This window comes from Cynocephalus volans, chromosome 14 (assembly GCF_027409185.1).
Source record: "Cynocephalus volans isolate mCynVol1 chromosome 14, mCynVol1.pri, whole genome shotgun sequence".
Lineage (NCBI taxonomy): Eukaryota > Metazoa > Chordata > Mammalia > Dermoptera > Cynocephalidae > Cynocephalus > Cynocephalus volans.
This window is the reverse complement of record NC_084473.1, coordinates 70,416,703-70,486,625: the sequence shown is the minus strand read 5'-3', so window position 1 is coordinate 70,486,625 and position 69,923 is coordinate 70,416,703. Positions and strand designations below refer to the sequence as shown.

Here is a 69,923-nt window from a genome sequence, read left to right as displayed (position 1 = left end):
CTTACCTCTCTCGATTCTAGCATTACTTCACTGTGCATGTTCGCGTGCTGTTGTTTTATTGTCATTTAAAATTCCTTTTGTTTCTTGTGGGGCGCAATGTATTGAAAAACATGTTATAATATGAATTTAATGCCATTGTAGTGGAGTATTACTTCAGAGTACTATCTTGTTCACCATTCAACCAGATACCATTTTTTTTTTTTCCCTCCTTAGAGATGACCGGTAAGGGGATCTTAACCCTTGGCTTGGTGTTGTCAGCACCACACTTTCCCAACTGATCTAACCAGCCATCCCTATGTAGGGATCCGAACCCATGGCCTTGGTGTTATCAGCACCACACTGTCCCAAGTGAGCCATGGGCCGGCCCCAAAGCAGAACCCTTCTAAAAACCAGATTGGAACCACTTTCTCTGACCATAGCCTTCATTTATTAATTTGTACCGGGGGTTTATGTCATGGTCATTAACTATGATGCTCTCTTTTAAAGAGTTTCTGGGAGCTCTTTCAGATCACACAGGCTCATTTCTCTCTCTCCAAAGATTCTGATGCATTGCCAGGGATGTGTCATAAAATTGTATTAATGGTATAATATTATACTTATCACTCTGCAAATTCCTTTTTTGTTCAATAATGTAGCATACTGCATCTCAGGACTTATAGTCACCTCATTCTTTATTCATACCTGAATAGTATTCCGTGGTTATATATCACAGTTTATTGAACAATTTGGCTATGCTAATCATTTAGGTTGTTTCCAATTTTTGGATATTATAAACACTGCTGTGCTGTAATAAACATACATATGTGCATGTGTGTACACGTGTGAGTCAATCTATAGAAAGGATCTCTAAAAATAAATTCATTGGTTTCAAGGGTGTGAATATTTAACACTTTGATGGATGTTGCCAACTTGTCTCCCCCAAAAGCCATGCTAATGTAATGTATTTGGGATCGAGACTACTAATGCTGACTTAATATCCATTTTCCTTAGTAAGATAATCCCTATATTGTCTGAGAGTGGTGCCCATGCCTAGCCAAAGACAACATTTCATAGCCTCACTTTGAGCTAAGTGTGGCCACGGGACTCTCTGCTGGCAACTGCAGTGTGAGTGCAGGCATTATTGGGGCATCCTGGGGTACTGCTTATTGGGAGATATGCCATTTTCTGCCCTTCTACCATTATTCCTTCTTCAAACCTGCATAGTGGTTTGATGGCTGGTGTTCCAGTGGCCACCTTAGACGATGAAGTGATCTTGAGGGCAGAAACCATGCCCTAGTGATGTGGAGAAGAAAGAATGAGGAGGCTGAATCAGGGAGAGCCACTATACAACTTTAGACCACATACCTCTTGACTTTCATACCATGAGAGTAGAAACCCATTAATTTCTAGATCCCTGTCACATGCAGCTGCATGCAATTCCTCAATGACACAGTGCTCCTTTAAACCATTTCACCAATAAACCAGTCTTGCTGCGTGCTTGCTGTGAGCCCCATCATGTGCTATGGACTGTCACCACCGTGCCCTTGCCCATTCCCGAGTCAGCCGTCCTTCTTGGATGGTCAGTGCAACGAGGAATGTGGCCTTGTACACTAACTCCCCACCCCCTCTTTCCCAAATGGTGTCCGCAGTCCACAGGACTAATAGAACAAATGTTAAACTTTCACCTTTGGCTCAGATCACTTAAGGAAACCAGTCTGTACAAATACACATATGCACGGGAGTGCACACACACGCACACACACACTCTCACAGTCCAGTGCATACAGAAAGCCAAATGGCTTCTCACAGCATCCACATAGCTTCTTGTACTTAAAGCAGTTTTTACATCAGTCTCAAGAATTTTCCAGAATAACCCTTCAGCCCACTTTAAGAGAAGGCCTATCTGATGAAAAACATAACAGTTCTATGGAATAAAAAATTGTCGAATTAGTAATCCAAAACTCCTATCAAATCAATGTACTTCGTGTTGGTTTGACTATATACACTTTTTCAATTCGACCATTGGATTACAGGATGAATACCAGGAGCATAATTGAGAGGTTATTGTTCTAAGTTATGATTTGTTTAGCCTAACGATCCATATTTGCAGTTGAATAAATGTGATGACTATAGGCTTCCAACGATGAAGGGCCATTATTGGCAGTTGAGTCTGCTCCTGTCCCTGGTGAGGTACCAGGCAAGAGTGATTCTCCTCATGTTCCCCTCGCAGGATCCTTCGGGCCAGCCCATTGTAATGGCCCCTCACCTACTTTCCCAGGGCCCTCTCCTACTCCACGCAGGAACACCCACACTACTGGTGACAGGTGTTGCAGACAGTGCCTGACAGGTAAGTTCTGATTCCCAAACCAAATCCTACTTTTTTCTGGTAAATAAAGACAGCAAACAAAATTCCTTCTTAATCTCTATAATGTCCTGTAGAACTTGTCAAAAGGGAACCAAGTTGGCAAAATTTGCCGAAGTCAATCAAACCCAGGGGATCTCTGTATGAGGAATGCATCATCAATACCTGAGTCACTTAGCCTGCTGTAGAAGAAACACCAGATATGGAACCGGAACTGCAGGGATCCTGGACCTTCTACATTCTAGCTCCGTTCCTTCAGGCAATTCACTTAACTGCTCTGAGCCTTGGTTTTCCCATCAGTAGAATGGGGATAATAAACTTTGCTTTCCAAAGCTGTAATGAATACAAAAGGGTATGGTAATTCCTCTGGTGCACAGCAGATTATCAGTTACCTGACTCTGAATTTATTGAGTATAGTAGTATGACAAACTCTGTGCCTGAAAGAAGAGGCCAGAGCCTCCACCTCTCCCTCCGTCACAACATTTCATTATTGCTTTTCCTCCTTAACTTCGTTGGGAGCCCCTGCTTTTCAGGCCATGATCAGAGGGCAGCATTCTTTCTTCCCCTCTAATGTGCTGTAGAACATTTATCTCTCTTAGCTTGCAAGTCTTCCGTATTTGATGGCAAAGATAGTGTCACCTGCTTTGGAGTACATGACGAACCACTAGAGGGCAGACAACTTGGCTTCTCTCCTTATCTAATGCCCCCAAAGCGTGGGCAGGCAAGGTCCAGATTGGCCCCATTTCCTCCCCCCTCACCTCCCCCACACTTGTGGGCCTCCCCTCGTAGGCTCCCCAGAGGTCGGAGGACAACTCAGCGCATTGGGTGAAACCAACTCATCCTGGTTTCAATGGCATTTTTCTCTGGTCTTTGCACTGAAAGACCAGCATCACCCCAGGACAAGTAGTCACTCTGGGTGAGGGTCACCATCAGAACATGCATCTGAATGGCTTCTCTTGGAGGCTTTGCCTGCTGTGTGCTGAGCACTCCTCACGGCTACTGCTGGGGGGGTATGACTCATTGGGCTTCTATTCTCTTCCACCTTGACTTCAGAAATCGCCCCTCCCTGGAGACCAGCACCAGGGTCACCTGACTCAGGCCACACTAGGGCTTGTGCTTTACAGACCAGCCTAAGGGACCAGCCCTGTTCAGACCGGCCTCTCCCAATGCAGGTTGGACTAATTAACATGTCCCATTTTTTTCTTCACTTTACCAGGTTGCCCATAACAGAACCGTGAGGACAGGGAGGCCCCAGGGCCCACAACTGGAGCCTGTTCTCCCCTGCTGTTTAATGATGAGAGTCTCTGTCGGCTGAGGCCCACAGTTTTTACCGTGTTGACTCTTTTGCAAGTTGTTTATTTCTTGGCAATGTATGCCCTAATATCCACCATCGAATAATTGCCTCGCAGCACCTCGTGGGTGCATAGTCCCCTGCCGTTAAGGACTGTGGTTACTGTTCACACTCATGCTGGGAACTTTCTTTCCCATGTACTTCCTTTAATTCTTCTCTCTTATCAGGCTGGTCTCCTCTTAACCATGGACCTTTAGATTTGAGGGAGGCTGTATCTGCCTTTGAGGGGCTTATGCATACCATACCCCTTAGACTGGCAGATTCTCTACTGCCCATCTCACAGGTTACAGGGACAGGCCTGCAGAGGCTGACGACGTGTCCAAGGCCCTCGAGCTCATGAGGGGCAGGACTGGGACGGAGCCCTCTGAAGGCCCCTGCTGTGCTGCCTGCTCAGCTAGAGTTGGCTGTGGGAACCACCCCACTGCTCCCGTGTTGTCTGGAATTTGCAGGCACAGGATTGGGCCTGAGTAATGGGAGCACTCATTCTCCCTGACCTTTACGATCAGCTCAGGGATGGACCTATGGCCCAGCCAGCCCAAGGGGCCTCTGTCCTGAGACTTTTTCTGTAGCTGTTGGGGAAAAAGTGCTCTCAGGCCATTAGGGTTGCTCAGCTGGGATGATATATGCCTGGTCCCTTTTGTCCCCATGTGGGACAGCCTGCCTTAGAACGCAGTTGACCCAGAGGAAAGAGGGCCAGGACTCTGAGAGACGCTGCCCTGGCGGCATAGTTTGAGCTTTGTGCCTTTGGCTCAGCCAGGCCAGTACGAATTTTTCCCTGTGCCTCATCACACACCTCCCGTTTTTGTATTACCGAGTGGAATCGGGGCCATGTGTCTTGAACCCGGGAAGGCGTTACTAACACAGCCACAGCCTCTGCCTCTGTGCTCTGTGTGCTTTCTGTTCTGCTGGGCCTTCTTTCTCCCCGGCATGCTACACATTCTCCCATCACCACCATCTTCACTCCAGGCGATCTCCCCTGCCTGTCCACACATCCCTGAAGACCATGGCAAGCTCTTGTGTCAAGCCTTCCTTAGTTCCAGCCTCCTGCACTGCTCTGCCCTCTTCTCGATTCCTACGCAGGGTGGAATCGCACAATTTAACAGTGAATGCCAATGTTGTTGGCTCTTGTTTTCATATGTTGATCTTGTCTCTTTCACTATATTTTAAGTACTTAAAGATCTGAGACTGTGTCTCACATTTCCACAAATCCTGAAGCAGTGTGGGGAAATAATCACTAAATTTGTGTTGAGCACAGAGAGTGTGCCAAACACAGTTCTAAGCCCCGTACATGTATTTGCTCATTAAATGTTCACAACTACCAGATCCGCACTGCTCTACCTTTCCCAGACCCCACCTTCAGCTCCTCTCACCTCTGAGCCAGGTATGCGTGTTTAGCTCTGTGATGAAGGATCCTGACTTCTGCAGGACACGCAAGCCACCAAGGCCAGAGGCACAGTTTCAGTCTGTCCTTTTGGTCTTCAGCTGGTGGGTTCCAGCGTGTTCTTGCTCTCCCCACTTTACACCCACCTCCCCTCCCCAACTGCCCCACTGACTACAAGCTCCAGCCTCAGACCTCAGAACGAGAGCCTTACAGAGACTACTTCACCAGCTCCCACAGCTGGGCAAGATCAAATCCCTGTGACAAATCCCCGGTCCTTTGCTTCTCTCCTGGTTCTGCGTCTCTGACTGAACCCTGACTGATACGTTACCCCAAATTCTCCTAATAGCTTACTTTTTAGTATAGTTATTCAGTGCCTATTTCTGTTGCTTGCAACGAAAAATATCCCAAACTGCACACAAGTTGCATCACGGGTACCAAAATATTTCGAAATTATGGGGGCCGTCCCGTGGCTCACTTGGGAGAGTGTGGTGCTGATAACACCAAGGCCAAGGTCTCGGATCCCTGCATAGGGATGGCCGGTTAGCTCACTTCAGAGAGCAGGGTGCTGACAACACCAGGTCAAGGCCTAAGATCCCCTTACCGGTCATCCCTTAGAAAAAAAATATGAAAAACAAGATTGAGCAGAATTTCAGAAAGATGCAGGCAACAGTGTAGTTTTTGAGTCTCCCCAAATTCTCTCATGGAAATAGACCAAATAACCTCAAAAACCTATGAGTAACATGTACACACAAAACTAGAGGACAAAGTTTTCCCTATGATCCCCAGAACAAGAGGGTGGGAAAAACCACCACCGATAGGCACCAGACGTACCTGCTATCAGCATCTGCGAAAGAGGGGGTGGCAGACAGGAGGCCTCCAAACTGCCAGCAGATGTTACTGGAAAGCACGTGGACCAATTCGAGCACAGCAGGCTGAAAGTGCAGGGCTTTTTGCCCAGACCTGACGTGAGTAAGTGTAAAGCGGCCCTTGATAGAATCTGAAGGGCTGATGCAGTCTAGCCCTTCTACTGCAGCCAGGCCCCTTTTCAGGATGTGGCCCGACACCGAGGAGAAACTGCTAAGAGGAACAACAGACACAAAGGATAAATGTTGAGGAGGGGGACAGAGTCCAGACATTTCAGAATGCAAGCCACCATGTTTTAGAGTACTATTGAAGTAAGAAAGAGAAGTTAGGAAGTTAGAAAACTTATCCACAACCACACTTCCTTTTCAAAGTGCAGAAAACCTAACTTCGCCTAAAAATGAATAACGGAAAAGGATTGAGATCAAGTTCCATACAAAGGTATTCAAGAAAAAAGAGAATAAGGGCCAGAATAGCATTCTCTCATACAATGCAAGTCAGAAAAGACAGGCCCCCAAAACAGGTCACAACGGTAACCCGCTCTTTGAAACTAGGTAAGAGACATTAGGAAAAGCGTCCAAAAGATGAAAGAACATGGAGGGGATAGGGGGAAATATTATTTAGTGGGTGCAGAGTTTCTCTTCCGGATCATGAAAATGTTCTGGAGATGGACAGCGGTAATGGTGGAACAAAATTATAAATCGACTTGTCACTGAATTGTACATTTAAAAATAGTTAAAATGGTAAATTTTACATTATGTGTATTGTATCACAATAAAGAATATGAAGGAATGACATAAATCAGAATTGAAAGACCTGAGAGAACTCAGAACAGAATTAAAAATAAAAAAAAATTTAGAAATAAAGACCAAACTAAAGAAACACAAGAGTAAATAAAAATATATATATATATTTGAAAATGGAAAAGAAGATAGAAATGATTCTAGAGAAATGGCAAATATAAAAGGCAAATAAAGCCAGGACAGTTCTGAAAAGGTTAGTGCAAATAAACATAGAAATTTAGGATAACACAAAAATGACATTTCACATCAGTGGGACACATTATTCAATACATTGGGATACATACATCATGTTGGGGTACAAATAAATAATTTCTCTGGAAGGATCGAAAAAGTAGCAAAAGTAGATGTCTCTCAGGGAGGAGGGAACTGGGTGGTTGAGAAATGGAGAAAATGGTGAATTTCCACTGAATACCCTTGTGCATCTTTCTAATGTTCTCTCATGTCAATCTATTACCTCCCAAGTCTGAATGCCTGGGTTAAAGTTGCTCCCCCAATTGCTAGCACATGATTTTGGGCAAATCCTTGACACTATCGCTTTATCTGTGAAATGCGGTGAGTACCTTAGCCAGGTGCTGCCTGGCACAGAATAAACTCTCTCTACATGTAAATGACTAAAGAAACAACCCAGTGTCCAGCAGCTCTTGAATAGATGAACTGAGGTGGTATGTCCAGACAATAGAACATTCTGCAGTCGTGAAAAGGAATGACACACTGACAGTCTACAACATGGATGAACCTTGCAAACATTATGCTGAGTGAAAGAAACCAGATACCAAAGGTCACACTGTGTGATTCCATTTACAGCATGTATATGAAATGTCCCCAAAAGGCAAATCGGTAGAAATCACTGCTTGCCTGGAGCAGGGGAAGGAGGGAGGGGGTGGAGAGGTCTCCTTTTCGGATGATGAAAATGGTATGGCTTAGACAGTGGTGATGGGTGCACACCCTTCTGAAGGTACTAAGTGCCTCCGAACTGTGCGCTTTTTTTTTTTTTTTTTTTTTTTTGTCTTTTTGTGACCGGTAAGGGGATCGCAACCCTTGGCGTGGTGTCGCCCGAACTGTGCGCTTTTACAAGGTCGATTTTGCGTTGCGCGAATCATACCTCAAAGACCAGTTTTACTGCTGTAAAGTACTAACTCTCCCGTGGTGACGGTCGGCTGCCGCATTTCTCCCTTGCCCCCTCCCTGCCTTTCCTGCGCTCTCCCCGCCGTCTCCCACCCGGTTTCCCTCCCGCGCGCGCCACCAGGACGCCCGACGAGCGCTCTGGACCGTTGGGCGCCCGCGTCCTGGCTGTCGGACGGCCGCCAAGTGCGCACGCGCACCCCCGCTCTCACCTAGAAATGGACGCTCCGGGACGAGTTTTCTCGAGCGCTTCGGTTGATGGTGGAGGTCCGGAAAGGCAGCACGCGCTCGGGTCTTTGGAGAACTTGTTGGGCATTTCACCTTAATATTCAGGCCCCTCTAGAAGCTGATCTCGTCCCCCCGAAACCTCCAGATGCTGTGCTCTGAAAGCCAGGTTGACCGCCTGTGGGCGCTTGCAAACACTGAGGACTTGGGGGGCTCGTAGGCTTCCAATGGAGGCCTGGCTCCTTTGCGTGCAATGCGACCCCAGCCCCAGCTGAACCTACTACTAAAGTGGCAGGGTGATAAATGATACTGGCCTTGCACGTTGCAAAGGTTAACTGAAGTAATGCATCTTGCCGGCCCAGTTCATAGGCCTTGAGTGCGTAGAGATTTATATTCCAGGCCCTGTTTTGGGTGAGCCTCATGCTCCTGCGGGTCACTTTGCTAGGCCCCGGGTTATCACCTGTCCCAGGATAACTTTGAGCTCTTGCCACTCCCCTGGTAGATTCCCCTATGTTTAGTATTCACCTTTCCCAGCTCTACTCACACATGCAGAAGGTAACCCAAACCTGATGGAGATATGTCCTGCCCGTGTTTTCTAAAACGCTATCTGGTAGGTCATGAGACATAAAGCCATCCTGTGTCAGAGATTTTTTAGATTTCTTCTGGTCAGCCCAGACTGATCTCCAGCCATCTTCAACTTTATCCAAATTTTATTCTTTTAACCTAAGCTCAGACTCTGCGTCTTACTTTTGCCATTTCCCCTAATTCTGATTCCTTTTATGAGCCATAAAACCTCCCCCCTTATGGCCTTCCTAGTCCTGAACCGGGCTGCTTCCTCTTTCCTCAGTTCTTATCCCTTTATTCCCTGTTCTTCCACCCAAGTTTCATTTCCTTCTCTCTAATGCAGCCTTTGATCCCCACCACCACCACCAAAGAAAAACCAGTTAAGGGCATTGGAAAACTCAAGAGGCTTTTTTATTATTCATCTATTAATTGTATTACATGTCTTTATTCAGTTGAATTCAGTTTTAAAATATATCAGAATAGAGAAATTTGTATCTATCTATCTATATGCATATTGTATCTATCTATATTCCTATCTGTCCATATTCGTATCTATCTATATCCTATCTATCTATCTACATCTATGTTGTGTCTATCTATATATATGTGGAAAACCAGCTGGTACCCAAAGTGGCACCAACAATCTTAGAAGCTCTTATTTTGCATAGCCATAGTATCTAGCAATTTCCATCTCTTTTTCCCTCTCGATGAAATACTGCACTTTCCCCAAAGATGTATATTTGGCAGCATTCTCACGCTCTTGCTGAGCCTGCTTCTTCATGGCCTCACGCTCTGGCCTCTGCTCTTTTGTAATGGGCGTTGACATTACCGGCTCAGGAACATTTGGATTCCTCCATGGAATTCGTTGGTAGCGCAAGTCTTGGAGTGGATATTGGGTTTGAGGCTTGGGTGGAGACTGGAGCTTGGTCACAGCAGTGGAAATGGGCCCCTGCTGGAGAGAAGTGCAGGATGATGTTTTGTCGGGTGCGGGCCCAGGAGCAGCCGTCTGAGGGACACTGGGCAACCTAGGGTTGGTCAAACCTGGTTGGGTTGTGTTGATTGGAATTGGCTGAGCTGGCCTGGCAGGACCTGTCAAGGCTGCATTGGCAGGAGCTGGTTGGGATGGATTGACTGAGTTAGCAGCAGCAGGCTGGGCAGAGCAAGCCATAGCAGGCCTATGTGAAGCCAGAGACTGTGGCCTCCGAGGAGCAGGTCGAGGTCGAGGCCTGTCCAGGGTCGGAAAAGGCAAAGGTATCAACCTGACCTTCCCAGGAGGTGGCAGCTCATACTGGGATGGAGATGGAGACTCCTCTTCAGCACTGCCATCTCGTTTCTGGGCTTTGACTTGAGTTTTCTCAGGACTTTTACCCTTCCATGGGGTATCCAGCTGTCGTTTGATAGCTCGGGCTGGCTGGGGTTCTCTGGTGTTGCTAGAGTTTCCTAGGGCCCGAGAGGAAGAGAGCCCAGCTTTCTTGTCATTCTTCCTCCCCAGTGCATGAAAAACCTGCACAGACTCCAGCATGTGCATGCCTAGTCTGCTTCGAGGCTTTTTAAAGACCTCTTGGCTAAGGTCAGGTTGATTTTCCTTCCTCTTCTTCCTGGGAATGGTTGGCTTCTCCTCTGCCTGGACTTTGTTCCCTGGCTGCTTACTCTCACCAGCTTTCTTGGTGTGATTTTCTCTGGTTCTTCTCTTTTTTTCCTGCCCGTGGCTCTCAGTTTTGCTCATCCTGCTGGATGCAGCTTTCTGGGGTTTGCTGTCAGGATGCTTGGCCCCATTCACAGGAGCCCCGTCACTGGCTGCAGCACTGCAAACAACCACTTCTCCCCCTAACAGGCACTCTGGGTTCTTTGGCTGGCTTTTGGCTCTGGGAGCACGACTGATATGTTCAGAGGCTTTACGCCTGTTCTGCCTGACCTGATTGGATGGACCCTTTATGACACTCGGCTTGTCCTGCACCTGATTCATCTTGATGGCTCCGGTGTCTTTGGCTTTGATGGCTGTGAGATCTTTGGATTGGTCAAGATATTTCAAGGAATTCAAGAGCTGGGGAAGGTGGGTATCTTCCACCAGTTTAGTGGTGTCTGCAAAACCACTACTGGACTCAATCCCATTTTCAAGTGTCCCTTGGTCCTCAAGACTCAGGCTGTTCTTTCCCAGATTGGCATTGTCAGGACCAGGAGGCTGCTTTTGACCAGGAGGATCAATGCACGCCAGAATCTGGCGAATATCAGGGATTTCAAAAGGGAGTAGTGGAAGATCTTGGTTTTCTATTGGGATCTGGTCGTCATCCAGAGGCTTCGAAAGCTTGGTTTTCCTGTCTTCTGAATTTTTAATCTCTGCTTGTTCCTTGCTTGAAGGTTGCAGCCCGAGGTAAGTCTCCATCCCCAGGGAAGTTTCCATCACTACAAAGGAATCAAGGAAAAAGTCAGTCCTGGGTAAGTGAGATACTCCCCCTAGATACAAACACAGCAATCAGGCACCTTCCAGCAGTGGGCAAGCCATTTCCACTATCTCTTCTTAAGGACCATGGACAGGACCTTGTGTTAAAAGATACTCAGTGACTGGAATACTTTACTGGTGATCATCTGATGTCATTGTTTCTTGGTTTTCTTTTATTTCATAGGGTTTGTGTAAGTTATGAAAAAGTGAACGTGAGTTTTGAACTATGAAATGTTTTATACAGCCTAGCATTCTCATATAGGGTCCTTTCAATTCTCTCCAGTCTTCTGAGAGAATAAGAACACTTCATGTCATGGACGAGGAGAGACAGTGGAGCTCTTCCTCATGAAATATACAAGCAAGAACACATTCTGAGCTGGCTTTCATTGGGCAGGATCCCTGAACACAAGGTCTGAAATTCCGGTGTAAGTTGAGGAAAATTAGACTGTCACTACCACATAAGAATTCTGAAGTGCCTTCCAAAGAGACTTAAAGCAGTAGATCAGGGAAGGTAGTTAATTACAGTGTGGTGGTGTAGGGAGACTGAGGAGCAGGACAGCAAAAAGTGAGGCATCTCTTGGTGTGTTCTTGAGGTTCTCCTATATGTAGCATAGATGGCATTGTAGTATCCCACCTTCCCACCTATATGGAGTCTGAAAATGGAGAGCACTGAGCAATGGTGGTGGTTAAACTCTCAGGACTTAAACTCTACCTATCTGTGGACTCACCACTTCTGAGCTGCAGATTTGACCCTCCTTTGGAATGCTGACTGCATTCCTCTCCCTTCTTGCTGTTTGTACTCACCTTGAAAACCTGTTTCGGTGATGGATCGAGCGGACATAGAGCAGTAGGTTCCAGACGTGGAGACTGGCGTGAGGACATTTGTGGGCTGAACCTCCTCCAGCACCATCACTATCTCTGGTTGAGGGGCAGGGGCCCTACTTCCCATATACAACACAGAGCCATAGGACTGCAGGCAGGGGCCAAGCTCTCCACACAGTAGATGCCCCAATGTGCCTTGATTATAGTAATACATCTGGCTTCTCTCCTGGTAGGGAAGTGACAGACTATGTCCCTGATTTGGAATCTGTGATGGTGTCCCGTGAACAAGGCTGACAGACAGTGATGGATACAGAGGGACCACAGTATGGGCAACTGAAGTTTTATCATACTGGGCTGCCATAGATGTAGAAGAAACAGCTGTGTCTTGGTCAATGACCGTGACAGTGTAGTCTTCAAGTGAAGATGACTTTGTTTCAGTGCTTCCTGTGATATCCCACTTCAGAATACCTGGATAGGAGGCAGCTGAAGTGGAGATCTGGCTCTGGCCAGTAACCCCAGACAACATAGCTGTGTTAGAATGTTGGTAAGGGTAGGCACTATCTATGAGTGGCTGGAAAGAAGTGCCAGAGGCTGATGACAGTAGCCATGCCGAATTGGCAGATGGAGCAGGGGTGCTGGCAAAGTTGCAGACACTTCCAGCTGTTATAGAAGCTGCATGGCTCACCACAGGAAGAGAGAGCTGAAGAGATTTTGCAGTTCCAAGTACAGATGAATTTTGGAAATTTTCTGCAGGAAACAAAAGGATGATGAAAAAATGGTGAGATTGATAAACTTTCACTAGGTTTAAGGAACATCATTATCTTAAGGTTGTTGCAATCAGGAAGTCTCTAATACCAATACTCACTGAGATACCAAAAGTCAAAGTTTATGATGGCTGTAAGTGCTGGAGCACTTTGATACTCTTCTGAGGAACTGCCTCTGCTCCAACTGGGGCACAGATGTGCAGAAGACCCAAGTAGTCTGGTTCATGTGTTATTCCCGAGGTTAGAAGCAAACTTCTCCCTGCCCTGTCCTTCCCTTGAGCCTGTACTAGCATTGTCTCATAACTTTTTCCTAGAATTCAAGCATTTCAGCAGTAGGAGGCCCTTAGCAAACTTCTGTTTTAACATTCTCATTTTACAAGTGAGGAAACTGTGGCTCAGAGAGGTCAGATTGTCTTATTCACGTTCTCTCATTATGTTCATATCATTACCAGGTTTCAGACCCTGACTACATTGCTAGTACTCTTGCTCTTAGCAAAGGCCAGAAACTGGGAGAAATAAAATTTGAGTACAGGCAATTTTTTTTCTCTTTGCATTAGTAAACTGTACAGCTACTACTATTGCAATCTTCGGTCTCATTTTGCTTGGGTAGGTCACATGCCATTCCCTAGAGTTCACATGTAAGCCAGTCCAGTGGGTAAATGTAAAGGACCATTCTTTACCCTCTTCAAGCCTAGCTTCTGATCCAAAGTCAAAATGCCTCCCTGCCTGTTTCTCAAGAAATGCCTTTGAAAAAAAATGTTATTTAAACTGTCTGAGTAGTGATTAGAATAAAAATAACAATTATAATTAATACATGAATGGAAGTAATACATATGACTTGTATGAAGGAAGATCATTAAGTTCTGGAAAGACAATAAGACAAAAGTCATGAAAAACACGTAACATCACAGGACTAAATGGAATACATAGGTACTAATGAAAATTGAGGAATAACGAATATAGCAAGAGTCAAAGCTTAGTAAGTTTACTCATAAATGAAGTTCTGTTATCATAGATGTAATATTATGAAAGCGAATATTATCTACTGTGTGTGAATACTATTAACCAAAAACAGACCACGATAGAAGGTGATTTTCAATAAACCTATACACCTAGACCGAGAAACCGTATTAACAAAAAATGTGTAATAAACAGAAAAATGCAGTAAATGTGAATGTTTAGGTACCCGTAATATCTGCCGGCGAATATTTTAATAAAAACTGGTCAAAGCAGAGAGCAAATCAATAACCATAAGGGATTCCATTATTGTGCTCATTCCTATTTCTCTGAATATTACCCAGCAAGTGACAGGTATTAATCCTAGTTCAAATAGATATTTCAATTAATATAGTCACATAACAAGCAGAAAATAAAGTATCATGAAGGTTTTTATATTTATCCTGAAAACATAGATTATAATGATCTTCAACATCTAAGAAAATGTGATCCCCAAAGCCTAAGAGAATCACCTCTAGAATCAGAATTCAGGAACAACCCAAAGGACTCCACGAAGTTGTTTTGATAAATGTGGAATTAGAGATGTGGTGCTTGACTTTTTCTTTTTATTCTTACGTAGGTCTTTCTTTTCATTCTTAGGTCTAAAAACGGTTAATGACTGTTAATCAGCACACACTGTGATTTAGGAAGAAAATAATTGTAAAGATGTAAAGCAGCTTTGACTTGAAAGCTACTTATCACGCAAAGGAATTTGTCCTTCTGATGCAAGGTAGGATACATCATTTTTTGAAAACACAATTTTATTTTTAATAGGAGAAAAATTCATATAGTTTAAAAATCAGGAAAAAAAACCCACTTAAAATTCTGTTTCATCCAGGCCCCTAGATAACCACTTTTATTAATTTCTTGTTTATGGGAAGCATCATTTCTAAAACATTTCTTCACTGTTCATTTTTAAAACTGTCAAGTGTCATCTGAGTTCAAAGAAGCAACAGAAAAAAACCAGGTAACCAGATATGACTTTTCTGACTAGCTGCTTTTCCTAGTGACACCCTATTGTAGCCTTAGTTTCCTTCTCAGTCCGGTCATCTAAGCACTTGCTGACTTCATTTTGCCCTGCTCTGAGGAGATTTCCCTCTATGCTCGTGCCGCTTTAATTTAGAATCTTGAGTCCCCTTCAACATTCCATCACAAACTGCCTTCTTTTTTTCTTGAGAATTCCCCCATGCGCTCCACCTCTTTCATCTATTTTGTCCTTCCTCATTTTTATATTTTCTTGTCCCTCTCGGTTCCTGTTGGCCTGTGCTTGATGAAATCACTGCCAAACTTCCTTGCCCGAAGAATATGTGGGTCCTTCTGGCCCACTACTCTCCATCCCCTCTCCCTCTTTTTTTTCCCACCTAGGTTACAAAGAAAATGTCACAACATGTGAATGTTACTTTTTGAACAGCACTGAATTTGAAATACTAAACTGAAAATATTCGTAGAGGGAGACAATTACAGATGAAATATCTCGGCATATGTTGCTAGTTTTCTACACCACCGAGGTTTTTTCTCTGTTTCTGTTGAAACAGTCTCAAGAAGTCTCTAATTTCATTTTCTGTACACAAGCCCTTTAAGATTTAACATTAGAAAAGAAAGGGACCAGAAAGAATAACCAATCTATTATCCTAATATAACATATGAGGAAACAGATTTTGTGAGAGAGTAAATGATTTGTCCAAAGTTACACAGCTAGTAAATGTCAGAGCCAAAACTGAAATGAGGTTTCCAGATTTCTTGTTCAATACTTTCCTCCATTATTCTAAACCGTCTTGACTGTACTACTAAATTTAGGCGGGAAAAATCTAATGAAACACTAGAAAGTTTCTGTCCTTACCTGACATGGTGAGAGAAGAGGAAACGTTAGCTGAGGATACCCAAGATGAGGAGACGATACTGGAGGATGTCTGGGTGGCAGAAGCCAAAGGGCGCATGTGTCCAGTACAGAGGTTACTGATCACTGGCCACTGGCCACTGGTGATGATTCGAGTTTATTTACACACAATTCCATGGAAACCCCAAGATTCTACCAGGTGGCGGTAGGTTGGTGGGCGAATGATGTCACGAGACAGTCAGTTTAAAGGTATGCAATAGCCAATAGGGAGGTCAAATTTCCAACAGGAAGGTGAGATTGGATGGAGAGAGTGGCAGGAGCAGCATCTAAATGTCTGAACTCTGGGGAGGTTAAATACTGCAAGGCAGACATGATAGTTCCACGTTCCCCTGGATCATCTCAGTGCTTCTTATAGATGTTGATTAATACAATAAACTAATAGTCATTTATATTTTGTATATTATTTTTAATGTAATATACAATATTATACATTTATAAGTATATATTATATATACAGTTAATTAATATCCTTGGGGAGGAAGGAAAGGGACACATAGGGTGAGCAATAGCAGTTGTTCTGAAACTATTTCAGTTATTTTGCTTAGTGAAATTACTGCAAGTTTCAGGGAGCAAAGGAAGGGATTAAAGGGCTCTTTTTGTGCATTGGTTGAAGACTAGGGTGAAGTTGGTTGAGTGTGCCTTGTAGGGAATGATGTAATCCAAGGCTCTGCTCTTAGTTTCTTCTCCTTGAATCCTACCTTCCTTGGGCTGGGCTGGGCTGGGCCGGGCCAGGTGGCGCCAGAACTTGCATCTCTCTTCTGCTCTCCTTCCTTCCCCTTCATTTTAGGCATTGTTTCTGAGATGAGCCTTGATGTTGCATTCTTATACTCGTGGATGTTACTTCCTGTAAACTTCAAGAAGCAGCGGTCTTCTCTTCAGTGCCCTGATGCTTTGAAAAATGGACTCTTCCTATTCAAAGCCAACACCAGAGTGGTTGAAGAAACAGGTAATTGCAGACGTTCCCTCATCTGGTCTGTGGTCACAATTCCTTTGCCCATAATTTGCTCCCTCTGGCTCCTTGCACCATGAAGACATTCTGCCATCCTGCTCTTTTATACGTCGGAAGCATTTGGGATATTTTCTCTCTTCACACATGACAGAATCCAGTGTGGCAGTTACTGTAGCCTTCTCTCCCTTGTAAACAGCCACCATAGAATCTTGGGCATCTAGGATTCCTTGTATGCCATGCTTGGGTGCAATGCCAGGCAAAATGAAGAGAAGAATAGTTAGAGAAAGAAGACATCACTGGAAAATAGGGAACATGTAAGGCAAGGGCACAGGAAAAGAGAGACTGGTGTATATTTTGGTTTCTGTAAGAAACAAGTGGACGTTCTTTGGCCTCATTTTCTACTATCAGAACAGACAATTCAGTGTGTGTGTGTGTAGACATATTTTTTCAACGTGTATGTGTTTTTATGTAGCGAGAGTCCAGAAGCTGTCATGAATTTGTACACTGAAGAGAATAGTCATAAATATCTTTGCTTTTTTTTATGTCATCTTACCTTATTTATGCCATGCATTATTATGTTTGTAGAATATAGATTGCTTTTAAATGCTTTCGTTTTTCTTCGTGTTTTTTTCACCCGTAGTCCTATTTTTCAAGAATCCAGCAGTGTAAGACATATTGCATGTTCTTTTCTCTTGATTTTTTATTTTGAAACATCACAAACTAACTTGACCTGATGGATTTTTGTGGAGAAAATTAAAGAGGGGTCCCTGAAAAAGGTTCATTATTGCTTTTATACTTATATTTCCCATCTGATCCAATAATGCTTCTACTGCTTAATATTCAATCTGAATATTTTCAGTGATTGTATGTGTGTGTTTGTGGGGGTGATGCTTATCTGAGAAGAAATTGTGAAAGGTGTGGCAGGGTAGACATATGGTTTAAGTTTCCAAGTGCTTTTCCCTTTGAGCTTAGCTTCCCCTGTCACATAGCTTACTTCCGCAATACTGACATGTAATGTGAGGCTAACAACGTATGCTAAGTGTCTGCAAGCCAACCAGTCTCTATTTTCTCTATGGTCCCATAGAAATCAAGGGAATCCATAGCTAGCACAGGTTTGGGTGGGTGACATGGATAGGGAGGAGCGTGGTTAGAACAAGAACCTGTTTACATATTAAAATATTCAGTTGCAACATTCAATTCTATTTAGGCAAATGCTTCTCATAGTTTGGTCTCTCCTGGTCCCCAGCCTCTGTAACTATTTTCCCCCGCAGTTTCTAGACACTTAACTCTAGCTCCGAGTCTCAGGATCATATTAACCTCTAAAATAAATCTGAAATGTAGGAGGAAGAACCTAAAGAGCTTCAGTCTAGCACTGTGGAACTTGGTCAAGTCCTACCCTGACTAAAGCCTCAGTTTTTATAGTCAGGGTGTTGTCTTGCTCCAGAGACCCATTCCCTGCATTTCGTACCCATCAGGATAACTGAACTTCTCTCAGTGTAAGTACCCAGGCCATCCACCCCTGAGGCCCTTCTTTATTCTATCCATTCTCTCTTTTTGCTTTTCTTAAAGTCTGGAATCCCTCAAACTCCTACATTGTGCCTGGGCCCTGCCAGATCCTGGTAGATATGGTTAGTGTCACCTTAGCTGTTTGGTGCTCCGAACGTCCCTTAGTCCTATACTTTTTAATCCGCTGCACGACGTGCTTGTGAAGGCACACTTTGTTAGTTTTCAAAAGCATTTTATTTATCAGTAAACAGTGTCGTTGACTTTCATGTCCCTTCACCAATTCTTCCCCTGCCTCCTCCCTCTCCCCAGTCCCCTACATCAACATCATACCCATTCAGTTCACAAAGTCAAGGAATCGTGATTGTTGTGTCTTCTTCCCCCTGCCCCATTTATTTGTTTGTATGTTTATTTATTTATTTTTATTAGCTCCCACGAATAAGTGAGAACATGCGGTATTTCTCTTTCTGTGCCTGGCTTATTTCACTTAATATACTTTTTTCTAAGTCCATCTATGTTGCTGAAAATGGTTTTATTTCACTATTTTTTATATCACAGCAGTATTGCATTGTGTAGATATATCACATTTTCCTGATCTGCTCATCCAATGATGGCTATTGTAAATAGTGCTGCACTAAATGGGAGTACAGGTAACCCTTCGACATGATGATTTCCATTCCTCCGGGTATATTCCCAGTCGTGGGATAGCTGCGTCATATGGTCGATCGATCTGTAGTTGTTTGAGGAGCCTCCATACCATTTTCCATAGAAGCTGTACCATTTTGCAGTCCCACCAACAGTGTAGGACGGTTCTTTTTCTCCACATCCTCGCCAGCATTTATCATTCTGCCTTTTGGCTATTAGCCGTCCTAAGTGGAGTGAGATGGTATCTAAAAGTGGATTTTATTTGCCTTTCTCAAATGCTAAGTGATGTTGAGCATTTTTTCATGTGTCTGTTGGCCATTCCGTGTATCTTCGAGAAATGCCTGTTCAGCTCCTTTACCCATTTTTTAATTGGGTTCCTTGGTTTTTTGCTGTTAAGTTGTTTGAGTTCCTTGTATCTTCTGGATATCAATCCTTTGTCCGATGTATAGTTTGCAAATATTTTCTCCCACTCTCTTGGTTGTCTTTTTGCTCTGTTAATTGTTTCTTTTGCTGTGCAGAAGCCCTGTAGTTTGACATAATCACATTTGTTCATTTTTCCTTTGGTTGCCTGTGCTTTTGGGGTTGTATTCATACAGGTGAAGACATACTTTTACCTCATGTTGGACAAACTCCCTTTCAAAAAAGCCTGCTCTTTGCCAGTTCCCATACCTTCTGGAAACCCTATTCTGCCCAGATCTGGGTTTTTGTGTGTGTCAACAACGATAACTGGGTTTGTTCTCACCCAAAGTTTGTGCCTTTTAGCAAACTGGATGTACAACATCAATATAGTATTTGTGAAGGTTAATTCTAGTTGTCAGCTTGGTTAGATGAAGGAACGCTGAGAAACCAGGTAAAGCAATCTTTTCAGGTGCATCCATGAAGGTGTTTCCAGCAGAGATTAGTATGAGAGTCTGAGTGGCCTGAGTGTGAAAGACCCATGCTCAGCGTGGGTGGGAACCATGCAATCCACTGGGGTCCGGAGGGAACAAAAGACAGAGGAAAGAGGTGAAGCTCTCTCTCGATCAGCTGGAGCTGAGATACACTCTTCTCTCCTGTCCATGGACATCAGGGCTTGAGACTCTTCAACTTTTGGATTCCAGAACTTATACCAAGAACACCATCAGCTTCTCTGGATCTGAGGCCTTTGAACTTGGACTGAGCCACGCTATGGGCTCCGGTTTATAGACGGCCTATCGTGGGACTTTTCTTCATAGCCACGTGAGCTAATTCCCCTAATAAATCCCTCTCATGGAATTAAAGCAGATCCTATTGATTCTGTCTCTGTGGAGAACCCTGACTAATACAGCATTTCTAGTTTCTGACAGACTTATGTCACATTTTGTATGGTGTCATGTTTATAGATATTTGTACCATTTGTACATTATGGTAACCATACACCTGTTGGATATTTTTTCTATAAATTCCAAAGGAGTATTTTATAATTTAATACCAAATATGAATGTGCATATTTGTAAGTTTGCAATCTGTGTGATGCCAACTTCTGTCTTTTTTTTTTCCTAATTAGCAATCCAGCAATAATGACCCATTTTTAATTATGTGGAAATTTTCAGTGTTTGTAGATTTAAAATTTGTTGAGATACGAGTATCCAAAAATGTTAAAGCTAGTGGTCTTTTGTCCCTTTCCTTCAGTCATTCGTTCATTCATTTATTCAATAACATTGACTTCTCTGACCCTTAGTTTACCCAGCCCTAAAATGGTTGTGAAGATTACTAACAATGCATGTAAAGTACTTTCAGAAATTGGAAACTAAAAATTGTTATTATAATTAGCTACAGTTTAATCTGGAATTTAGTAGTCTATTCTGTCTTTAGAACTACTGTAGGACGTGCTGTCCTTTGCTGTTCCACTTGTAGCAGTGTCAGAGTTTTTCTAACAGGTACAGATTCCTATGCTTGATACTGGGTGGAAATCTTGGACTTGAGCTCCACTCTTATCTCTCTCTGTTATGTTTTGGTATTCCTAAAATGTAAATACATGCCGTCACCTCTAGCATGATACCTGGCATGTGATAGGAACCCAGTAACAGTTAGGCTGTGAAAGGCAGTGTAAATTGATACAGTATTTGTAAAGGGTAATTAGGCAGAATCGTTCAAAATTTCAAGTTTGTATATGTTCCATGGCAGCAATTGTAATTCTAGGAATTTAGAGATAGTTGTATATCTGTACAAGTATGTTCACGTTGCAGCATCGTCTGTAACAAAAGACAAAACAATAACAACCGCAAAACAACTAAAGGTCCACCAATATTAGACTGGTTAAGTAAATTATGATACTTTTAATCATGTTACTTATAATCAATCAAACGCTGTACGGCCATTAAAAAATTGAATGGGGTGCATGTAAATTAACGGTGAACATCCGTGTTCAAGATGTATTGAATATGCATAGCATGCTGCTTTTGTATAAAAATAGGGGATATACATATGTGTGAAAGTAAAGAGACACAATATTCAAAATGTGAATGGAAGCACTTGGAAACATCTGGGGGAACACACGAGGGATTGGTAGCAGGAGGACTTGACTTTCCATCCCATGTCCTGTTTTGAACTCTGAAGGGCGCAGACAGGAACTCATCGACCTGTAGTACCGGCTATCGGCAAAGGAGGGCGCTGCAGCCAGCAAAGCCCTGTTTACAAACCAAGCGCCTCGGTAAGCGGCCTGGTGAGGCCGGCGAGACGGGCGGTGGCGCATGCGCAGCAGCGGGCGCCGGGGCGCTGCGTGTTTGCTGCGGAGGCGCCTTCGCTCTGGGAACTTGTTCTGTCACCGAGTGCGCCCGGCTGGCCTCTTTGACCCTCTTGGTATCGGGTGGGCGGCATCTTGGGTGGCTGGGGTCTGGGACGCCACTTTTCTGGACGCTCCTCGGCTAAGAAGAAGGGCGCGGTTGGAAACCACATCCCCGAAAGGTAATACGCGCTGGGGCTTGGGCATGGCCCTTCCAGCCGGTAGCTTCCGGCCTGGGCTTCAGGTCTTGTAGTCGCCGCCTCTCACTGTCACTGCCGCGCGATCGGCCCATCCGCCCCTTCCGACCCTTGTCCCTTAGAGGCAGTGACCCCCTCGCTGCGCCACCCGCAGTCGCTGAAAGGGACAGTGTCTGTGATTTCCCCCCTACCCCCCATTCTTTTAAAAGCGAGTCTCCGGCCATTGCTGCTCAGTGAGAGTACGGAAGGACTGCTTTAAGGCGGAACTGTTAGTGTTGGGGACACTCCTTAATTACCAAAATGGAACCTCCCTCAATTCCCCAAGCTGTGTTATATTGGCACAGAGAAAGAGAGTAATAAGATAGAAGTTTGAGAAAAGGAACCCAGCAGTACCGCCCTGAGATCTTACATGGAAGGTAGGTTTGTACTGTTTCCAGAAACACAAAGTGCATACTGTTGCTTCCAAACAGGTGTCAGCAGAGATACCTTCCTCTGTAGGTGCAGACGGTTCATTTGGGGACTTTGTGAAGTGAACTGTGTTTACTCCTTGAGACCTTCCTCTCCCTCATCTCATGCCTCCTTCTATTTCCAGAGTATCTTTTGAATCTCTCAACTTCTCTCTATCAGCTCCTCAACACACGTTTTGCCTGACCTATTGCAGTTGGGTCCTAATTAGTGTCCATTCATCTACTTGTTTCCTTTCAATCCATTCTTCACACAGGAAATTTCTTTTAATAGGTAATTGTTAAAAACTGAAATTGAATTGTAATCGGAATATTGCTCATAAACGTTCCTCAAAAACATTGTTTTAAGAATAGAAACAAACTCCTTATCAATAACTGTAATATAAGGTTCTGCATGGTCTGGGATCCTGTCTGCTTTTCCATCCCCATCTCTTTCCACTCTTCTACTCACTTTCTGTGCTGCAGATATACTGTATTAACACTAGTTAATTAAAACTCATCCCACAGTAGTCAACTCAAATATTATTTTTCATTGTGACACCTGGAGTTCACAGGCCCTTTCTATCAAGTTTTCTCTTAAAATAGGAACTCAGACTTCCCTACTGGTTGAATTTAATGGCATCAGTTGTGTGAAGACCAAAAATAAACTGTGAAGTCAAAGAACTGAATTTAAACTCTTTCAGTCAATGTATAATTAATGCTTTCTTAGCATTTGGTACTGGGCCAAGTTTTGTCAGGGGTACAGAAGTTCTGGCCATCTTCGGTTTTAACTATGCTTTATTTGGGGGAATCTCGCACTGTTTTGTTGCCTTGTATCTGTTTTCAAGATGGAGAAACAGGAAGAAGGAAAGTCTGGGTTGTTACTAGGTGGGATTGAATAAGTGGAATAGCAAAATGCACAACAGAGAAAAGCGGGGACATGCTGTGTGGGCTGTGATTTCCATTTTCAAGAATTCTTCATTCTCTGCAGGGAGACAAGGCTATCATACAATTTGGCTAATAAAAAATATATCTAATAAGTGGAAAGACTATCTCCCAGTTGGACAGCGGATGCCTGGGACTCGGTTCATTGCTTTCCAAGTTCCTTTGCAAAAGGTAAGCAAAAGTTGATTCAGTATTCTTTCAGAAATCTGAATTAACCATGTGGAACACTGGTTCTCAACCCTCTCACCCTCCATTTTCCCTTTTTATAGCAGATACTTTGTAATGCCCCTTCCTGAAATGAAATTCATAGACAAAATATAATCTACTTCCACACATAGATTGAAAGAAAAAAGTCAGTGTAACACCCTCACTATAAGATATAGAATAAATTTTGGAAAACTAATTTGTAATAAAGTAATAGTATTTCACTATGTAAATGTTTGGACACAACTACGCTAGAAGACATGAAGAAATAGTTGCTTGCATCGTGAGTGCAAGAACTACAAATGCAGACTGCTCTAGGTGGGTTATATTGACTTAGGCGTAGGGGTTTTCATAGCAATGAACAGCTTTTAGTAGACTTGCAAACAAAACAAAGTACGTCTTCACTTGGTTGACAAGGTTATTACTATCCTGGGAAATTCTATGCATGTTAAAAATGTGCAAAAACTCCTTTCAGTTTATTTGTGAAATGGAGTTGGGTTCAAGGATGACATAAATATGAAGTTCTTTTAACTCATATTAATGTTGAGTAAGACAGTCGAAAAAGTCATTCTGTATGCGGGACACATTTGTGGGACTGTTCTGAATTTGGCAAGCTGTCTAGCGTCTAAGACCCTCACCTACTAGATGCCAGTAGGACCCCTTCCCTCCTATTGTCACAACCACAAGTGCTCTGCATCAGCAAGATCGATTTGAACATGGAAACTCCGAAGGTTGTGTTTTTGTTTGAACTAGGAAAGGAATAGGTTGGGAAAGCATTTGACATGCATAAAAAAAGTGAGAAGAGAAGGTGAAGACAATTATTATCATCTAGATTCCATATCTTGTTAAAATTGCCCAACATAGCAGTGATTAGTATCAGGAAAAGCCCATGTTGAATGTTTTGGGAATTTATTTAATTTGTCACCCATAGGTCAGGCTTCCTTTTCACCTGCTCTGTCAACTTTTCTGCATCTGTAGACTTCAAAATTAGTTGTTTTTGAGAGATAAACACGTGGTTCTTATTTACATCTACATCCAACAACACCAAGCATAATGTTTGACATGTAACATAAACTTAACAAATCTTTGTTGAATGAATGGATTCTTTACCCACGTTTGCAGTTACTGTGAATATTTTCCTATACATCTCCTCGTCTATGCTATTGTCCTAACTCTTGAAGTTCCTACTCCATGGCCTCTTAAAATTGACTCCTGCGCTTTCAGAAGTGTCCCTGCTCAGCCCCTTGCCTGAAAGTCCATCGGCAAGAGGAGAGAAAAGCGGAGGACTCTTCACTTCTTTTTCTCCCCACAGCCACACATCATTGCTGCCCAATGTCTTAATTAAAGGCTTCTTCTAGTTGTGTATACTTGTTTTCTTCAGTGTTGGGGTTGTTGAAAGTACCAAAGAGGGGATTGTGACGAAGTAAAACTGCTCTCAGTGTAGTTCGTGTACATGTAGTAGAGTTAGGGAGATGAACTATCCGTGTGTGGCAGTGAAATGTGGCATTGGTTTCTTGTGTTTCTTAGAGAAGACACCCAAGGAAAAACAGCCTCAATACTTGACAGTCACTTCCCAAGCACACTAGAGTATGAAATAGGATGTAAGTGTCAAATAAATGCTATGGCAAAAAATACTTAAGAATTCAAAGGAGGGAGAAATGACTCCACATAGAGTTAATGAAGGAAGTCTTACTAAAGAGTTTATGACTTAAATTAGCTATCTAATGTTAGTTATTATTCAAATAGATGGAGATGATAATTGATCCATCAGCTCCACGTCTATGCAAGAAACAGGCTGAAGAGATGGCCTTTTAAGCAATTTACTCTTCAGAACTTTTACAATATGATGTGGAAGACTCACCGTCAAATCTGAGAAGTCTTCCCAAGTTAATTTATAAGTATAACATCATGTCAATAGGAATGTTCTGAGTTAGGCAGGTTCTTAAACTCATAGAAAAATAAACATCAATAGCCAGGAAAAGTCTGAAAAAGAATAATGGAGGTGGAGTGGGGAGTCCTCTAGCCCTACCAGATATTAAATCATATTAAAAGTGTGTTGTTGAAGCACAGGGGATTTTCAGGGCAGTGAAACTACTGTGTGTGATACAAAAAGGAAGGGTGGATACGTGTCATTGTAGAAGAGGATACTTGGATAAGATGGTGAAAAAGTTGAATTAAAAGGTAATGTGAATCCTTCCATGAATTTTTTGAAGACCAACTGTATTGGTCAAAACTCATAGAATATATAACACGGAGTGAACCTTAGGTAATACAAACTATGCGCTTTGGTTGATAGTGATGTGTCAGAGTTGGTTCATCGATTGTAACAAACGGACCACACTGGGTGAAATGTTGATGGTCCCGGAGGGAAAGTACAGTCTGTCCTTTGGCTGAGTTTTGCTGTGAACCTAAAACTGCTCTAAACACTAAAGTCTATTAATTTAAAAAAAAAAAAAAGTGATGTTGCTGGCCCTTGAATAGCCAGACAGATCAATAGAACAGAGTACAAAGTCCAAAAATAAGCCACATATACAAAAGAATATTTCGCAATAAAAGCCATCCTTCATACATGTAGACATTTAAGAAATATTTATAAGCTCTAGATATGATGGGCAGTCCAGTTGTTAGCTGGACATACAGTGGTGAACAAAGTCAGTGTGATTCTTGCCTTCTGGGAATTTACAGTCTGGTTAGGAGACCAACAGGAAATAAATAAGCATAGAAATAACTGCGTAGAATTGAGCTTATTTTCTTCCTTCTGGTCTTACTGGATGAAAGGATTGTCATGTAGCTTCTTCATTCCAGAAGAGTAGAAACTTTCCTTCAAAACCCATTGTATGTTAGCATCACAGGGCTTGAATAAATGTATAATATAACACAGGATTTTAAGCACACATTTGCTCTTTCTTATTTCGTTCTCTTTGACAGAGTTTTGAAGAGAAACTTGCTCCAGAAGAACACTTTTCCCCTTTGAATCGTTTTAACAAAACCCGAGAACCAAATGAAGAACTAGGACTGATAATTGATTTAACATATACTCAACGGTATTATAAGCCAGAGGTAAACAGAACCCTTCATTGAAAAGAACTTTCTTCATTCTAATACTAAAAAAATTCATGGTAATTCAGCAGTAATTCAGAAGTTGTCATCTTGTGCTAATGTTAAGGCCGGCCTTCTTTCCTGGGTGATAATTTTAATAAGCGAACCAAATGGTTTCCTTAATTAAATATTTTTAATTGCTGACTTAAATGAGAATGGAGACATGAATTGAGGTATAATATTTGTCAGTAGGCTGTGGGTGTGGTTAAGAAATTTTATTAGCGTCCACATTCATTATTTTGAAAATGCAGTAGATTTAGTAAGACTAGTAGTGGCCTGAAAGGAAAGAAAAGAATACGTTGTATGTCTTTAGCACTTATTTCAAGCAGTTGCCTGAGCATATGTAAGCATCATGGTAAATAAAGACACTTGTCCTCTAAATTTTATGCTTTCATTTCCTAATATCTTTTCATATAATAAGGAAACCTATGTATTCTGCTGGTCCCATGTGGCGTATCAGTGGGAAAGAATTATCCTCCTGACCAGTTTCATGGCCTTTGGAACAGTAACACCTAATGTTTCTTAGCACTTGTATTTGTATAGCAGTTTGCCATTTAAAAAGTACTTTCACACGTATTAATTTAGTTAATCTTCACAATAATCCTATGCTGATGAAATAGCAGCAGTATTAATGTCTCCTATTGGGTACTTATTCGCACTAAAGTCAGAAGAGAGATGATTACAATTAACAAACAGTTTTTGCTGTTTTTGATAAAACTGAGGCTCAAAAAAGGAAGAATTAAAACTTGACTTCATTGTCTCTCTTGTCCTTTTTTATTGTGGTAAAGCATCCATAATGATATTTATCAGTTTAGTCGTTCATAAGGGTACCATTCATTGGCATTAAAACCATTCACAATGTTGTGTAACCATCACTACGGTCTATACCCAGTACTTTTTCACCTTCCCTGACAAAAGCTCTGTAACCATCAAACAGTCATTCTCCCTTCTCCCTAGGCCCTGGTATCCTCTAGTCTACTTTTGCTCTCTATGAATTTGCCTGTTCTAGGTACCTCATGGAAGTGGAATCATACACTATTTTCTCTTGTGTGTCTGGCTTCTTTCAGTAGGTGTGTTTCTAAGATTTATTCAAGTTGTAGCATGTATGAAATGTTCCTTTTCATGGCTGGATAGTATTCCATTGTGTGCGTATAACATATTTTATTTATCCGTTCATCTATTGATGGGCAGTAGGCTTGTTTCCACCTTTTGGCGACTGTGAATAACGCTGCTGTGAACAGTGGTGTACAAATATTTGTTTCAATCCTTGCTTCCAATTCTTTTAGCTACGTAGCTAGGAGTGTAATTGCTAGGTCATATGGTTGTTCTATGTTTGATTTTATGAGACCCTGCCAACCTATCCAGGTTTTGTGAACTGAAAACATGTAGAATTGGCAGACCATCTTTATGAATAGAAAATTGACAATCCAAAGTAGGATTCTTTGGAAGGGGTCTGTGCAAGTGAGGGAAGGACTTTGCTACCTTCCCAGTAAATGTGCCTCCTCCCTGGGTTTGCGCTCCTTGGAATACACAAACTGCTCGTCTGTTTATTCATTCAACACGTATTTATTGAGTCCTGACTATGTGGCAGCCTTGTTCTGGTCACTTATGATACATGAGCAAACCAAAAAGACCAAGATCCCTGCTTTGTGGAGCTCACTAAATAGAACAAAAAAACAAGTATATAGCTATAGTATTTAGAGTATCTTAGAAGGTAATAAGAAAACATGGAGCTGGGTGAGGGGACAGGGAAAAATGAAATCTGGGTCAGGTAGTAATTAATTCTCCTCCTACATAAAGAGTAATCGAGATACTCTCGATTCCATTTAGCAGCACAGTCGATCACGTTTTATCTTGTTCCAGGGTCTCCCCTTTGGGGTTCTCCCCCATCCTCTGTAACAACAGGCCTAGGTGTGGGCAGCCTCACTCCGGGGGCTCCACTTGTAGACTGGGCCATGAGGGAATGAAAATCAATGCAACATTTCTCAAAGGGTGTGGACTGAGAGCACATGAAATACAAGATGTCTGCAAACTGGGAATAACAGGGTAAGCTTTTAAACAATATGTTAGTTCGTTCTTCAGAGAATAGGCTGAGTATGTTTTCAGGTGAAATATGTCTAAACATACAGCAATGGGACTATTTTTAATTTGAGAAAGGTACTCTATTTTCCACATGTTTTCCAGACCTTCTGAATACCCTTCAGACTTTCTGAAATGTATTAATTGATTGTTTTTCAGATTAACAATTGGATCCTTTGCTTTAATTTAGAGATTATTTCATCTAAAAACACTTTTAGCCCAATGTTTGAAAAGGTCATTTTTAACACACCGCTTAAGAATAAGTTTATCCTCTAATTCCCTGCTTTGCAAACACCCTATAGAACCACTTGGTTAAAAATGCAGACTTCTGGGCCCCACTCCAGATCTTGAGAAAAATACCAAGTGCAATCCAACACCTTTGATGGTCCTCACACGGTACTGGGCCAGGGACATGAGCGCTGATGCCAGATTTGCTGGTTTGAATCTCGGCTTGACCGCTTTAGAGCTGGGTGGCCTCAGGCAAGCTACTTAAACGTTTGGCCTTTGTTTCCTCATGCACAAAATAGGGCTGATGATAGTACCTAACTCATAGGATTGTGAGGATTGCCTGGTTCATATACTGTAATACGTATACTATTGAAGGGTATGTCAACAAGTTCACGGAAAGATTTGTATTATCTTTCAGTTCTATCTTTCCCTGAACTTGTTGAAGTACACTTGCACATAATATATTTTGTTTATATCATATATTATATACATAATATATATTGTACGTATATAATATACATCCATCCTGTTGGTCTGTTTCTCTAGAGATCCCTAATACAGGTAGTTCATGCAAAATCCCTTAGCACAGCTGTATTTGCAAATGCTCAGTAAGGGTTATGAGGTTGTTTTATCATCATCGTCACCAGCATCATTGTGACTGAGTAATCAAATTTCAGATCTGACCTACCTCCTAACCCTGCCATGTTATGATCTCTAGCACTGGCACAGGAATCTAAATACCTGCAAATGGAGTTCTGTATTAGTTTCCTAGGGCTGCTATAACAAAGTGCCACAAACTGGATAGCTTCAAACAACAGAAATGTGTTGTCTCACAGTTCTGGGGGCCAGAAGTCCAAACAGAGGTAGTAGGCAGTGCTGTGCTCACTGTGCAGATGCTGGGGATAGGACATTTCTGCATCTTTCCTAGCTTCTGGGAGCCTTAGGCATTCATCCCTTCCTCCATAATCACAGGGCAGTCTTCCTCCTGTCTGTCTTCACATTGTCTCCCCTCTGTGCTTGTCTGTTTCTGTGTACACATTTCCCCTTTGTAGAGGGACACCGGTCATATGGGATTAGAGGCCAGCCTAGTGACCTCATTTTAACTTGATTACCCCATCATGGCTCTACTTCCAAATAGGTCACATCCCGAGGTACCGAGTGTTCGGACTACAACATATCTTTTTCAGGGGGACACAGATCTGTGCATTACATGACCCAATGACAGCAGGCAGAGAAGACATAAGCCCGAGGAAAGGATGGGAGCCAGCAGCAATGCACAGAAGAACCACATTGGGCGTCACACTGTGGATTGTACGTACTGGGAGTTAGGGCTTTGGAGGAGAGTGAAGGCAGCTAGATATGAGCTTCTCTGTATGTCTTTGTTTCCAGCCAAGTAAGGCAACTGCAATTCTGGAGCACACAAAAGGAAGCACTCCCAAACATGCTGCAAAACACCCAGTTCCTGAGCCCGAGGACATCAGGCTTTGCTGTACGGGCTCTAAAAAAAAGAAGAAAAGTGGGATGAGAGGCGACTTTGTATTTATTTTTCTCCATTCTCGAGGGCACAAGATTTTGCTGCCAGGATTCTTGGAGAGTTTGCCAGAATGCCTTAACCAATTGTTCAGCCATTGTTCCTTGGGAACCTCAGTTCCAGAGGAGGCATTTTCACAACCCATTCAGACCCCTTGAGCATCCAAATCTTCCTAGAGGGACGTCTCTTGGTTTAGTTTCATCAGGCTTGAATGTCCCTGCTGGAGCCCTATGGAAGCATCACTTAGACACCACTTACTCAGAGTTTCGTGGAGGACCAAAGAAAACCATCCAGACACAGTCTGAAGCAAAAGCCACATCTGCCAGGCCCTAAAGCAAGGAAGATTTGGTCGCTTCATGCTGAGGATCCCCTTCTTGGCATCCATATCTGTGCTTTTAAGTGCTTTGTCAGAGAGGCCCTGGGTGCTTGTCATGCTACTCGTGAGGTTATTTGGGGGGTGGGAGTGGAGGGGAAAAGGTAAGGCTGAAGGCAAAAAAAAGTGAGGTACACCGGGGAGTTGGAGATGAAGATGAGTGGATTGACATCCTGACAGATGCTAATCAATGGCCTTGATTGAGGAGTGACCAGTGGGAGAGTAAGTCCAGAAGTAAAAGTGATAGTAATAATTGCTCCTTACATTTACTGAGCACGTACTGTGTGCTCTATGTGCATTATCTTCTATAAGCCTCATAACAACTCTATGAAATAGGAACTATTATTGCCCCCATTTTAAGGATGAAAATACTGAGGCTTAAAGGGGGTAAGTGATTTACCCAAAGTTACACCATCAGTTAAGGCGTAATGCCAGGAGTGATACACAGACAATTTGATGTGGAAGCCAGCCTCACAATCCACACTATTTTTTGTGTGTGATTATGTAATACTTGACATATACAATGTATATGTAAGTAAAACATATATGTTACGGAGCATATTAACAATATGAACACCCGTGAAGACACATGCAACTCAGCTGTCACTAACAATATCTTCGAAGTGACCTACATGCTTCTTTCTATGCATCCCATCTCCTTTCTTCCCCCAGCAGAAACCATCATCCTGGAGTTTGTGTTTATTATTCACTTGATTTTATAAAATAGCTTTTACCATATAGGTAAATATCCTTAAAATTATAGTTTTAATTTGGCTTTTGGGCTTTTAAGAAATGGGGTCAATCTTCTATATGCAATCTCTGTGACTTACCCTTTTTGTATTCAACGCTCTGTTTGTGAAATCCATCTACATTGTCATCAGTTAGCTGTACTTCCATCATTTCTCCTGTTGGGCTCCATCTGTATAAATAGGCCACAATTTATATATTTGTATATGCTCCTATTAAGGATCATTTTGGCTGTTTCCAGTTTTTGCTGTTACAAACAATGCTGCTATAAACATTCTTGAACTTGTCACCAGGCCTACAAGTGCAAGATTTTCTCTAGGGTATTGCAGGCCGATAGAGCGAGTGGATTCTATGAGACGGTATCAGATTGTTTTCCACAGCACTTGTGCCAGTTCACCCCCTTCAGCCATGTGTTGCAGTCCTTGTTTTTCCACATCTTGCCCAGCAGTAGGTATTGTCAGGCTTCTTAGTGCTTGCTAAGTTAGTGGGTGTAAAATGGTACCTAATTTGGTTTCAATTTGTACTGGTACGTTATTATTATTTTTGTTACAAATCATATTCAGACAATGTTTGTTTACATTTACTTCAGTTTAACCTTCATGTTTGTCAGCTATTTCTATTTTTCATTCCTGCTTATATTTCTGACCTTTCTACTGGGATAATTTTTCTTCTTCTTGAATTATATCTTTTAGAAGTTCATTTAGTTAAATACCATTGGTTGTAAATTCTCTCATTGTTTGCTTCTCTGAAGATGTCTTTCTTTAGCCCTTGTTCTTGGAAAAAATACCTTTCCAGGGACAAAACTCTATTTTGACAATATGTTAATCAGTCTGAATATATTATTCTGTTGTCCGGGTTTCCCTTGTTGTTGCGAAGTCTATTGTCAACCAACATGTCTTTTCGTAGGTGATACTTTCTCTCTGACTATTCTTACTACTTCTCTCGGTCTTTGGTATTTTGTAGTATCATGTAAAGACATGTCTAGATGTGGAAGTTTTTGGTCTGCTTAGTATATGTGGGTCTCCCTATAGCTGTGAATTCATGGCTTTCATCGTATTTGGAAAATTATAATCCACAATCACTTCAAATATTGTCTTTCCTCCATGAGTTCATTCTGTCTTCCATACTGCTCAACTTCTCTGTCATACTTTCCATTTTCCCATGTCTCCATTCAATACTATGAATAGTTTCTCCAGCTCTTTTCCATAGTTCACTAATTCTCTTTTCAGCTGTTTCTAACCTATTGTTTAACCCATCCATTGTGTTATTAATATCTAAATATAAGTTTTCATTTCATTTCAAGTCAGAATATAGGCTTTATTTCTGATTTTCCAGGTCATTTTTTATAGTCTCTTTTATGCATATTTTTTAAGTGAATATTTTTTATCTTTGAGTTGTCATTATATTTTCTTTAAACTGTTTAGTTTCTGATAATTACAGCGTCTGAGTCTCTCCGGGGAGGTGCGGTGGGTGGGGGTTGGGCATTCTATATCTGTTTTTTTTTCTGCTGACTCTCAACATGTATTAGTTTTCTATGACAGCTATAGCAAATTACCACAAAATTGGTGACTGAAGACAACACAAACTTATCCTCATATAGTTCTGGAAGCCAGAAGTCCAAAAGCACTGAGCCAAAGTCAAGGTATTGGAAGGGCTGGTCCCTCTGGAGGCTGGAGGGGACAGTCTGTTTGCTTGCCCTTTCTAGCTCCTAGAGGCTGCCCTCGATCCTTGGCTCATGGCCCCTTCCTTATATCACTTCATGCCCCAACTTCTTGTTTTCATCATCACATCTCCTACTCATTTAGTCATGTCTCCTCTTCTTCCCTCTTGTAAGGACATTTGTGACTATATCTAGGACCCATCTGGATAATCTTCCCACCTCCAGATCCTTAACTTAGTCACATCTGCAAAGTTCCTCTTGTCGTATAAGGTGACATTCACAGGATCCAGGGATTAGGACCTGGATAATTTGTGGGTCCATTATTTGGCCCAGCACACACTCCTTGTGTCAAAGACTGCTGGTTGCCAACAAGTATCCATTCCACCCTTCTCTTCCTAGGAATGAAAATACTAATGTTTAGTCAGACTTACTGCTGACTAGTTAAAATTACCATTTTTTGGACATCTACATATGACCGTTGGGATTAAAATTTTGCCAATGAGTTGTAAATTGAGGTACTGAATGCAAGTTCCAGAATATATTTATACAGAAAATAGGCTCTTCATCCCTTTCCTTCCACAGCTGATCTGGATATGGACATCTGGAAAACTAGCCACCATGTTGGATCACAAGAACAAGGGTCCTAACGTAGATCTGGGAGGATTTGTGAACTGTGTGGAAATAGGTCCCTGAAAACTTTGTGATGAACTTGCCCTGGATACCTGGATACTTCCTGACTCCTTTTACATGAAAACAAATGAAACCGTGTACATCTAAGCCACCATTATTTGTTTTTTTCTGCCATGTGAATGTAAACACGGACGTAACTGATATAATCATTGTCATGTTTCCTTGTGTGTCTGGTGATTTTTTGTTGTGATCTTTCATTTGGTTTTACATAATCTATGGGAATCCTGAATGTTTGAATTAATGACACCTTTCTCCAAAAGGGATTTTCATTGACTTATTCCTGGAGTGACGTGTACTACCAACAAAGGAGAGCTTTAGGTTCCTTAATGCGGTCAAAGGCCCTGGTGGCAGGCTCAGAGCTTAAGTTCCTATTTCTGCACTTATGGCTGACATTGGCATTTATTCTTCAAGCTTTGTGGTTGCTTACCTCTCTTGATTCTAGCATTACTTCACTGTGCATGTTCGCATGCTGTTGTTTTATTGTCATTTAAAATTCCTTTTGTTTCTTGTAAGAGCGCAGTGTATTTAAAAACATGTTATAATATGAATTTAATGCCATTGTAGTGGAGTATTACTTCAGAGTACTATCTTGTTCACCATTCAACCAGACACCATTTTTTTTTTTTTTTCCTCCTTAGAGATGACCGGTAAGGGGATCTTAACCCTTGGCTTGGTGTTGTCAGCACCACACTCTCCCAACTGATCTAACCAGCCATCCCTATGTAGGGATCCGAACCCATGGCCTTGGTGTTATCAGCACCACACTGTTCCAAGTGAGCCATGGGCCGGCCCCAAAGCAGAACCCTTCTAAAACCCAGATTGGAACCACTTTCTCTGACCATAGCCTCCATTTACTTATTTGTACCGGGGGTTCATGTCATGGTCATTAACTGTGATGCTCTCTTTTAAAGAGTTTCTGGGAGCTCTTTCAGATTACACAGGCTCATTTCTCTATCTCCAAAGATTCTGATGCATTGCCAGGGATGTGTCATAAAATTGTATTAATGGTATAATATTATACTTATCACTCTGCAAATTCCTTTTTTGTTCAATAATGTAGCATACTGCATCTCAGGACTTATAGTCACCTCATTCTTCTTTCATACCTGAATAGTATTCCGTGGTTATATATCACAGTTTATTGAACAGTTTGGCTATGATAATCATTTAGGTTGTTTCCAATTTTTGGATATTATAAACACTGCTGTGCTGTAATAAACATACATATGTGCATGTGTGTACACGTGTGTGAGTCAATCTATAGAAAGGATCTCTAAAAATAAATTCATTGGTTTCAAGGGTGTGAATATTTAACACTTTGATGGATGTTGCCAACTTGTCTCCCCCAAAAGCCATGCTAATGTAATGTATTTGGGATCGAGACTACTAATGCTGACTTAATATCCATTTTCCTTAGTAAGATAATCCCTATGTTGTTTGAGAGTGGTGCCCATGCCTAGCCAAAGACAACATTTCATAGCCTCACTTTGAGCTAAGTGTGGCCACGGGACTCTCTGCTGGCAACTGCAGTGTGAGTGCAGGCATTATTGGGGCATCCTGGGATACTGCTTATTGGGAGATATGCCATTTTCTGCCCTTCTACCATTATTCCTTCTTCAAACATGCATAGTGGTTTAATGGCTGGTGCTCCAGCAGTCACCTTAGACCATGAAGTGATCTTGAGTGCAGAAACCATGCCCTAGTGATGTGGAGAAGAAAGAATGAGGAGGCTGAATCACGGAGAGCCACTATACAACTTTAGACCACATACCTCTTGACTTTCATACCATGAGAGTAGAAACCCATTAATTTCTGGATCCCTGTCACATGCAGCTGCATGCAATTCCTTAATGACACAGTGCTCCTTTAAACCATTTCACCAATAAACCAGTCTTGCTGAGTGCTTGCTGTGAGCCCCATCATGTGCTATGGACTGTCACCACCGTGCCCTTGCCCATTCCCGAGTCAGCCGTCCTTCTTGGATGGTCAGTGCAACCAGGAATGTGGCCTTGTACACTAACTCCCCACCCCTTCTTTCCCAAATGGTGTCCTCAGTCCATAGGCCTAATAGAACAAATGTTAAACTTTCACCTTTGGCTAAGATCACTTAAGGAAACTAGCCTGCACAAATACACATATGCACGGGAGTGCACACACACGCACACACACACTCTCACAGTGCAGTGCATACAGAAAGCCAAATGGCTTCTCGCAGCATCCACATAGCTTCTTGTACTTAAAGCAGGTTTTACGTCAGTCTCAGAAATTTTCCAGAATAACCCTTCAGCCCACTTTAAGAGAAGGCCTATGTGATGAAAAACGTAACAGTTCTATGGAATAAAAAATTGTCGAATTAGTAATCCAAAACTCCTATCAAATCAATGTACTTCGTATTGGTTTGACTATATACACTTTTTCAATTCGACCATTGGATTACAGGATGAATACCAGGAGCATAATTGAGAGGTTATTGTTCTAAGTTATGATTTGTTTAGCCTAACGATCTATATGTGCAGTTGAATAAATGTGATGACTATAGGCTTCCAACGATGAAGGGCCATTATTGGCAGTTGAGTCTGCTCCTGTCCCTGGTGAGGTACCAGGCAAGAGTGATTCTCCTCATGTTCCCCTCGCAGGATCCTTCGGACCAGCCCATTGTAATGGCCCCTCACCTACTTCCCCAGGGCTCTCTCCTACTCCACACCAGGAACACCCACACTACTGGTGACAGGTGTTGCAGACAGTGCCTGACAGGTAAGTTCTGAGTCCCAAACCAAATCCTACTCTTTTCTGGTAAAGACAGCAAACAAAATTCCTTTTAATCTCTATGATGTCCTGTAGAACTTGTCGAAAGGGAACCAAGTTGGCAAAATTTGCTGAAATCAATCAAACCCAGGGGATCTCTGTATGAGGAATGCATCATCAATACCTGAGTCACTTAGCCTGCTGTAGAAGGAACACCAGGTATGAAACCAGAACTGCAGGGATCCTGGACCTTCTACATTCTAGCTCCGTTCCTTCAGGCAATTCACTTAACTGCTCTGAGCCTTGGTTTTCCCTTCAGTAGAATGGGGATAATAAACTTTGCTTTCCAAAGCTGTAATAAATACAAAAGGGTATGGTAATTCCTCTGGTGCACAGCAGATTATCAGAAAAGGTTAGCTGACTCTGAATTTATTGACTATAGTAATATGGCAAGCTCTGTGCCTCAAAGAAGGGTCCTGAGCCTCCACCTCTCCCTCCATCACAACATTTCATTATTGCTTTTCCTCCTTTTCTTCGTTGGGAGCCCCTGCTTTTCAGGCCATCATCAGAGGGCAGCATTCTTTCTTCCCCTCTAATGTGCTATAGAACATTTATCTCTCTTACCTTGCAAGTCTTCCGTATTTGATGACAAAGATAGTGTCACCTGCTTTGCAGCACATGACGAACCACTAGAGGGCAGACAACTTGGCTTCTCTCCTTATCAAATGCCCCCAAAGCGTGGGCAGGCAAGGTCCAAATTGGCCCCATTTCTTCCCCCATGACCCCCCCCACACTTGTGAGCCTCCCCTGGTAGTCTCCCCAGAGGTCAGAGGACAACTCAGCCCATCGGGTGTAACCAACTCATCCTGGTTTCCCTGGCAATTTTCTCTGGTCTTTGCACTGAAAGACCAGCATCACCCCAGGACAAGTGGTCACTCTGGGTGAGGGGCACCACCAGAACATGCATCTGAATGGCTTCTCTTAGAGACTTTGCCTGCTGTGTGCTGAGCAGTCCTCACGGCTGCTGCTGGGGGCATGACTCATTGGGCTTATATTGTCTTCCAACTTGACTTCAGAAATCCGCCCTCCCTGGGGACCAGCAACAGGGTTGGGTTACCAGACTGAGGCCTCACTGGGGCTTGTGCTTTACAGTCCAGCCCAAGGGACCAGCCCTGTTCAGAGCGGCCTCTCCCAATGCAGGTTGGACTATTTAACATGTCCCATTTTTCTCCTCACTTTACCAGGATGCCCATAACAGAACCGTGAGGACAGGGAGGGCCCAGGGCCCGCAACTGGAGCCTGGTCTCCCCTGCTGTTTAATGATGAGAGTCTCTGTCGGCTGAGGCCCACAGTTGTTACCATGTTGACTCTTTTGCAAGTTATTTATTTTTTGGCAATGTATGCCCTAGTATCCAACATCGAAGAATTGCCTCGCAGCACCTCATGGGTGCATAGTCCCCTGCCGTTAAGGACTGTGGTTTCTGCTCACACTCATGCTGGTGACTCTTTCCCATGAATTTGCTTTAATTCTTCTCTCTTATCCGGCTGGTCTCCTTTTAACAATGGACCTTTAGATTTGAGGGAGGCTGTATCTGCCTTTGAGAGGCTTATGCATACCATACCCCATTAGACTGGCAGATTCTCTACTGCCCATCTCACAGGTTACAGGGACAGGCCTGCAGAGGCTGAACGACGTGTCCAGGGCCCTCGAGCTCATGAGGGGCAGGACTGGGACGGAGCCCTCTGAAGGCACCTGCTGTGCGGCATGCTCAGCTTGAGTTGGCTGTGGGAACCACCCCACTGCTCCCGTGTTGTCTGGAATTTGCAGGCAGAGGATTGGGCCTGAGTAATGGGAGCACTCATTCTCCCTGACCTTTACGATCAGCTCAGGGATGGACCTATGGCCCAGCCACCCAAGGGGCCTCTGTCCTGAGACTTTTTCTGTAGTTGTTCGGGAAAAAGTGCTCTCAGCCCATTAGGGTTGCTCAGCTGGGATGATATATGCCTGGTCCCTTTTGTCACCATGTGGGAGAGCCTGCCTGAGAACGCAGTTGACCCAGAAGAAAGAGGGCCAGGACTCTGAGAGACGCTGCCCTGGCGGCATAGTTTGAGCTTTGTACCATTGGCTCAGCCACGCCAGAACGAATTTATCCCTGTGCCTCATCAGACACCTCCCGTTTTTGTATTACCCAGTGGAGTCGGTGCCCAGTGTCTTGAACCCGGGAAGGCGTTACTAACACAGCCACAGCCTCTGCCCCTGTGCTCAGTGTGCTTTCTGTTCTGCTGGGCCTTCTTTCTCCCCATCATGCCACACGCTCTCCCATCACCGCCATCTTCACTCCGGGCGATCTCCCCTGCCTATCCACACATCCCTCAAGACCATGGCAAGCTCTTGTGTCAAGCCTTCCTTAGGTCCAGCCTCCTGCACTGCTCTGGCCCTCTTCTCGATTACTACGCGTGGTGGCATCGCACAATTTAACAGTGAATGCCAAGGTTGTTGGCTCTTGTTTCCATATGTTGATCTTGTCTCTTTCACTACATTTTAAGTTCTTCAAGATCTGAGACTGTGTCTCACATTTCCACAAATCCTGAAGCAGTGTGGGGAAATAATCACTAAATTTGTGTTGAGCACAGAGAGTGTGCCAAACACAGTTCTAAGCCCCGTACATGTATTTGCTCATTAAATGTTCACAACTACCAGATCCGCACTGCTCTACCTTTCCCAGACCCCACCTTCAGCTCCTCTCACCTCTGAGCCAGGTATGCGTGTTTAGCTCTGTGATGAAGGATCCTGACTTCTGCAGGACACGCAAGCCACCAAGGCCAGAGGCACAGTTTCAGTCTGTCCTTTTGGTCTTCAGCTGGTGGGTTCCAGCGTGTTCTTGCTCTCCCCACTTTACACCCACCTCCCCTCCCCAACTGCCCCACTGACTACAAGCTCCAGCCTCAGACCTGAGAACGAGAGCCTTACAGAGACTACTTCACCAGCTCCCACAGCTGGGCAAGATCAAATCCCTGTGACAAATCCCCGGTGCTTTGCTTCTCTCCTGGTTCTGCGTCTCTGACTGAACCCTGACTGATACGTTACCCCAAATTCTCCTAATAGCTCTCTTTTTAGTATAGTTATTCAGTGCCTATTTCTGTTGCTTGCAATCATAAATATCCCAAACTGCACACAAGTTGCATCACGTGTACCAAAATATTTTGAAATTATGGGGGCCGTCCCGTGGCTCACTTGGGAGAGTGTGGTATTGATAACACCAAGGCCAAGGGTTCGGATCCCTACATAGGGATGGCCGGTTAGCTCACTTCAGAGAGCAGGGTGCTGACAACACCGGGTCAAGGCCTAAGATCCCCTTACCGGTCATCCCTTAGAAAAAAAATATGAAAACCAAGATTGAGCAGAATTTCAGAAAGATGCAGGCAACAGTGTAGTTTTTGAGTCTCCCCAAATTCTCTCATGGAAATAGACCAAATAACCTCAAAAACCTATGAGTAACATTTACACACAAAACTAGAGGACAAAGTTTACCCTATGATCCCCAGAACAAGAGGGTGGGAAAAACCACCACCGATCGGCACCAGACGTACCTGCTATCAGCATCTGCGAAAGAGGGGGTGGCAGACAGGAGGCCTCCAAACTGCCAGCAGATGTTACTGGAAAGCACATGGACCAATTCAAGCACAGCAGGCTGAAAGTGCAGGGCTTTTTGCCCAGACCTGATGTGAGTAAGTGTAAAGTGGCCCTTGATAGAATCTGAAGGGCTGATGCAGTCTAGCCCTTCTACTGCAGCGAGGCCCCTTTTCAGGATGTGGCCCGACACCGAGGAGAAACTGCTAAGAGGAACAACAGACACAAAGGATAAAAGTTGAGGAGGCGGACAGAGTCCAGACATCTCAGAATGCAAGCCGCCATGTTTTTGAATACTGTTTAAGTAAGAAAGAGAAGTTAGGAAGTTAGAAAACTTATCCACAACCACACTTCCTTTTCAAAGTGCAGAAAAACTAACTTCGCCTAAAAATGAATAACGGAAAAGGATTGAGATCAAATTCCATACAAAGGTATTCAAGAAAAAAGAGAATAAGGGCCAGAATAGCATTCTCTCATACAATGCAAGTCAGAAAAGACAGGCCCCCAAAACAGGTCACAACGGTAACCCGCTCTTTGAAACTCGGTAAGAGACATTAGGAAAAGCGTCCAAAAGATGAAAGAATATGGAGGGGATAGGGGGAAATATTATTTAGTGGGTGCAGAGTTTCTCTTCCGGATCATGAAAATGTTCTGGAGATGGACAGCGGTAATGGTGGAACAAAATTATAAATCTACTTGTCACTGAATTGTACACTTAAAAATAGTTAAAATGGTAAATTTTACATTATGTGTATTGTATCACAATAAAGAATATGAAGGAATGACATAAATCAGAATTGAAAGACCTGAGAGAACTCAGAACAGAATTAAAAATAAAAAAAAATTTAGAAATAAAGACCAAACTAAAAGAAACACAAGAGTAAATAAAAAAATACATATATATTTGAAAATGGAAAAGAAGATAGAAATGATTCTAGAGAAATGGCAAATATAAAAGGCAAATAAAGCCAGGACAGTTCTGAAAAGGGTAGTGCAAATAAACATAGAAATTTAGGATAACACAAAAATGACATTTCACATCAGTGGGACACATTATTCAATACATTGGGATACATACATCATGTTGGGGTACAAATAAATAATTTCTCTGGAAGGATCGAAAAAGTAGCAAAAGTACATGTCTCTCAGGGAGGAGGGAACTGGGTGGTTGAGAAATGGGGAAAATGGTGAATTTCCACTGAATACCCTTGTGCATCTTTCTAATGTTCTCTCATGTCAATCTATTACCTCCCAAGTCTGAATGCCTGGGTTAAAGTTGCTCCCCCAATTGCTAGCACATGATTTTGGGCAAATCCTTGACACTATCGCTTTATCTGTGACATGCGGTGAGTACCTTAGCCAGGTGCTGCCTGGCACAGAATAAACTCTCTCTACATGTAAATGACTAAAGAAACAACCCAGTGTCCAGCAGCTCTTGAATAGATGAACTAAGGTGGTATGTCTAGACAATAGAACATTCTGCAGTCGTGAAAAGGAATGACACACTGACAGTCTACAACATGGATGAACCTTGCAAACATTATGCTGAGTGAAAGAAACCAGATACAAAGGTCACACTGTGTGATTCCATTTACAGCATGTATATGAAATGTCCCCAAAAGGCAAATCGGTAGAAATTACTGCTTGCCTGGAGCAGGGTAAGGAGGGAGGGGGTGGAGAGGTCTCCTTTTAGGATGATGAAAATGGTATGGCTTAGACAGTGGTGATGGGTGCACAACCTTCTGAACGTACAAAGTGCCACCGAACTGTGCGCTTTTTTTTTTTTTCTTTTGTCTTTTTGTGACCGGTAAGGGGATCGCAACCCTTAGCGTGGTGTCGCCCGAACTGTGCGCTTTTAAAAGGTCGATTTTCCGTTGCGCGAATTATACCTCAAAGACCAGTTTTACTGCTGTAAAGTACTAACTCTCCCGTGGTGACGGTCGGCTGCCGCATTTCTCCCTTGCCCCCCTCCCTGCCTTTCCTGCGCTCCCCCCGCCGTCTCCCACCCGGTCTCCCTCCCGCGCGCGCCACCAGGACGCCCGACAAGCGCTCTGGACCGTTGGGCGCCCGCGTCCTGGCTGTCGGACGGCCGCCAAGTGCGCACGCGCACCCCCGCTCTCACCTAGAAATGGACCCTCCGGGACGAGTTTTCTCGAGCGCTTCGGTTGATGGTGAAGGTCCGGGAAGGCAGCACGCGCTCGGGTCTTTGGAGAACTTGGTGGGCTTTTCACCTTAATATTCAGGCCCCTCTAGAAGCTGATCTCGTCCCCCCGAAACCTCCAGATGCTGTGCTCTGAAAGCCAGGTTGACCGCCTGTGGGCGCTTGCAAACACTGAGGACTTGGGGGGCTCGTAGGCTTCCAATGGAGGCTTGGCTCCTTTGCGGGCAATGCGACCCCAGCCCCAGCTGAACCTACTACCAAAGTGGCACGGTGATAAATGATATTGGCCTTGCACGTTGCAAAGGTTAACTGAAGTAATGCATCTTGCCGGCCCGGTTCATAGGCGTTGAATGCGTAGAGATTTATATTCCAGGCCCTGTTTTGGGTGAGCCTCATGCTGCTGTGGGTCACTTTGCTAGGCCCCGGGTTATCACCTGTCCCAGGATAACTTTGAGCTCTTGCCACTCCCCTGGTAGATTCCCCTATGTTTAGTATTCACCTTTCCCAGCTCTACTCACACATGCAGAAGGTAACCCAAACCTGTTGGAGATATGTCCTGCCCGTGTTTTCTAAAACGCTATCTGGTAGGTCATGAGACATAAAGCCATCCTGTGTCAGAGATTTTTTACATTTCTTCGGGTCAGCCCAGACTGATCTCCAGCCATCTTCAACTTTATCCAAATTTTATTCTTTTAACCTAACCTCAGACTCTGCGTCTTACTTTTGCCATTTCCCCTATTTCTGATTCTTTTTATGAGCCATAAAACCTCCCCCCTTATGGCCTTCCTAGTCCTGAACCGGGCTGCTTCCTCTTTCCTCAGTTCTTATCCCTTTATTCCCTGTTCTTCCCCTCAAGTTTCATTTCCTTCTCTCTAATGCAGCCTTTGATCCCCACCACCACCACCAAAGAAAAACCAGTTAAGAGCATCGGAAAACTCAAGAGGCTTTTTTATTATTCATCTATTAATTGTATTACATGTCTTTATTCAGTTGAATTCAGTTTTAAAATATATCAGGATAGAGAAATTTGTATCTATCTATCTATATGCATATTGTATCTATCTATATTCCTATCTGTCTATATTCGTATCTATCTATATCCTATCTATCTATCTACATCTATGTTGTGTCTATCTATATATATGTGGAAAACCAGCTGGTACCCAAAGTGGCACCAACAATCTTAGAAGCTCTTATTTTGCATAGCCATAGTATCTAGCAATTTCCATCTCTTTTTCCCTCTCGATGAAATACTGCACTTTCCCCAAAGATGTATATTTGGCAGCATTCTCACGCTCTTGCTGAGCCTGCTTCTTCATGGCCTCACGCTCTGGCCTCTGCTCTTTTGTAATGGGCGTTGACATTACCGGCTCAGGAACATTTGGATTCCTCCATGGAATTCGTTGGTAGCGCAAGTCTTGGAGTGGATATTGGGTTTGAGGCTTGGGTGGAGACTGGAGCTTGGTCACAGCAGTGGAAACGGGCCCCTGGTGGAGAGAAGTGCAGGATGATGTTTTGTCGGGTGCGGGCCCAGGAGCAGCCGTCTGAGGGACACTGGGCAACCTAGGGTTGGTCAAACCTGGTTGGGTTGTGTTGACTGGAATTGGCTGAGCTGACCTGGCAGGACCTGTCAAGGCTGCATTGGCAGGAGCTGGTTGGGATGGATTGACTGAGTTAGCAGCAGCAGGCTGGGCAGAGTAAGCCATAGCAGGCCTATGTGAAGCCAGAGACTGTGGCCTCCGAGGAGCAGGTCGAGGTCGAGGCCTGTCCAGGGTCGGAAAAGGCAAAGGTATCAACCTGACCTTCCCAGGAGGTGGCAGCTCATACTGGGATGGAGATGGAGACTCCTCTTCAGCACTGCCATCTCGTTTCTGGGCTTTGACTTGAGTTTTCTCAGGACTTTTACCCTTCCATGGGGTATCCAGCTGTCGTTTGATAGCTCGGGCTGGCTGGGGTTCTCTGGTGTTGCTAGAGTTTCCTAGGGCCCGAGAAGAAGAGAGCCCAGCTTTCTTGTCATTCTTCCTCCCCAGTGCATGAAAAACCTGCACAGACTCCAGCATGTGCATGCCTAGTCTGCTTCGAGGCTTTTTAAAGACCTCTTGGCTAAGGTCAGGTTGATTTTCCTTCCTCTTCTTCCTGGGAATGGTTGGCTTCTCCTCTGCCTGGACTTTGTTCCCTGGCTGCTTACTCTCACCAGCTTTCTTGGTGTGATTTTCTCTGGTTCTTCTCTGTTTTTCCTGCCCGTGGCTCTCAGTTTTGCTCATCCTGCTGGATGCAGCTTTCTGAGGTTTGCTGTCAGGATGCTTGGCCCCATTCACAGGAGCCCCGTCACTGGCTGCAGCACTGCAAACAACCACTTCTCCCCCTAACAGGCACTCTGGGTTCTTTGGCTGGCTTTTGGCTCTGGGAGCACCACTGATAGGCTCAGAGGCTTTACGCCTATTCTTCCTGACCTGATTGGAGGGACCCTTTATGACACTCGGCTTGTCCTGCACCTGATTCATCTTGATGGCCCCGGTGTCTTTGGCTTTGATGGCTGTGAGATCTTTGGATTGGTCAAGATATTTCAAGGAATTCAAGAGCTGGGGAAGGTGGTTATCTTCCTCCAGTTTAGTGGTGTCTGCAAAACCACTACTGGACTCAATCCCATTTTCAAGTGTCCCTTGGTCCTCAAGACTCAGGCTGTTCTTTCCCAGATTGGCATTGTCAGGACCAGGAGGCTGCTTTTGACCAGGAGGATCAATGCACGCCAGAATCTGGCGAATATCAGGGATTTCTAAAGGGAGTAGCGGAAGATCTTGGTTTTCTATTGGGATCTGGTCGTCATCCAGAGGCTTCGAAAGCTTGGTTTTCCTCTCTTCTGAATTCTTATTCTCTGCTTGTTCCTTGCTTGAAGGTTGCAGCCCGAGGTAAGTCTCCATCCCCCGGGAAGTTTCCATCACTACAAAGGAATCAAGGAAAAAGTCAGTCCTGGGTAAGTGAGATACTCCCCCTAGATACAAACACAGCAATCAGGCACATTCCAGCAGTGGGCAAGGCATTTCACTATCTCTTCTTAAGGACCATGGACAGGACCTTGTGTTAAAAGATACTCAGTGACTGGAATACTTTACTGGTGATCATCTGATGTCATTGTTTCTTGGTTTTCTTTTATTTCATAGGGTTCTTGTAAGTTATGAAAAAGTGAACGTGAGTTTTGAACTATGAAATGTTTTATACAGCCTAGCATTCTCATATAGGGTCCTTTCAATTCTCTCCAGTCTTCTGAGAGAATAAGAACACTTCATGTCATGGACGAGGAGAGAGAGTGGAGCTCTTCCTCATGAAATATACAAGCAAGGACGCATTCTGAGCTGGCTTTCTTTGGGCAGGATCCCTGAACACAAGGTCTGAAATTCCGGTGTAAGTTGAGGAAAATTAGACTGTCACTACCACATAAGAATTCTGAAGTGCCTTCCAAAGAGACTTAAAGCAGTAGATCAGGGAAGGTAGTTAATTACAGTGTGGTGGTGTAGGGAGACTGAGGAGCAGGACAGCAAAAAGTGAGGCATCTCTTGGTGTGTTCTTGAGGTTCTCCTGTATGTAGCATAGATGGCATTGTAGTATCCCACCTTCCCACCTATATGGAGTCTGAAAATGGAGAGCACTGAGCAATGGTGGTGGTTAAACTCTCAGGACTTAAACTCTACCTATCTGTGGACTCACCACTTCTGAGCTGCAGATTTGACCCTCCTTTGGAATGCTGACTGCATTCCTCTCCCTTCTTGCTGTTTGTACTCACCTTGAACACCTCTTTCTGTGATGGATTGAGCGGATACAGAGTAGTAGGTTCCAGACGTGGAGACTGGTGTGAGGACATTTGTGGCCTGAAACTCCTCCAGCACCATCCCTATCTCTGGTTGAGGGGCAGAGGCCCTACTTCCCATGTACAACACAGAGCCATAGGGTTGCAGGCAGGGGCCAAGCTCTCCACACAGTAGATGCCCCAATGTGCCTTGATTATAGTAATACATCTGGCTTCCCTCCTGGTAGGGAAGTGACAGACTATGTCCCTGATTTGGAATCTGTGATGGTGTCCCCTGAACAAAGGTGGCAGACAGTGATGGATACAGAGGGACCACAGTATGGGCAACTGAAGTTTTATCATACTGGGCTGCCATAGATGTAGAAGAAACAGCTGTGTCTTGGTCAATGACCGTGACAGTGTAGTCTTCAAGTGAAGATGACTTTGTTTCAGTGCTTCCAGTGATATCCCACTTCAGAATACCTGGATAGGAGGCAGCTGAAGTGGAGATCTGGCTCTGGCCAGTAACCCCAGACAACATAGCTGTGTTAGAATGTTGGTAAGGGTAGGCACTATCTATGAGTGGCTGGAAAGAAGTGCCAGAGGCTGATGGCAGTAGCCATGCCGAATTGGCAGCTGGAGCAGGGGTGCTGGCAAAGTTGCAGACACTTCCAGCTGTTATAGAAGCTGCATGGCTCACCACAGGAAGAGAGAGCTGAAGAGATTTTGCAGTTCCAAGTACAGATGAATTTTGGAAATTTTCTGCAGGAAACAAAAGGATGATGAAAAAATGGTGAGATTGATAAACTTTCACTAGGTTTAAGGAACAGCATTATCTTAAGGTTGTTGCAATCAGGAAGTCTCTAATACCAATACTCACTGAGATACCAAAAGTCAAAGTTTATGATGTCTGTAAGTGCTGGAGCACTTTGATACTCTTCTGAGGAACTACCTCTGCTCCAACTTGGGCACAGATGTGCAGAAGACCCAAGTAGTCTGGTTCATGTGTTGTTCCCGAGGTTAGAAGCAAACTTCTCCCTGCCCTGTCCTTCCCTTGAGCCTGTACTAGCATTGTCTCATAACTTTTTCCTAGAATTGAAGCATTTCAGCAGTAGGAGGCCCTTAGCAAACTTCTGTTTTAACATTCTCATTTTACAAGTGAGGAAACTGTGGCTCAGAGAGTTCAGATTGTCTTATTCACATTCTCTCATTATGTTCATATCATTACCAGGTTTCAGACCCTGACTACATTGCTAGTAGTCTTGCTCTGAGCAAAGGCCAGAAACTGGGAGAAATAAAACTTTAAGTACAGGCAATTTTTTTTCTCTTTGCATTAGTAAACTGTACAGCTTCTACTATTGCAATCTTCGGTCTCATTTTGCTTGGGTAGGTCACATGCCATTCCCTAGAGTTCACATGTAAGCTAGTCCAGTGGGTAAATGTAAAGGACCATTCTTTACCCTCTTCAAGCCTAGCTTCTGATCCAAAGTCAAAATGACTACCTGACTGTTTCTCAAGAAATGCCTTTGAAAAAAAAAATGTTATTTAAACTGTCTGAGTAATGATTAGAATAATAATAACAATTATAATTAATACATGAATGGAAGTAATACATATGACTTGTATGAAGGAAGATCATTAAGTTCTGGAAAGACAATAAGACAAAAGTCATGAAAAACACGTAACACCACAGTACTAAATGGAATACATAGGTATTAATGAAAATTGAGGTATAACGAGTATAGCAAGAGTCAAAGCTTAGTAAGTTTACTCATAAATGAAGTTCTGTTATCATAGATGTAATATTATGAAAGCGAATATTATCTACTCTGAGTGAATATTATTAAGCAAAAAAAGACCACGATAGAAGGTGATTTTCAATGAACTAATACACATAGACCGAGAAACCGTATTAACCAAAAATGTGTAATAAACAGAAAAATGCAGTAAATGTGAATGTATAGGTACCCATAATATATGCCGGCAAACATTTTAATAAAAACTGGTAAAAGCGGGGAGCAAATCAATAACCATAAAGGAATTCCATTATTGTGCTCATTCCTATTTCTCTGAATATTACCCAGCAAGTGACAGGTATTAATCCTAGTTCAAATAGATATTTCAATTAATATAGTCACATAACAAGCAGAAAATAAAGTATTATGAAGGTTTTTATATTTATCCTGAAAACATAGATTATAATGATCTTCAACATCTAAGAAAATGTGATCCCCAAAGCCGAAGAGAATCACCTCTAGAATCCAATTTAAAAGACAACCCAAAGGACTCCACGAAGTTGTTTTGATAAAGGTGGAATTAGAGATGTGGTGCTTGACCTTTTGTTTTTATTCTTACGTAGGTCTTTCTTTTCATTCTTAAGTCTAAAAACGGTTAATGACTGTTAATCAGCACACACTGTGATTTAGGAAGAAAATAATTGTAAAGATGAAAAGCAGCCTTCAGTTGAAATCTACTTATCACGAAAAGGAATTGGTCCTTCTGATGCAAGGTAGGATATATCATTTTTTGAAAACACAATTTTATTTTTAATAGGAGAAAAATTCATATAGTTTAAAAATCAGAAAAAAAAACCCACTTAAAAATCTGTTTCATCCAGACCCCTAGATAACCACTTTTATTAATTTCTTGTTTATGGGAAGCATCATTTCTAAAACATTTCTTCACTGTTCATTTTTAAAACTGTCAAGTGTCATCTGAGTTCAAAGAAGCAACAGAAAAAAGCCAGGTAACCAGATATGACTTTTCTGACAAGCTGCTTTTCCTAGTGACACCCTATTGTAGCCTTAGTTTCCTTCTCAGTCCGGTCATCTAAGCACTTGCTGACTTCATTTTGCCCTGCTCTGAGGAGATTTCCCTCTATGCTCGTGCCACTTTAATTTAGAATCTTGAGTCCCCTTCAACATTCCATCACAAACTGCCTTCTTTTTTTCTTGAGAATTCCCCCATGTGCTCCACCTCTTTCATCTATTTTGTCCTTCCTCATTTTTATATTTTCTTGTCCCTCTCAGTTCCTGTTGGCCTGTGCTTGATGAAATCACTGCCAAACTTCCTTGCCCGAAGAATATGTGGGTCCTTCTGGCCCACTACTCTCCATCCCCTCTCCCGCTTTTTTTTTCACCTAGGTTACAAAGAAAATGTCACAACATGTGAATGTTACTTTTTGAACAGCACTGAATTTGAAATACTAAACTGAAAATATTCGTAGAGGGAGACAATTACAGATGAGACATCTCGGCATATGTTGCTAGTTTTCTACACCACCGAGGTTTTTTCTCTGTTTCTGTTGAAACAGTCTCAAGAAGTCTCTAATTTCATTTTCTGTACACAAGCCCTTTAAGATTTAACATTAGAAAAGAAAGGGACCAGAAAGAATAACCAATCTATTATCCTAATATAACAGATGAGGAAACAGATTTTGTGAGAGAGTAAATGATTTGTCCAAAGTTACACAGCTAGTAAATGTCAGAGCCAAAACTGAAATGAGGTTTCCAGATTTCTGGTTCAATACTTTCCTCCATTATCCTAAACCGTCTTGACTGTACTACTAAATTTAGGCGGAAAAATCTAATGAAACACTAGAAAGTTTCTGTCCTTACCTGACATGGTGAGAGAAGAGGAAACGTCAGCCTAGGATACCCAGGATGAGGAGACGATACTGGAGGATGTCTGGGTGGCAGAAGCCAAAGGGCGCATGTGTCCAGTACAGAGGTTACTGATCACTGGCCACTGGCCACTGGTGATGATTCGAGTTTATTTACACACAATTCCATGGAAACCCCAAGATTCTACCAGGTGGCGGTAGGTTGGTGGGCGAATGATGTCACGAGACAGTCAGTTTAAAGGTATGCAATAGCCAATAGGGAGGTCAAATTTCCAACAGGAAGGTGAGATTGGACGGAGAGAGTGGCAGGAGCAGCATCTAAATGTCTGAACTCTGGGGAGGTTAAAAACTGCAAGGCAGACATGATAGTTCCACGTTCCCCTAGATCATCTCAGTGCTTCTTATAGATGTTCATTAATATAATAAACTAATAGTCATTTATATTTTGTATATTATTTTTAATGTAATATACAATATTATACATTTATAAGTATATTTATATATACAGTTAATTAATATCCTTGGGGAGGAAGGAAAGGGACACATAGGGTGAGCAATAGTAGTTGTTCTGAAACTATTTCAGTTATTTTGCTTAGTGAAATTACTGCAACTTTCAGGGAGCAAAGGAAGGGATTAAAGGGCTCTTTTTGTGCGTTGGTTGAAGACTAGGGTGAAGTTGGTTGAGTGTGCCTTGTAGGGAATGATGTAATCCAAGGCTCTGCTCTTAGTTTCTTCTCCTTGAATCCTACCTTCCTTGGGCTGGGCTGGACTGGGCCGGGCCAGGTGGCGCCAGAACTTGCATCTCTCTTCTGCTCTCCTTCCTTCCCCTTCATTTTAGGCATTGTTTCTGAGATGAGCCTTGGTGTTGCATTCTTATACTCGTGATGTTATTTCCTGTAAAATTCAAGAAGCAGCGGTCTTCTCTTCAGTGTCCCGATGCTTTGAAAAATGGACTCTTCCTATTCAAAGCCAACACCAGAGTGGTTGAAGATACAGGTAATTGCAGACGTTCCCTCATCTGGTCTGTGGTCACAATTCCTTTGCCCATAATTTGCTACCTCTGGCTCCTTGCACCATGAAGACATTCTGCCATCCTGCTCTTTTATACGTGGGAAGCATTTGGGATATTTTCTCTCTTCTCACACGAGAGAATCCAGTGTGGCAGTTACTGTAGCCTCCTCTCCCTTGTAAACAGCCACCGTAGAATCTTGGGCATCTAGGATTCCTTGTATGCCATGCTTGCGTGCAATGCCAGGCAAAATGAAGAGAAGAATAGTTAGAGAAAGAAGACATCACTGGAAAATAGGGAACATGTAAGGCAAGGGCACAGGAAAAGAGAGACTGGTGTATTTTTTGGTTTCTGTAAGAAACAAGTGGACGTTCTTTGGCCTCATTTTCTACTAGTAGAACAGACAATTCAGTATGTGTGTGTGTAGATATATTTTTTCAACGTGTATGTCTTTTTATGTAGCGAGAGTCCAGAAGCTGTCATGAATTTGTACACTGAAGAGAATAGTCATAAATGTCTTTGCTTTTTTTTTATGTCATATTACCTTATTTATGCCATGCATTATTATGTTTGTAGAATATAGATTGCTTTTATATGCTTTGGTTTTTCTTCATGTTTTTTTCACCCGTAGTCCTATTTTTCAAGAATCCACCAGTGTAAGACATATTGCATGTTCTTTTCTCTTGACTTTTTATTTTGAAACATCACAAATTAACTTGACCTGATGGATTTTGTGGAGAAAATTAAAGAGGGGTCCCTGAAAAAGGTTCATTATAGCTTTTATACTTATATTTCCCATCTGTTCGAATAATGTTTCTACTGCTTAATATTCAATCTGAATTTTTTCAGTGATTGTATGTGTGTGTTTGTGGGGGTGATGCTTATCTGAGAAGAAATTGTGAAAGGTGTGGCAGGGTAGACATATGGTTTAAGTTTCCAAGTGCTTTTCCCTTTGAGCTTAGCTTCCCCTGTCACATAGCTTACTTCCGCAATACTAACATGTAATGTGAGGCTAACAACGTATGCTAAGTGTCTGCAAGCCAACCAGTCTCTGTTTTCTCTATGGTCCCATAGAAATCAAGGGAATCCATAGCTAGCACAGGTTTGGGTGGGTGACATGGATAGGGAGGAGCGTGGTTAGAACAAGAACGTGTTTACATATTAAAATATTCAGTTGCAACATTCAATTCTATTTAGGCAAATGCTTCTCATAGTTTGGTCTCTCCTGGTCCCCAGCCTCTGTAACTATTTTCTCCCGCAGTTTCTAGACACTTCACTGTATCTCCGAGTCTCAGGATCATATTAACCTCTAAAATAAATCTGAAATGTAGGAGGAAGAACCTAAAGAGCTTCAGTCTAGCACTCTGGAACTTGGTCAAGTCCTACCATGACTAAAGCCTCAGTTTTTATAGTCAGGGTGTTGTCTTGCTCCAGAGACCCATTCCCTGCATTTCGTACCCATCAGGATAACTGAACTTCTCTCAGTGTAAATACCCAGGCCATCCACCCCTGAGGCCCTTCTTTATTCTATCCATTCTCTCTTTTTGCTTTTCTTAAAGTCTGGAATCCCTCAAACGCCTACATTGTGCCTGGGCCCTGCCAGATCCTGGTAGATATGGTTAGTGTCACCTTAGCTGTTTGGTGCTCCGGATGTCCCTTAGTCCTGTACTTTTCAATCCGCTGTACGACGTGCTTGTGAAGGCACACTTTGTTAGTTTTCAAAAGCATTTTATTTATCAGTAAACAGTGTCGTTGACTTTCATGTCCCTTCACCAATTCTTCCCCTACCTCCTCCCTCTCCCCGGTCCCCTACATCAACATCATATCCGTTCAGTTAACAAAGTCAAGGAATCGTGATTGTTGTGTCTTCTTCCCCCTGTCCCATTTATTTGTTTGTATGTTTATTTATTTATTTTTATTAGCTCCCACGAATAAGTGAGAACATGCGGTATTTCTCTTTCTGTGCCTGGCTTATTTCACTTAATATAATTTTCTCTAAGTCCATCTTTGTTGCTGAAAATGGTTGTATTCCACTATTTTTCATATCACAGCAGTATTGCATTGTGTAGATATATCACATTTTCCTAATCCGCTCATCCAATGATGGCTATTGTAAATAGTGCTGCACTAAACATGGGAGTACAGGTAACCCTTCGACATGATGATTTCCATTCCTCCGGGTATATTCCCAGTCGTGGGATAGCTGGGTCATATGGTAGATCGATCTGTAGTTGTTTGAGGAGCCTCCATACCATTTTCCATAGAAGCTGTACCATTTTGCAGTCCCACCAACAGTGTAGGACGGTTCTTTTTCTCCACATCCTCGCCAGCATTTATCATTCTGCCTTTTGGCTATTAGCCGTCCTAAGTGGAGTGAGATGGTATCTAAAAGTGGATTTGATTTGCCTTTCTCAAATGCTAAGTGATGTTGAGCATTTTTTCATGTGTCTGTTGGCCATTCGTGTATCTTCGAGAAATGCCTGTTCAGCTCCTTTACCCATTTTTTAATTGGGTTCCTTGGTTTTTTGCTGTTAAGTTGTTTGAGTTCGTTGTATCTTCTGGATATCAATCCTTTGTCCGATGTATAGTTTGCAAATATTTTCTCCCACTCTCTTGGTTGTCTTTTTGCTCTGTTAATTGTTTCTTTTGCTGTGCAGAAGCCCTGTAGTTTGACATAATCACATTTGTTCATTTTTCCTTTGGTTGCCTGTGCTTTTGGGGTTGTATTCATACAGGCGAAGACATACTTTTACCTCATGTTGGACAAACTCCCTTTCAAAAAAGCCTGCACTTTGCCAGTTCCCATACCTTCTGGAAACCCTATTCTGCCCAGATCTGGGTTTTTGTGTGTGTCAACAACTATAACTGAGTTTGTTCTCACCCGAAGTTTGTGCCTTTTAGCAAACTCGATGTACAACATCAAGATAGTATTTTTGAAGGTTAATTCTAGTTGTCAGCTTGGTTAGATGAAGGAACGCTGAGAAACCTGGTAAAGCAATCTTTTCAGGTGCATCCATGAAGGTGTTTCCAGCAGAGATTAGTATGAGAGTCTGAGTGGCCTGAGTGTGAAAGACCCACGCTCAGCGTGGGTGGGAACCATGCAATCCACTGGGGTCCGGAGGGAACAAAAGACAGAGGAAAGAGGTGAAGCTCTCTCTCGATCCGCTGGAGCTGAGTTACACTCTTCTCTCCTGTCCATGGACATCAGGGCTTGAGACTCTTCAACTTCTGGGTTCCAGAACTTATACCAAGAACACCATCAGCTTCTCTGGGTCTGAGGCCTTTGGACTTGGACTGAGCCATGCTACTGGCATCTGGTTTATAGACGGCCTATCGTGGGACTTTTCTTCATAGCCACGTGAGCTAATTCCCCTAATAAATCCCTCTCATGGAATTAAAGCATATCCTATTGATTCTGTCTCTCTGGAGAACCCTGACTAATACAGCATTTCTAGTTTCTGACAGACTTAGGTCACATTTTGTATGGTGTCATGTTTATAGATATTTGTACCATTTGTACATTATGGTAACCATACACCTTCTGGATATTTTTTCTATAAATTCCAAAGGAGTATTTTATAATTTAATACCAAATATGAATGTGCATATTTGTAAGTTTGCAATCTGTGTGATGCCAACTTCTGTCTTTTTTTTTTCCTAATTAGCAATCCAGTAATAATGACCCATTTTTAATTATGTGGAAATTTTCAGTGTTTGTAGATTTAAAATTTGTTGAGATATGAGTATCCAAAAATGTTAAAGCTAGTGTTCTTTTGTCCCTTTCATTCAGTCATTCATTCATTCATTCATTTATTCAATAACATTGACTTCTCTGACCCTTAGTTTACCCAGCCCTAAAATGGTTGTGAAGATTACTAACAATGCATGTAAAGTACTTTCAGAAATTGGAAACTAAAAATTGTTATTATAATTAGCTACAGTTTAATCTGGAATTTAGTAGTCTATTCTGTCTTCAGAACTACTGTAGGACATGCTGTCCTTTGCTGTTCCACTTGTAGCAGATGTCAGAGTTTTTCTAACAGGTACAGATTCCTATGCTTGGTACTGGGTGGAAATCTTGGACTTGAGCTCCACTCTTATCTCTCTCTGTTATGTTTTGGTATTCCTAAAATGTAAATACATGCTGTCACCTCTACCATGATACCTGGCATGTGATAGGAACCCAGTAACAGTTAGGCTGTGAAAGGCAGTGTACATTGCTACAGTATTTTTAAAGGGTAATTAGGCAGAATCGTTCAAAATTTCAAGTTTGTATATGTTCCATTGCAGCAATTCTAATTCTAGGAACTTAGAGATAGTTGTATATATGTACAAGGATGTTCACGTTGCAGCATCGTCTGTAACAGAAGACAAAACAGTAACAACCGCAAAACAACTAAAGGTCCACCAATATTAGACTGGTTAAGTAAATTATGATACTTTTAATCATGTTACTTATAATCAATCAAACGCTGTACGGCCATTAAAAAATTGAATGGGGTGCATACAAATTGACCGGGATCATCCGTGTTCAAGATGTATTGAATATGCATAGCATGCTGCTTTTGTATAAAAATAGGGGATATACATATGTGTGAAAGTAAAGAGACACAATATTCAAAATGTGAATGGAAGCACTTGGAAACATCTGGGGGAACACACGAGGGATTGGTAGCAGGAGGACTTGGCTTTCCATCCCATGTCCTGTTTTGAACTCTGAAGGGCGCAGACACGAACTCATCGACCTGTAGTACCGGCTGTCGGCTAAGGAGGGCGCTGTAGCCAGCAAAGCCCTGTTTACAAACCAAGCGCCTCGGTAAGCGGCCTGGTGAGGCCGGCGAGACGGGCGGTGGCGCATGCGCAGCGGCGGGCGCCGGGGCGCTGCGTGTTTGCTGCGGAGGCGCCTTCGCTCTGGGAACTTGTTCTGTCACCGAGTGCGCCGGGCTGGCCGCTTTGACCCTCTTGGTATCGGGTGGGCGGCATCTTGGGTGGCTGGGGTCTGGGACGCCACTTTTCTGGACGCTCCTCGGCTAAGAAGAAGGGCGCGGTTGGAAACCACATCCCCGAAAGGTAATACGCGCTGGGGCTTGGGCATGGCCCTTCCAGCCGGTAGCTTCCGGCCTGGGCTGCAGGTCTGGCAGTCGCCGCCTCTCACTGTCACTGCCGCGCGCTCGGCCCATCCGCCCCTTCCGACCCTTGACCCTTAGAGGCAGTGACCCTCTCGCTGCGCCACCCGCAGTCGCTGAAAGGGACAGTGTCTGTGATTTCCCCCCTACCCCCCATTCTTTTAAAAGCGAGGCTCCGGCCATTGCTGGTCAGTGAGAGTACGGAAGGACTGCTTTAAGGCGGAACTGTTAGTGTTGGGAACACTCCTTAATTACCAAAATGGAACCTCCCTCAATTCCCCAAGCTGTGTTATATTGGCACAGAGAAAGTGAGTAATAAGATAGAAGTTTGAGAAAAGGAACCCACCAGTACCGCCCTGAGATCTTACATGGAAGGTAGGTTTGTACTGTTTCCAGAAACACAAAGTGCATACTGTTGCTTCCAAACAGGTGTCAGCAGAGATAACTTCCTCTGTACGTGCAGACGGTTCATTTGGGGACTTTGTGAAGTGAACTGTGTTTACTCCTTGAGACCTTCCTCTCCCTCATCTCATGCCTCCTTCTATTTCCAGAGTGTCTTTTGAATCTCTCAACTTCTCTCTATCAGCTCCTCAACACACGTTTTGCCTGACCTATTGCAGTTGGGTCCTAATTAGTGTCCATTCATCTACTTGTTTCCTTTCAATCCATTCTTCACACAGGAAATTTTTTTAATACGTAATTGTTAAAAACTGAAATTGAATTGTAATCGGAATATTGCTCATAAACATTGCTCAAAAACATTGTTTTAAGAATAGAAAGAAACTCCTTCTCGATATCTGTAATATAAGGTTCTGCATGGTGTGGGATCCTGTCTGCTTTTCCATCCCCATCTCTTTCCACTCTTCTCCTCACTTTCTGTGCTGCAGATATACTGTATTAACCCTAGTTAATTAAAACTCATCCCACAGAAGTCAACTCAAATATTACTTTTCACTGTGACACCTGGAGTTCACAGCCCTTTCTATCAAGTTTTCTCTTAAAATAGGAACTCAGACTTCCCTACTGGTTGAATTTAATGGCATCAGTTGTGTGAAGACCAAAAATAAACTGTGAAGTCAAAGAACTGAATTTAAACTCTTTCAGTCAATGTATAATTAATGCTTTCTTAGCATTTGGTACTGGGCCAAGTTTTGTCAGGGATACAGAAGTTCTGGCCATCTTCGGTTTTAACTATGCTTTATTTGGGGGAATCTCGCACTGTTTTGTTGCCTTGTATCTGTTTTCAAGATGGAGAAACAGGAAGAAGGAAAGTCTGGGTTGTTACTAGGTGGGATTGAATAAGTGGAATAGCAAAATGCACAACAGAGAAAAGCGGGGACATGCTGTGTGGGCCGTGATTCCCATTTTCAAGGATTCTTCATTCTCTGCAGGGAGACAAGGCTGTCATACAATTTGGCTAATAAAAAATATATCTAATAGGAGGAAAGACTATCTCCCAGTTGGACAGCGGATGCCTGGGACTCGGTTCATTGCTTTCCAAGTTCCTTTGCAAAAGGTAAGCAAAAGTTGATTCAGTATTCTTTCAGAAATCTGAATTAACCATGTGGAACACTGGTTCTCAACCCTCTCACCCTCCATCTTCCCTTTTTATAGCAGATACTTTGTAATCCCCCTTACTGAAATGAAATTCATAGATAAAATATAATCTACTAAAGAGTTTATGACTTAAATTAGCTATCTAATGTTAGTTATTATTCAAATAGATGGAGACGATAATTGATCCATCAGCTCCACGTCTATGCAAGAAACAGGCTGAAGAGATGGCCTTTTAAGCAATTTACTCTTCAGAACTTTTACAATATGATGTGGAAGACTCACCGTCAAATCTGAGAAGTCTTCCCAAGTTAATTTATAAGTATAACATCATGTCAATAGGAATTTTCTGAGTCAGGCAGGTTCTTAAACTCATAGAAAAATAAACATCAATAGCCAGGAAAAGTCTGAAAAAGAATAATGGAGGTGGAGTGGGGAGTCCTCTAGCCCTACCAGATATTAAATCATATTAAAAGTGTGTTGTTGAAGCACAGGGGATTTTCAGGGCAGTGAAACTACTGTGTGTGATACAAAAAGGAAGGGTGGATACGTGTCATTGTAGAAGAGGATACTTGGATAAGATGGTGAAAAAGTTGAATTAAAAGGTAATGTGAATCCTTCCATGAATTTTTTGAAGACCACCTGTATTGGTCAAAACCCATAGAATATATAACACAGAGTGAACCTTAGGTAATACAAACTATGCGCTTTGGTTGATAGTGATGTGTCAGAGTTGGTTCATCGATTGTAACAAACGGACCACACTGGGTGAAATGCTGATGGTCCCGGAGGGAAAGTACAGTCTGTCCTTTGGCTGAGTTTTGCTGTGAACCTAAAACTGCTCTAAACACTAAAGTCTATTAATTAAAAAAAAAAAAAGTGATGTTGCTGGCCCTTGAATAGCCAGACAGATCCATAGAACAGAGTACAAAGTCCAAAAATAAGCCACATATACAAAAGAATATTTCGCAATAAAAGCCATCCTTCATACATGTAGACATTTAAGAAATATTTAGAAGCACTAGATATGATGGGCAGTCCAGTTGTTAGCTGGACATACAGTGGTGAACAAAGTCAGTGTGATTCTTGCCTTCTGGGAATTTACAGTCTGGTTAGGAGACCAACAGGAAATAAATAAGCATAGAAATAAATGCGTAGAATTGAGCTTATTTTCTTCCTTCTGGTCTTACTGGATGAAAGGATTGTCATGTAGCTTCTTCATTCCAGAAGAGTAGAAACTTTCCTTCAAAACCCATTGTAAGTTAGCATCACAGGGCTTGAATAAATGTATAATATAACACAGGATTTTAAGCACAAATTTGCTCTTTCTTATTTCGTTCTCTTTGACAGAGTTTTGAAGAGAAACTTGCTCCAGAAGAACGCTTTTCCCCTTTGAATCGTTTTAACAAAACCCGAGAACCAAATGAAGAACTAGGACTGATAATTGATTTAACATATACTCAACGGTATTATAAGCCAGAGGTAAACAGAACCCTTCATTGAAAAGAACTTTCTTCATTCTAATACTAAAAAAATTCATGGTAATTCAGCAGTAATTCAGAAGTTGTCATCTTGTGCTAATGTTAAGGCCGGCCTTCTTTCCTGGGTGATAATTTTAATAAGCGAACCAAATGGTTTCCTTAATTAAATATTTTTAATTGCTGACTTAAATGAGAATGGAGACATGAATTGAGGTATAATATTTGTCAGTAGGCTGTGGGTGTGGTTAAGAAATTTTATTAGCGTCCACATTCATTATTTTGAAAATGCAGTAGATTTAGTAAGACTAGTAGTGGCCTGAAAGGAAAGAAAAGAATACGTTGTATGTCTTTAGCACTTATTTCAAGCAGTTGCCTGAGCATATGTAAGCATCATGGTAAATAAAAGACACTTGTCCTCTAAATTTTATGCTTTCATTTCCTAATATCTTTTCATATAATAAGGAAACCTATGTATTCTGCTGGCCCCATGTGGCGTATCAGTGGGAAAGAATTATCCTCCTGACCAGTTTCATGGCCTTTGGAACAGTAACACCTAATGTTTCTTAGCACTTGTATTTGTATAGCAGTTTGCCATTTAAAAAGTACTTTCACACGTATTAATTTAGTTAATCTTCACAATAATCCTATGCTGATGAAATAGCAGCAGTATTAATGTCTCCTATTGGGTACTTATTCTGCACTAAAGTCAGAAGAGAGATGATTACAATTAACAAACAGTTTTTGCTGTTTTTGATAAAACTGAGGCTCAAAAAAGGAAGAATTAAAACTTGAGTTCATTGTCTCTCTTGTCCTTTTTTATTGTGGTAAAGCATCCATAATGATATTTATCAGTATAGTCGTTCATAAGGGTACCATTCATTGGCATTAAAACCATTCACAATGTTGTGTAACCATCACTACTGTCTATACCCAGGACTTTTTCACCATCCCTGACAAAAGCTGTGTAACCATCAAACTGTCATTCTCCCTTCTCCCTGGGCCCTGGTATCCTCTAGTCTACTTTTGCTCTCTATGAATTTGCCTGTTCTAGGTACCTCATTGAAGAGGAATCATACAATATTTTCTCTTGTGTGTCTGGCTTCTTTCAGTAGGTGTGTTTCTAAGATTTATTCAAGTTATAGCATGTATGAAATGTTCCTTTTTATGGCTGAATAGTATTCCATTGTGTGCATATAACATATTTTATTTATCCGTTCATCTATTGATGGGCAGTAGGCTTGTTTCCACCTTTTGGCGACTGTGAATAATGCCGCTGTGAACAGTGGTATACAAATATATGTTTCAAACCTTGCTTCCATTTCTTTTAGCTACGTAGCTAGGAGTGTAATTGCTAGGTCATATGGTTGCTCTATGTTTGATTTTATGAGACCCTGCCTACCTATCCAGGTTTTGTGAACTGGAAGCATGTAGAATTGGCAGACCATCTTTATGAATAGAAAATTGACAATCCAAAGTAGGATTCTTTGGAAGGGGTCTGTGCAAGTGAGGGAAGGACTTTGCTACCTTCCCAGTAAATGTGCCTCCTCCCTGGGTTTGTGCTCCTTCGAGTACACAAACTGCTCGTCTGTTTATTCATTCAACACATATTTATTGAGTCCTTACTATGTGGCAGCGTTGTTCTGGTCACTTATGATACATGAGCAAACCAAAAAGACCAAGATCCCTGCTTTGTGGAGCTCACTAAATAGAACGAAAAAACAAGTATATAGCTATAGTATTTAGAGTATCTTAAAAGGTAATAAGAAAACGTGGAGCTGGGTGAGGGGACAGGGAAAAATGAAATCTGGGTCAGGTAGTAATTAATTCTCCTCCTACATAAAGAGTAATCGAGATACTCTCGATTCCATTTAGCAGCACAGTCGATCACGTTTTATCTTGTTCCAGGGTCTCCCCTTTGGGGTTCTCCCCCATCCTCTGTAACAACAGGCCTAGGTGTGGGCAGCCTCACTCCGGGGGCTCCACTTGTAGACTGGGCCATGAGGGAATGAAAATCAATGCAACATTTCTCGAAGGGTGTGGACTGAGAGCACATGAAATACAAGGTGTCTGCAGACTGGGAATAACAGGGTAAGCTTTTAAACAATATGTTAGTTCGTTCTTCAGAGAATAGGCTGAGTATGTTTTCAGGTGAAATATGTCTAAACATACAGCAATGGGACTATTTTTAATTTGAGAAAGGTACTCTATTTTCCACATGTTTTCCAGACCTTCTGAATACCCTTCAGACTTTCTGAAATGTATTAATTGATTGTTTTTCAGATTAACAATTGGATCCTTTGCTTTAATTTAGAGATTATTTCATCTAAAAACACTTTTAGCCCAATGTTTGAAAAGGTCATTTTTAACACACCGCTTAAGAATAAGTTTATCCTCTAATTCCCTGCTTTGCAAACACCCTATAGAACCACTTGGTTAAAAATGCAGACTTCTGGGCCCCACTCCAGATCTTGAGAAAAATACCAAGTGCAATCCAACACCTTTGATGGTCCTCACACCGTACTGGGCCAGGGACATGAGCGCTGATGCCAGATTTGCTGGTTTGAATCTCGGCTTGACCGCTTTAGAGCTGGGTGGCCTCAGGCAAGCTACTTAAACGTTTGGCCTTTGTTTCCTCATGCACAAAATAGGGCTGATGATAGTACCTAACTCATAGGATTGTGAGGATTGACTGATTCATATACTGTAATACGTATACTATTGAAGGGTATGTCAACAAGTTCACGGAAAGATTTGTATTATCTTTCAGTTCTATCTTTCCCTGAACTTGTTGAAGTACACTTGCACATAATATATTTTGTTTATATCATATATTATATACATAATATATATTGTACGTATATAATATACATCCATCCTGTTGGTCTGTTTCTCTAGAGATCCCTAATACAGGTAGTTCATGCAAAATCCCTTAGCACAGCGGTATTTGCAAATGCTCAGTAAGGGTTATGAGGTTGTTTTATCATCATCGTCACCAGCATCATTGTGACTGAGTTATCAAATTTCAGATATGACCTACCTCCTAACCCTGCCATGTTATGATCTCTAGCACTGGCACAGGAATCTAAATACCTGCAAATGGAGTTCTGTATTAGTTTCCTAGGGCTGCTATAACAAAGTGCCACAAACTGGATAGCTTCAAACAACAGAAATGTGTTGTCTCACAGTTCTGGGGGCCAGAAGTCCAAACAGAGGTAGTAGGCAGTGCTGTGCTCACTGTGCAGATGCTGGGGATAGGACATTTCTGCATCTTTCCTAGCTTCTGGGAGCCTTAGGCATTCATCCCTTCCTCCATAATCACAGGGCAGTCTTCCTCCTGTCTGTCTTCACATTGTCTCCCCTCTGTGCTTGTATGTTTCTGTGTACACATTTCCCCTTTGTAGAGGGACACCGGTCATATGGGATTAGAGGCCTGCCTAGTGACCTCATTTTAACTTGATTACTCCATCATGGCTCTACTTCCAAATAGGTCACATCCCGAGGTACCGAGTGTTCGGACTACAACATATCTTTTTCAGGGGGACACAGATCTGTGCATTACATGACCCAATGACAGCAGGCAGAGAAGACATAAGCCCGAGGAAAGGATGGGAGCCAGCAGCAATGCACAGAAGAACCACATTAGGCGTCACACTGTGGATTGTACGTACTGGGAGTTAGGGCTTTGGAGGAGAGTGAAGGCAGGTAGATATGAGCTTCTCTGTATGTCTTTGTTTCCAGCCAAGTAAGGCAACTGCAATTCTGGAGCACACAAAAGGAAACACTCCCAAACATGCTGCAAAACGCCCAGTTCCTGAGCCCGAGGACATCAGGCTTTGCTGTACGGGCTCTAAAAAAAAGAAGAAAAGTGGGATGAGAGGCGACTTTGTATTTATTTTTCTCCATTCTCGAGGGCACAAGATTTTGCTGCCAGGATTCTTGGAGAGTTTGCCAGAATGCCTTAACCAATTGTTCAGCCATTGTTCCTTGGGAACCTCAGTTCCAGAGGAGGCATTTTCACAACCCATTCAGACCCCTTGAGCATCCAAATCTTCCTAGAGGGACGTCTCTTGGTTTAGTTTCATCAGGCTTGAATGTCCCTGCTGGAGCCCTATGGAAGCATCACTTAGACACCACTTACTCAGAGTTTCGTGGAGGACCAAAGAAAACCATCCAGACACAGTCTGAAGCAAAAGCCACATCTGCCAGGCCCTAAAGCAAGGAAGATTTGGTCGCTTCATGCTGAGGATCCCCTTCTTGGCATCCATATCTGTGCTTTTAACTGCTTTGTCAGAGAGGCCCTGGGTGCTTGTCATGCTACTCGTGAGGTTATTTGGGGGGTGGGAGTGGAGGGGAAAAGGTAAGGCTGAAGGCAAAAAAAAGTGAGGTACACCGGGGAGTTGGAGATGAAGATGAGTGGATTGACATCCTGACAGATGCTAATCAATGGCCTTGATTGAGGAGTGACCAGTGGGAGAGTAAGTCCAGAAGTAAAAGTGATAGTAATAATTGCTCCTTACATTTACTGAGCACGTACTGTGTGCTCTATGTGCATTATCTTCTATAAGCCTCATAACAACTCTATGAAATAGGAACTATTATTGCCCCCATTTTAAGGATGAAAATACTGAGGCTTAAAGGGGGTAAGTGATTTACCCAAAGTTACACCATCAGTTAAGGCGTAATGCCAGGAGTGATACACAGACAATTTGATGTGGAAGCCAGCCTCACAATCCACACTATTTTTTGTGTGTGATTATGTAATACTTGACATATACAATGTATATGTAAGTAAAACATATATGTTACGGAGCATATTAACAATATGAACACCCATGCAGACACATGCAACTCAGCTGTCACTAACAATATCTTCGAAGTGACCTACATGCTTCTTTCTATGCATCCCATCTCCTGCCTTCCCCCAGCAGAAACCATCATTCTGGAGTTTGTGTTTATTATTCACTTGATTTTATAAAATAGCTTTTACCATATAGGTAAATATCCTTGAAATTATAGTTTTAATTTGGCTTTTGGGCTTTTAAGAAATGGGGGTCAATCTTCTATATGCAATCTCTGTGACTTACCTTTTTTGTATTCAACGCTCTGTTTGTGAAATCCATCTACATTGTCTTCAGTTAGCTGTACTTCCATCATTTCTCCTGTTGGGCTCCATCTGTATAAATAGGCCACAATTTATATATTTGTATATGCTCCTATTAAGGATCATTTTGGCTGTTTCCAGTTTTTGCTGTTACAAACAATGCTGCTATAAACATTCTTGAACTTGTCACCAGGCCTACAAGTGCAAGATTTTCTCTAGGGTATTGAAGGGCGATAGAGCGAGTGGATTCTATGAGACGGTATCAGATTGTTTTCCACAGAACTTGTGCCAGTTCACCCCCTTCAGCCATGTGTTGCCGTCCTTGTTTTTCCACATCTTGCCCAGCAGTAGGTATTGTCAGGCTTCTTAGTGCTTGCTAAGTTAGTGGGTGTAAAATGGTACCTAATTTGGTTTCAATTTGTACTTGTACGTTATTATTATTTTTGTTATAAATCATATTCAGACAATGTTTGTTTACATTTACTTCAGTTTAACCTTCATGTTTGTCAGCTATTTCTATTTATCATTCCTGCTTATATTTCTGACCTTTCTACTGGGATAATTTTTCTTCTTCTTGAATTATATCTTTTAGAAGTTCATTTAGTTAAATACCATTGGTTGTAAATTCTCTCATTGTTCGCTTCTCTGAAGATGTCTTTCTTTAGCCCTTGTTCTTGGAAAAAATACCTTTTCCAGGGACAAAACTCTATTTTGACAATATGTTAATCAGTCTGAATATATTATTCTGTTGTCCGGGTTTCCCTTGTTGTTGCGAAGTCTATTGTCAGCCAACATGTCTTTTTGTAGGTGATACTTTCTCTCTGACTATTCTTACTACTTCTCTCGGTCTTTGGTATCTTGTAGTATCATGTAAAGACATGTCTAGATGTGGAAGTTTTTGGTCTGCTTAGTATATGTGGGTCTCCCTATAGCTGTGAATTCATGGCTTTCATCGTATTTGGAAAATTATAATCCACAATCACTTCAAATATTGTCTTTCCTCCATGAGTTCATTCTGTCTTCCATACTGCTCAACTTCTCTGTCATACTTTCCATTTTCCCATGTCTCCATTCAATACTATGAATAGTTTCTCCAGCTCTTTTCCATAGTTCACTAATTCTCTTTTCAGCTGTTTCTAACCTATTGTTTAACCCATCCATTGTGTTATTAATATCTAAATATAAGTTTTCATTTCATTTCAAGTCAGAATATAGGCTTTATTTCTGATTTTCCAGGTCATTTTTTATAGTCTCTTTTATGCATATTTTTTAAGTGAATATTTTTTATCTTTGAGTTGTCATTATATTTTCTTTAAACTGTTTAGTTTCTGATAATTACAGCGTCTGAGTCTCTCCGGGGAGGTGCGGTGGGTGGGGGTTGGGCATTCTATATCTGTTTTTTTTTCTGCTGACTCTCAACATGTATTAGTTTTCTATGACAGCTATAGCAAATTACCACAAAATTGGTGACTGAAGACAACACAAACTTATCCTCATATAGTTCTGGAAGCCAGAAGTCCAAAAGCACTGAGCCAAAGTCAAGGTATTGGAAGGGCTGGTCCCTCTGGAGGCTGGAGGGGACAGTCTGTTTGCTTGCCCTTTCTAGCTCCTAGAGGCTGCCCTCGATCCTTGGCTCATGGCCCCTTCCTTATATCACTTCATGCCCCAACTTCTTGTTTTCATCATCACATCTCCTACTCATTTAGTCATGTCTCCTCTTCTTCCCTCTTGTAAGGACATTTGTGACTATATCTAGGACCCATCTGGATAATCTTCCCACCTCCAGATCCTTAACTTAGTCACATCTGCAAAGTTCCTCTTGTCGTATAAGGTGACATTCACAGGATCCAGGGATTAGGACCTGGATAATTTGTGGGTCCATTATTTGGCCCAGCACACACTCCTTGTGTCAAAGACTGCTGGTTGCCAACAAGTATCCATTCCACCCTTCTCTTCCTAGGAATGAAAATACTAATGTTTAGTCAGACTTACTGCTGACTAGTTAAAAATTACCATTTTTTGGACATCTACATATGACCGTTGGGATTAAAATTTTGCCAATGAGTTGTAAATTGAGGTACTGAATGCAAGTTCCAGAATATATTTATACAGAAAATAGGCTCTTCATCCCTTTCCTTCCATAGCTGATCTGGATATGGACATCTGGAAAACTAGCCACCATGTTGGATCACAAGAACAAGGGTCCTAACGTAGATCTGGGAGGATTTGTGAACTGTGTGGAAATAGGTCCCTGAAAACTTTGTGATGAACTTGCCCTGGATACCTGGATACTTCCTGACTCCTTTTACATGAAAACAAATGAAACCGTGTACATCTAAGCCACCATTATTTGTTTTTTTCTGCCATGTGAATGTAAACATGGACGTAACTGATATAATCATTGTCATGTTTCCTTGTGTGTCTGGTGATTTTTTGTTGTGATCTTTCATTTGGTTTTACATAATCTATGGGAATCCTGAATGTTTGAATTAATGACACCTTTCTCCAAAAGGGATTTTCATTGACTTATTCCTGGAGTGACGTGTACTACCAACAAAGGAGAGCTTTAGGTTCCTTAATGCGGTCAATGCCCTGGTGGCAGGCTCAGAGCTTAAGTTCCTATTTCTGCACTTATGGCTGACATTGGCATTTATTCTTCAAGCTTTGTGGTTGCTTACCTCTCTTGATTCTAGCATTACTTCACTGTGCATGTTCGCATGCTGTTGTTTTATTGTCATTTAAAATTCCTTTTGTTTCTTGTAAGAGCGCAGTGTATTTAAAAACATGTTATAATATGAATTTAATGCCATTGTAGTGGAGTATTACTTCAGAGTAGTATCTTGTTCACCATTCAACCAGACACCATTTTTTTTTTTTTTCCTCCTTAGAGATGACCGGTAAGGGGATCTTAACCCTTGGCTTGGTGTTGTCAGCACCACACTCTCCCAACTGATCTAACCAGCCATCCCTATGTAGGGATCCGAACCCATGGCCTTGGTGTTATCAGCACCACACTGTTCCAAGTGAGCCATGGGCCGGCCCCAAAGCAGAACCCTTCTAAAACCCAGATTGGAACCACTTTCTCTGACCATAGCCTCCATTTACTTATTTGTACCGGGGGTTCATGTCATGGTCATTAACTGTGATGCTCTCTTTTAAAGAGTTTCTGGGAGCTCTTTCAGATTACAGAGGCTCATTTCTCTATCTCCAAAGATTCTGATGCATTTCCAGGGATGTGTCATAAAATTGTATTAATGGTATGATATTATACTTATCACTCTGCAAATTCCTATTTTGTTCAATAATGTAGCATACTGCATCTCAGGACTTATAGTCACCTCATTCTTCTTTCATACCTGAATAGTATTCCGTGGTTATATATCACAGTTTATTGAACAGTTTGGCTATGATAATCATTTAGGTTGTTTCCAATTTTTGGATATTATAAACACTGCTGTGCTGTAATAAACATACATATGTGCATGTGTGTACACGTGTGTGAGTCAATCTATAGAAAGGATCTCTAAAAATAAATTCATTGGTTTCAAGGGTGTGAATATTTAACACTTTGATGGATGTTGCCAACTTGTCTCCCCCAAAAGCCATGCTAATGTAATGTATTTGGGATCGAGACTACTAATGCTGACTTAATATCCATTTTCCTTAGTAAGATAATCCCTATGTTGTTTGAGAGTGGTGCCCATGCCTAGCCAAAGACAACATTTCATAGCCTCACTTTGAGCTAAGTGTGGCCAAGGGACTCTCTGCTGGCAACTGCAGTGTGAGTGCAGGCATTATTGGGGCATCCTGGGATACTGCTTATTGGGAGATATGCCATTTTCTGCCCTTCTACCATTATTCCTTCTTCAAACGTGCATAGTGGTTTAATGGCTGGTGCTCCAGCAGTCACCTTAGACCATGAAGTGATCTTGAGTGCAGAAACCATGCCCTAGTGATGTGGAGAAGAAAGAATGAGGAGGCTGAATCACGGAGAGCCACTATACAACTTTAGACCACATACCTCTTGACTTTCATACCATGAGAGTAGAAACCCATTAATTTCTGGATCCCTGTCACATGCAGCTGCATGCAATTCCTCAATGACACAGTGCTCCTTTAAACCATTTCACCAATAAACCAGTCTTGCTGAGTGCTTGCTGTGAGCCCCATCATGTGCTATGGACTGTCACCACCGTGCCCTTGCCCATTCCCGAGTCAGCTGTCCTTCTTGGATGGTCAGTGCAACCAGGAATGTGGCCTTGTACACTAACTCCCCACCCCTTCTTTCCCAAATGGTGTCCTCAGTCCATAGGCCTAATAGAACAAATGTTAAACTTTCACCTTTGGCTAAGATCACTTAAGGAAACTAGCCTGCACAAATACACATATGCACGGGAGTGCACACACACGCACACACACACTCTCACAGTGCAGTGCATACAGAAAGCCAAATGGCTTCTCGCAGCATCCACATAGCTTCTTGTACTTAAAGCAGGTTTTACTTCAGTCTCAGGAATTTTCCAGAATAACCCTTCAGCCCACTTTAAGAGAAGGCCTATGTGATGAAAAACGTAACAGTTCTATGGAATAAAAAATTGTCGAATTAGTAATCCAAAACTCCTATCAAATCAATGTACTTCGTATTGGTTTGACTATATACACTTTTTCAATTCGACCATTGGATTACAGGATGAATACCAGGAGCATAATTGAGAGGTTATTGTTCTAAGTTATGATTTGTTTAGCCTAACGATCTATATGTGCAGTTGAATAAATGTGATGACTATAGGCTTCCAACGATGAAGGGCCATTATTGGCAGTTGAGTCTGCTCCTGTCCCTGGTGAGGTACCAGGCAAGAGTGATTCTCCTCATGTTCCCCTCGCAGGATCCTTCAGGCCAGCCCATTGTAATGGCCCCTCACCTACTTTCCCAGGGCCCTCTCCTACTCCACGCAGGAACACCCACACTACTGGTGACAGGTGTTGCAGACAGTGCCTGACAGGTAAGTTCTGATTCCCAAACCAAATCCTACTTTTTTCTGGTAAATAAAGACAGCAAACAAAATTCCTTCTTAATCTCTATAATGTCCTGTAGAACTTGTCAAAAGGGAACCAAGTTGGCAAAATTTGCCGAAGTCAATCAAACCCAGGGGATCTCTGTATGAGGAATGCATCATCAATACCTGAGTCACTTAGCCTGCTGTAGAAGAAACACCAGATATGGAACCGGAACTGACGGGATCCTGGACCTTCTACACTCTAGCTCCGTTCCTTCAGGCAATTCACTTAACTGCTCTGAGCCTTGGTTTTCCCATCAGTAGAATGGGGATAATAAACTTTGCTTTCCAAAGCTGTAATGAATACAAAAGGGTATGGTAATTCCTCTGGTGCACAGCAGATTATCAGTTACCTGACTCTGAATTTATTGAGTATAGTAGTATGACAAGCTCTGTGCCTGAAAGAAGAGGCCAGAGCCTCCACCTCTCCCTCCATCACAACATTTCATTATTGCTTTTCCTCCTTAACTTCGTTGGGAGCCCCTGCTTTTCAGGCCATGATCAGAGGGCAGCATTCTTTCTTCCCCTCTAATGTGCTGTAGAACTTTTATCTCTCTTAGCTTGCAAGTCTTCCGTATTTGATGGCAAAGATAGTGTCACCTGCTTTGGAGTACATGACGAACCACTAGAGGGCAGACAACTTGGCTTCTCTCCTTATCTAATGCCCCCAAAGCGTGGGCAGGCAAGGTCCAGATTGGCCCCATTTCCTCCCCCCTCACCTCCCCCACACTTGTGGGCCTCCCCTCGTAGGCTCCCCAGAGGTCGGAGGACAACTCAGCGCATTGGGTGAAACCAACTCATCCTGGTTTCAATGGCATTTTTCTCTGGTCTTTGCACTGAAAGACCAGCATCACCCCAGGACAAGTAGTCACTCTGGGTGAGGGTCACCATCAGAACATGCATCTGAATGGCTTCTCTTGGAGGCTTTGCCTGCTGTGTGCTGAGCACTCCTCATGGCTACTGCTGGGGGGGTATGACTCATTGGGCTTCTATTCTCTTCCACCTTGACTTCAGAAATTGCCCCTCCCTGGAGACCAGCACCAGGGTCA

General features: G+C 42.5%; 1 protein-coding gene, 1 long non-coding RNA gene and 1 pseudogene across 3 annotated transcripts; 1 reads left to right on the top strand and 2 right to left on the bottom strand.

Moving 5' to 3' along the window:
- Positions 1-9,318: 9,318 nt before the first annotated feature.
- LOC134362757 (uncharacterized protein C2orf78-like) lies at positions 9,319-15,607 on the bottom strand (the record flags this gene model as incomplete). Its single annotated transcript, XM_063078001.1, has 3 exons — positions 15,511-15,607; positions 11,893-12,657; positions 9,319-11,051 (listed from the first exon to the last, which is right to left on the bottom strand). Coding segments are annotated over exons 1-3 (2,595 nt in total), but the record flags the coding sequence as incomplete, so codon positions are not given.
- Positions 15,608-43,345: 27,738 nt separating this feature from the next.
- Positions 43,346-49,638, bottom strand: LOC134362562 (uncharacterized protein C2orf78-like; annotated as a pseudogene).
- A 5,788-nt stretch (positions 49,639-55,426) lies between these two features.
- On the top strand, positions 55,427-59,518 carry LOC134362748 (uncharacterized). Of its 2 annotated transcripts, none has more exons than XR_010021642.1 (3): positions 55,427-55,625; positions 57,122-57,197; positions 58,586-59,518. It is a non-coding gene; the product is annotated as an uncharacterized LOC134362748 (long non-coding RNA). The 2 variants fall into 2 exon arrangements; XR_010021641.1 differs by having other exon boundaries at positions 57,073-57,197.
- The last annotated feature ends 10,405 nt before the right edge of the window (positions 59,519-69,923 follow it).